Below are 72,089 nucleotides of genomic sequence, written 5' to 3'. Positions count from 1 at the left end.
CGGGAAACCCCAAATCAAAGATCTAATGATTGTCGACTTAAAAAGTGCTTCTCTTTGGGGTCGTCTTGGTTGTGAGTTCTTCGGCACGAAGACAAACCTAAGCAGTGTCAATGCACATGTTCAGTGGAACTGGCTAAATGAGTAAAGGTAGCACTGACTTGGGGTGCGATTGCAGTAAGTGCTACTTGTTGGGGTAATTTTGCAGACCAATGAAGCGAAAGCCTAATCAAAGATATATGAGGACAAATGAAAATTAATCTTTAGGATAACCCAGACTAGTTATTTGATGGAAGTCCCACCCCTAACTTAAATAAGGACTTCACTCTTTAAGTCAGTAAGTGGTTGTTGCTGGAGATGGCTGTGGAGGACACATTTTACTGACATGAGAAAAGATCCAACATGTTCTCCCATTCCGTCCAGGATTCTGCTTTGAGATCATGAAGTCATCATTATGAACCTAAGAAGAGCATTGACTTTATTGTTACAGAAATATTTGTTTTTGGGCACATTTAGATGACCTCAAATGGAAACACTAGTGATTCAGACACTCACAAGTGCTTCTCTTTGGGGTTGTCTCAAGTTGCGAGTTATTCGAGTCAAGACAAGACGATTTGCAGATCAAATTTTGACAATACAGGCTGAAAGAAGGAATGGACGGATACAAACACTTGCTTCTGGACTAAAAACACAAAGCGCTCCATCATGGCTGGTTGTATGTGTATGAAATCCCAACAATCCTTGAAGATATTCTTTCGAAAAGATCCAAGAAGTTCCTGCATTCTGTCCAGGATTCTGCTTTGACATCATGTCATGAAGTCATCATTATGACCCTAATAAGAGCATTGACTTTATTGTTGCTTTAAGTAAGTGCTACTTGTTGGGGTGGTTTTGCCTGACGAAATTTCACACGAGGTGAGAGAGCAAACATGCCGGTCAACATTAGAGACACTGCTGAGTTTTGTGTTCACAAGTGCTTCTCTTTGCGGTTGTATCATGAGATCCTTTTTTTTTCAAAAGAGGAGACCCTGGAACCCCACTGGATGGATTTAGCTGGCCATTTCACGAACCGAGAAATAGAGCTCATAGAGAGGCACTCACTTGATTTCTGAATGACATCAGTGTTTTTCTTTGTGGATATTTCTGCTGACTGCTGAAACCATGGGTTCCAATATCCATAAGAGGTTTCTAGGCTGATAAAGATCTGTGTGTCTTTTTTTTCACGGATTTTGGAATTACCCTAACAGTTGCATCGACTTGACTGTTTAAAATCAGTAAGTGCTTCTAGTTGGGGCAGTTCCGATTGACAATAGGCACAAAATAAATTCGGAGACATTTTCCAGTTATCTGCTTTTTTCTATTTTATCTTGCGTTAACGTTGGTATTACTTAACTCACGTTCGGGAAACCCCAAATCAAAGATCGAATGATTGTCGACTTAAAAAGTGCTTCTCTTTGGGGTCGTCTTGGTTGTGAGTTCTTCGGCACGAAGACAAACCTAAGCAGTATCAATGCACATGTTCCGTGGAACTGGCTAAATGAGTAAAGTTGTAACCAAAATGACCCTAATGTTAGCACTGACTTGAGGTGCGATTGCAGTAAGTGCTACTTGTTGGAGAAATTTTGCAGACCAATGAAGCGAAAGCCTTATCAAAGATATATGAGGACAAATGAAAATTAATCTTTAGGATAACCAAGACTAGTTATTTGATGGAAGTCCCACCCCTAACTTAAATAAGGACTTGACTCTTTAAGTCAGTAAGTGGTTGTTGCTGGAGATGGCTTTGGAGGACACATTTTACTGACATGAGAAAGGATCCAACATGTTCTCCCATTCCGTCCAGGATTCTGCTTTGAGATCATGAAGTCATCATTATGAACCTAAGAAGAGCATTGACTTTATTGTTGCAGAAATATTTGTTTTTGGGCACATTTAGATGACCTCAAATGGAAACACTAGTGATTCAGACACTCACAAGTGCTTCTCTTTGGGGTTGTCTCAAGTTGCGAGTTATTTGAGTCAAGACAAGTCAATTTGCAGATGAAATTTTGACAATACAGGCTGAAAGAAGGAATGGACGGATACAAACACTTGCTTGTGCACTCAAAACACAAAGCGCTCCATCCTGGCTGGTTGTGTATGTATGAAATCCCAACCATCCTTGAAGATATTGTTCAGAAAAGATCCAACATGTTCGTGCATTCTGTCCAGGAGTCTGCTTTGACATCATGTCATGAAGTCATCATTATGACCCTAATAAGAGCATTGACTTTATTGTTGCATTAAGTAAGTGCTAGTTGTTGGGGTGGTTTTGCCTGACGAAATTTCACACGAGGTGAGAGAGCAAACATGACGGTCAACATTTAGATCACCTCAAATGGAGACACTGCTGATTTTTGTGTTCACAAGGGCTTCTCTCTGGGGTTGTCTCATGAGTGACTTTGTCCTCAAAGGAGGAGAATCCCCAGCTCTTCTGTATAGACTTTGCTGAGCCTTCAAATGTATCGGTGATACTTCCTTGACAGAGACCCACACTTAATGTCTGCATGACGGATGTGCTTTTCATTGGGATGTTTTTGCTGACTGCTGAAATCATTGGTTCCCATATTGATATGATGCTTCTCAACTGCTCCAGTCAGTTCTAATTGTTTCATTTTCAATCTGTTCCCATTAAATAAGGTTCACCATATCCCATTACGTTCCAGGAGTATATGAGGGGTCTTTGGCAGAAAGGTATCTTGGTGTCAACACGCTGGTCTAATTCTTCATCAATTAACTCCTTTCAAGTCTTGATTCAGTTGTCATCGGCAGCCACCAGGTGGTAACGTGTTTGAGCAAAGTCTTTGCATACAAATGTGGCATTCAAAGTAAGTGAAAAGTCTGGTGAGAATGAGCAGTGACGACAGTCGTTTCATCAGAAGCGAGTGTGATGCTTTGCCGGCCATCGTCAAGATCGTTGAAACTTCCAGAAGAAGGAGGTGGAGGGGTACAGTGAAAGGGCTGTTAGTCTGCATTATAAGAAGCACAGTTGGTGCCGGACTCACAGTTTCCATTGCTGGCACGGGAAATCGCAGGATACGAAGGAAGGATTCGCCACAAGACTGAAGTGATCGACAGGAGGAAAGAAGGTAGATAATTGCAAAGGTATACCCATCCAAATTTAGCATTGACTTGGCACTTTACCGGACTGAGCTGTAATTTAACTTTTGTAATATTGAATACTGTGTAAACAACTCACCCTCAGATAACCGCAAATCAAAGTACCAATGATTGTCAAATTCAAAAGTGCTTCTCTTTGGGGTCGTCTTGGTTGTGAGTTCTTCGGCACACAGACAAACCTAAGCAGTATCAATGTACATGTTCCGTGGAACTGGCTAAATGAGTAAAGTTGTAACCAAAATGACCCTAATGTTAGCACTGACTTGAGGTGCTATTGCAGTAAGTGCTACTTGTTGGGGTAATTTTGCAGACCAATGAAGCGAAAGCCTTATCAAAGATATATGAGGACAAATGAAAATTAATCTTGAGGATAACCAAGACTGGTGTTTTGATGGAAGTCCCACTCCTAACTTAAATAAGGGCTTGTCTCTTTAAGTTAATAGCTGTTTTTTTGGGGGGGAAAGCCGCACTTATGGTTGTTGGTGATGAAGGACGCATTTAACAGACCGTATGAGAAGAAACATTTGTTTGTTGGCACATTTAGATAACCTCAAATGGAGACACTAGTGATGCACAAACTCACAAGTGCTTCTCTTTGGGGTTGTGTCAGTTGCGAGTTATTCCAATCAAGACAAGATGATTTGCAGATTAAATTTTGACAATACAGGCTGAAAGAAGGAATGGATAGATACAAACACTTGCTTGTGGACTAAAAACACTATGCGCTCCATCCTGGCTGGTTGTATGTGTATGAAATCCCAACAATCCTTGAAGATATTCTTTCGAAAAGATCCAAGAAGTTCCTGCATTCTGTCCAGGATTCTGCTTTGACATCATGTCATGAAGTCATCATTATGACCCTAATAAGAGCATTGACTTTATTGTTGCATGAAGTAAGTGCTACTTGTTGGGGTAATTTTGCAGACCAATGAACGACGGCCTTTCTTTATAAAAGATATATGAGGACAAATGAAAATTAATCTTGAGGATAACCAAGACTGGTGTTTTGATGGAAGTCACACGCCTAACTTAAATAAGGGCTTGACTCTTTAAGTTAATAGCTTGTTTATTTTTGGGGAAAGCCGCATTTATGGTTGTTGGTGATGAAGGACGCATTTAACAGACAGTATGAGAAGAAACATTTGTTTGTTTGCACATTTAGATGACCTCAAATGGAGACACTAGTGATGCACATACTCACAAGTGCTTCTCTTTGGGGTTGTCTCAGTTGCGAGTTATTCGAATCAAGACAAGAGGATTTGCAGATCAAATTGTGAAAATACAGGCTGAAAGAAGGAATGGATAGATACAAACACTTGCTTGTGGACTAAAAACACTAAGCGCTCCATCCTGGCTGGTTGTATGTGTATGAAATCCCAACAATCCTTGAAGATATTCTTTCGAAAAGATCCAAGAAGTTCCTGCATTCTGTCCAGGATTCTGCTTTGACATCATGTCATGAAGTCATCATTATGACCCTAATAAGAGCATTGACTTTATTGTTGCTTTAAGTAAGTGCTACTTGTTGGGGTGGTTTTGCCTGACGAAATTTCACACGAGGTGAGAGAGCAAACATGCCGGTCAACATTAGAGACACTGCTGAGTTTTGTGTTCACAAGTGCTTCTCTTTGGGGTTGTATCATGAGTGCCTTTTTTTTCAAAAGAGGAGACCCTGGAACCCCATTGGATGGATTTAGCTGGCAATTTAATGTACCGAGAAATAGAGCTCATAGAGAGGCACTCACTTGATTTCTGAATGACATCAGTGTTTTTCTTTGTGGATATTTCTGCTGACTGCTGAAACCATGGGTTCCAATATCCATAAGAGGTTTCTAGGCTGATAAAGATCTGTGTGTCTTTTTTTTCCACGGATTTTGGAATTACCCTAACAGTTGCATCGACTTGACTGTTTAAAATCAGTAAGTGCTTCTAGTTGGGGCAGTTCCGATTGACAATAGGCACAAAATAAATTCGGAGACATTTTCCAGTTATCTGCTTTTTTCTATTTTATCTTGCGTTAACGTTGGTATTACTTAACTCACGATCGGGAAACCCCAAATCAAAGATTTAATGATTGTCGACTTAAAAAGTGCTTCTCTTTGGGGTCGTCTTGGTTGTGAGTTCTTCGGCACGAAGACAAACCTAAGCAGTATCAATGCACATGTTCCGTGGAACTGGCTAAATGAGTAAAGTTGTAACCAAAATGACCCTAATGTTAGCACTGACTTGAGGTGCGATTGCAGTAAGTGCTACTTGTTGGAGAAATTTTGCAGACCAATGAAGCGAAAGCCTTATCAAAGATATATGAGGACAAATGAAAATTAATCTTTAGGATAACCAAGACTAGTTATTTGATGGAAGTCCCACCCCTAACTTAAATAAGGACTTGACTCTTTAAGTCAGTAAGTGGTTGTTGCTGGAGATGGCTGTGGAGGACACATTTTACTGACATGAGAAAGGATCCAACATGTTCTCCCATTCCGTCCAGGATTCTGCTTTGAGATCATGAAGTCATCATTATGAACCTAAGAAGAGCATTGACTTTATTGTTGCAGAAATATTTGTTTTTGGGCACATTTAGATGACCTCAAATGGAAACACTAGTGATTCAGACACTCACAAGTGCTTCTCTTTGGGGTTGTCTCAAGTTGCGAGTTATTTGAGTCAAGACAAGTCAATTTGCAGATGAAATTTTGACAATACAGGCTGAAAGAAGGAATGGACGGATACAAACACTTGCTTGTGCACTCAAAACACAAAGCGCTCCATCCTGGCTGGTTGTGTATGTATGAAATCCCAACCATCCTTGAAGATATTGTTCAGAAAAGATCCAACATGTTCGTGCATTCTGTCCAGGAGTCTGCTTTGACATCATGTCATGAAGTCATCATTATGACCCTAATAAGAGCATTGACTTTATTGTTGCATTAAGTAAGTGCTAGTTGTTGGGGTGGTTTTGCCTGACGAAATTTCACACGAGGTGAGAGAGCAAACATGACGGTCAACATTTAGATCACCTCAAATGGAGACACTGCTGATTTTTGTGTTCACAAGGGCTTCTCTCTGGGGTTGTCTCATGAGTGACTTTGTCCTCAAAGGAGGAGAATCCCCAGCTCTTCTGTATAGACTTTGCTGAGCCTTCAAATGTATCGGTGATACTTCCTTGACAGAGACCCACACTTAATGTCTGCATGACGGATGTGCTTTTCATTGGGATGTTTTTGCTGACTGCTGAAATCATTGGTTCCCATATTGATATGATGCTTCTCAACTGCTCCAGTCAGTTCTAATTGTTTCATTTTCAATCTGTTCCCATTAAATAAGGTTCACCATATCCCATTACGTTCCAGGAGTATATGAGGGGTCTTTGGCAGAAAGGTATCTTGGTGTCAACACGCTGGTCTAATTCTTCATCAATTAACTCCTTTCCAGTCTTGATTCAGTTGTCATCGGCAGCCACCAGGTGGTAACGTGTTTGAGCAAAGTCTTTGCATACAAATGTGGCATTCAAAGTAAGTGAAAAGTCTGGTGAGAATGAGCAGTGACGACAGTCGTTTCATCAGAAGCGAGTGTGATGCTTTGGCGGCCATCGTCAAGATCGTTGAAACTTCCAGAAGAAGGAGGTGGAGGGGTACAGTGAAAGGGCTGTTAGTCTGCATTATAAGAAGCACAGTTGGTGCCGGACTCACAGTTTCCATTGCTGGCACGGGAAATCGCAGGATACGAAGGAAGGATTCGCCACAAGACTGAAGTGATCGACAGGAGGAAAGAAGGTAGATAATTGCAAAGGTATACCCATCCAAATTTAGCATTGACTTGGCACTTTACCGGACTGAGCTGTAATTTAACTTTTGTAATATTGAATACTGTGTAAACAACTCACCCTCAGATAACCGCAAATCAAAGTACCAATGATTGTCAAATTCAAAAGTGCTTCTCTTTGGGGTCGTCTTGGTTGTGAGTTCTTCGGCACACAGACAAACCTAAGCAGTATCAATGTACATGTTCCGTGGAACTGGCTAAATGAGTAAAGTTGTAACCAAAATGACCCTAATGTTAGCACTGACTTGAGGTGATATTGCAGTAAGTGCTACTTGTTGGGGTAATTTTGCAGACCAATGAAGCGAAAGCCTTATCAAAGATATATGAGGACAAATGAAAATTAATCTTGAGGATAACCAAGACTGGTGTTTTGATGGAAGTCCCACTCCTAACTTAAATAAGGGCTTGTCTCTTTAAGTTAATAGCTGTTTTTTGGGGGGGGAAAGCCGCACTTATGGTTGTTGGTGATGAAGGACGCATTTAACAGACCGTATGAGAAGAAACATTTGTTTGTTGGCACATTTAGATAACCTCAAATGGAGACACTAGTGATGCACAAACTCACAAGTGCTTCTCTTTGGGGTTGTCTCAGTTGCGAGTTATTCCAATCAAGACAAGATGATTTGCAGATTAAATTTTGACAATACAGGCTGAAAGAAGGAATGGATAGATACAAACACTTGCTTGTGGACTAAAAACACTATGCGCTCCATCCTGGCTGGTTGTATGTGTATGAAATCCCAACAATCCTTGAAGATATTCTTTCGAAAAGATCCAAGAAGTTCCTGCATTCTGTCCAGGATTCTGCTTTGACATCATGTCATGAAGTCATCATTATGACCCTAATAAGAGCATTGACTTTATTGTTGCATGAAGTAAGTGCTACTATTTGGGGTAATTTTGCAGACCAATGAACGACGGCCTTTCTTTATAAAAGATATATGAGGACAAATGAAAATTAATCTTGAGGATAACCAAGACTGGTGTTTTGATGGAAATCACACGCCTAACTTAAATAAGGGCTTGACTCTTTAAGTTAATAGCTTGTTTATTTTTGGGGAAAGCCGCATTTATGGTTGTTGGTGATGAAGGACGCATTTAACAGACAGTATGAGAAGAAACATTTGTTTGTTTGCACATTTAGATGACCTCAAATGGAGACACTAGTGATGCACATACTCACAAGTGCTTCTCTTTGGGGTTGTCTCAGTTGCGAGTTATTCCAATCAAGACAAGAGGATTTGCAGATCAAATTGTGAAAATACAGGCTGAAAGAAGGAATGGATAGATACAAACACTTGCTTGTGGACTAAAAACACTAAGCGCTCCATCCTGGCTGGTTGTATGTGTATGAAATCCCAACAATCCTTGAAGATATTCTTTCGAAAAGATCCAAGAAGTTCCTGCATTCTGTCCAGGATTCTGCTTTGACATCATGTCATGAAGTCATCATTATGACCCTAATAAGAGCATTGACTTTATTGTTGCTTTAAGTAAGTGCTACTTGTTGGGGTGGTTTTGCCTGACGAAATTTCACACGAGGTGAGAGAGCAAACATGCCGGTCAACATTAGAGACACTGCTGAGTTTTGTGTTCACAAGTGCTTCTCTTTGCGGTTGTATCATGAGATCCTTTTTTTTTCAAAAGAGGAGACCCTGGAACCCCACTGGATGGATTTAGCTGGCCATTTCACGAACCGAGAAATAGAGCTCATAGAGAGGCACTCACTTGATTTCTGAATGACATCAGTGTTTTTCTTTGTGGATATTTCTGCTGACTGCTGAAACCATGGGTTCCAATATCCATAAGAGGTTTCTAGGCTGATAAAGATCTGTGTGTCTTTTTTTTCATGGATTTTGGAATTACCCTAACAGTTGCATCGACTTGACTGTTTAAAATCAGTAAGTGCTTCTAGTTGGGGCAGTTCCGATTGACAATAGGCACAAAATAAATTCGGAGACATTTTCCAGTTATCTGCTTTTTTCTATTTTATCTTGCGTTAACGTTGGTATTACTTAACTCACGTTCGGGAAACCCCAAATCAAAGATCGAATGATTGTCGACTTAAAAAGTGCTTCTCTTTGGGGTCGTCTTGGTTGTGAGTTCTTCGGCACGAACACAAACCTAAGCAGTATCAATGCACATGTTCCGTGGAACTGGCTAAATGAGTGAAGTTGTAACCAAAATGACCCTAATGTTAGCACTGACTTGAGGTGCGATTGCAGTAAGTGCTACTTGTTGGGGAAATTTTGCAGACCAATGAAGCGAAAGCCTTATCAAAGATATATGAGGACAAATGAAAATTAATCTTTAGGATAACCAAGACTAGTTATTTGATGGAAGTCCCACCCCTAACTTAAATAAGGACTTGACTCTTTAAGTCAGTAAGTGGTTGTTGCTGGAGATGGCTGTGGAGGACACATTTTACTGACATGAGAAAGGATCCAACATGTTCTCCCATTCCGTCCAGGATTCTGCTTTGAGATCATGAAGTCATCATTATGAACCTAAGAAGAGCATTGACTTTATTGTTGCAGAAATATTTGTTTTTGGGCACATTTAGATGACCTCAAATGGAAACACTAGTGATTCAGACACTCACAAGTGCTTCTCTTTGGGGTTGTCTCAAGTTGCGAGTTATTCGAGTCAAGACAAGTCAATTTGCAGATGAAATTTTGACAATACAGGCTGAAAGAAGGAATGGACGGATACAAACACTTGCTTGTGTACTCAAAACACAAAGCGCTCCATCCTGGCTGGTTGTGTATGTATGAAATCCCAACCATCCTTGAAGATATTGTTCAGAAAAGATCCAACATGTTCGTGCATTCTGTCCAGGAGTCTGCTTTGACATCATGTCATGAAGTCATCATTATGACCCTAATAAGAGCATTGACTTTATTGTTGCATTAAGTAAGTGCTACTTGTTGGGGTGGTTTTGCCTGACGAAATTTCACACGAGGTGAGAGAGCAAACATGACGGTCAACATTTAGATCACCTCAAATGGAGACACTGCTGATTTTTGTGTTCACAAGTGCTTCTCTTTGGGGTTGTCTCATGAGTGACTTTGTCCTCAAAGGAGGAGAATCCCCAGCTCTTCTTTACAGACTTTGCTGAGCCTTCAAATGTATCGGTGATACTTCCTTGACACAGACACGCACTTAATGTCTGCATGACAGATCTGCTTTTCATTGGGATGTTTTTGCTGACTGCTGAAATCATTGGTTCCCATATTGATATGATGGTTATCAACTGCTCCAGTCAGTTCCGATTGATTCTTTTTCAATCTGTTCCCATTAAATAAGGTTCACCATATCCCATTACGTTCCAGGAGAATATGAGGGGTCTTTGGCAGAAAGGTATCTTGGTGTCAACACACTGGTCTAATTCTTCATCAATTAACTCCTTTCCAGTCTTGATTCAGTTGTCATCGGCAGCCACCAGGTGGTAACGTGTTTGAGCAAAGTCTTTGCATACAAATGTGGCATTCAAAGTAAGTGAAAAGTCTGGTGAGAATGAGCAGTGACGACAGTCGTTTCATCAGAAGCGAGTGTGATGCTTTGGCGGCAATCGTCAAGATCGTTGAAACTTCCAGAAGAAGGAGGTGGAGGGGTACAGTGAAAGGGCTGTTAGTCTGCATTATAAGAAGCACAGTTGGTGCCGGACTCACAGTTTCCATTGCTGGCACGGGAAATCGCAGGATACGAAGGAAGGATTCGCCACAAGACTGAAGTGATCGACAGGAGGAAAGAAGGTAGATAATTGCAAAGGTATACCCATCCAAATTTAGCATTGACTTGGCACTTTACCGGACTGAGTTGGAATTTAGCTTTTGTAATATTGAATACTGTGTAAACAACTCACACTCAGATAACCTCAAATCAAAGTACCAATGATTGTCAAATTCAAAAGTGCTTCTCTTTGGGGTCGTCTTGGTTGTGAGTTCTTCGGCACACAGACAAACCTAAGCAGTATCGATGTACATGTTCCGTGGAACTGGCTAAATGAGTAAAGTTGTAACCAAAATGACCCTAATGTTAGCACTGACTTGAGGTGCTATTGCAGTAAGTGCTACTTGTTGGGGTAATTTTGCAGACCAATGAAGCGAAAGCCTTATCAAAGATCTATGAGGACAAATGAAAATTAATCTTGAGGATAACCAAGACTGGTGTTTTGATGGAAGTCACACGCCTAACTTAAATAAGGGCTTTACTCTTCAAGTTAATAGCTGTTTTTTGGGGGGGGAAAGCCGCACTTATGGTTGTTGGTGATGAAGGACGCATTTAACAGACCGTATGAGAAGAAACATTTGTTTGTTGGCACATTTAGATAACCTCAAATGGAGACACTAGTGATGCACAAACTCACAAGTGCTTCTCTTTGGGGTTGTCTCAGTTGCGAGTTATTCCAATCAAGACAAGATGATTTGCAGATTAAATTTTGACAATACAGGCTGAAAGAAGGAATGGATAGATACAAACACTTGCTTGTGGACTAAAAACACTATGCGCTCCATCCTGGCTGGTTGTATGTGTATGAAATCCCAACAATCCTTGAAGATATTCTTTCGAAAAGATCCAAGAAGTTCCTGCATTCTGTCCAGGATTCTGCTTTGACATCATGTCATGAAGTCATCATTATGACCCTAATAAGAGCATTGACTTTATTGTTGCATGAAGTAAGTGCTACTATTTGGGGTAATTTTGCAGACCAATGAACGACGGCCTTTCTTTATAAAAGATATATGAGGACAAATGAAAATTAATCTTGAGGATAACCAAGACTGGTGTTTTGATGGAAATCACACGCCTAACTTAAATAAGGGCTTGACTCTTTAAGTTAATAGCTTGTTTATTTTTGGGGAAAGCCGCATTTATGGTTGTTGGTGATGAAGGACGCATTTAACAGACAGTATGAGAAGAAACATTTGTTTGTTTGCACATTTAGATGACCTCAAATGGAGACACTAGTGATGCACATACTCACAAGTGCTTCTCTTTGGGGTTGTCTCAGTTGCGAGTTATTCCAATCAAGACAAGAGGATTTGCAGATCAAATTGTGAAAATACAGGCTGAAAGAAGGAATGGATAGATACAAACACTTGCTTGTGGACTAAAAACACTAAGCGCTCCATCCTGGCTGGTTGTATGTGTATGAAATCCCAACAATCCTTGAAGATATTCTTTCGAAAAGATCCAAGAAGTTCCTGCATTCTGTCCAGGATTCTGCTTTGACATCATGTCATGAAGTCATCATTATGACCCTAATAAGAGCATTGACTTTATTGTTGCTTTAAGTAAGTGCTACTTGTTGGGGTGGTTTTGCCTGACGAAATTTCACACGAGGTGAGAGAGCAAACATGCCGGTCAACATTAGAGACACTGCTGAGTTTTGTGTTCACAAGTGCTTCTCTTTGCGGTTGTATCATGAGATCCTTTTTTTTTCAAAAGAGGAGACCCTGGAACCCCACTGGATGGATTTAGCTGGCCATTTCACGAACCGAGAAATAGAGCTCATAGAGAGGCACTCACTTGATTTCTGAATGACATCAGTGTTTTTCTTTGTGGATATTTCTGCTGACTGCTGAAACCATGGGTTCCAATATCCATAAGAGGTTTCTAGGCTGATAAAGATCTGTGTGTCTTTTTTTTCATGGATTTTGGAATTACCCTAACAGTTGCATCGACTTGACTGTTTAAAATCAGTAAGTGCTTCTAGTTGGGGCAGTTCCGATTGACAATAGGCACAAAATAAATTCGGAGACATTTTCCAGTTATCTGCTTTTTTCTATTTTATCTTGCGTTAACGTTGGTATTACTTAACTCACGTTCGGGAAACCCCAAATCAAAGATCGAATGATTGTCGACTTAAAAAGTGCTTCTCTTTGGGGTCGTCTTGGTTGTGAGTTCTTCGGCACGAACACAAACCTAAGCAGTATCAATGCACATGTTCCGTGGAACTGGCTAAATGAGTGAAGTTGTAACCAAAATGACCCTAATGTTAGCACTGACTTGAGGTGCGATTGCAGTAAGTGCTACTTGTTGGGGAAATTTTGCAGACCAATGAAGCGAAAGCCTTATCAAAGATATATGAGGACAAATGAAAATTAATCTTTAGGATAACCAAGACTAGTTATTTGATGGAAGTCCCACCCCTAACTTAAATAAGGACTTGACTCTTTAAGTCAGTAAGTGGTTGTTGCTGGAGATGGCTGTGGAGGACACATTTTACTGACATGAGAAAGGATCCAACATGTTCTCCCATTCCGTCCAGGATTCTGCTTTGAGATCATGAAGTCATCATTATGAACCTAAGAAGAGCATTGACTTTATTGTTGCAGAAATATTTGTTTTTGGGCACATTTAGATGACCTCAAATGGAAACACTAGTGATTCAGACACTCACAAGTGCTTCTCTTTGGGGTTGTCTCAAGTTGCGAGTTATTCGAGTCAAGACAAGTCAATTTGCAGATGAAATTTTGACAATACAGGCTGAAAGAAGGAATGGACGGATACAAACACTTGCTTGTGTACTCAAAACACAAAGCGCTCCATCCTGGCTGGTTGTGTATGTATGAAATCCCAACCATCCTTGAAGATATTGTTCAGAAAAGATCCAACATGTTCGTGCATTCTGTCCAGGAGTCTGCTTTGACATCATGTCATGAAGTCATCATTATGACCCTAATAAGAGCATTGACTTTATTGTTGCATTAAGTAAGTGCTACTTGTTGGGGTGGTTTTGCCTGACGAAATTTCACACGAGGTGAGAGAGCAAACATGACGGTCAACATTTAGATCACCTCAAATGGAGACACTGCTGATTTTTGTGTTCACAAGTGCTTCTCTTTGGGGTTGTCTCATGAGTGACTTTGTCCTCAAAGGAGGAGAATCCCCAGCTCTTCTTTACAGACTTTGCTGAGCCTTCAAATGTATCGGTGATACTTCCTTGACACAGACACGCACTTAATGTCTGCATGACAGATCTGCTTTTCATTGGGATGTTTTTGCTGACTGCTGAAATCATTGGTTCCCATATTGATATGATGGTTATCAACTGCTCCAGTCAGTTCCGATTGATTCTTTTTCAATCTGTTCCCATTAAATAAGGTTCACCATATCCCATTACGTTCCAGGAGAATATGAGGGGTCTTTGGCAGAAAGGTATCTTGGTGTCAACACACTGGTCTAATTCTTCATCAATTAACTCCTTTCCAGTCTTGATTCAGTTGTCATCGGCAGCCACCAGGTGGTAACGTGTTTGAGCAAAGTCTTTGCATACAAATGTGGCATTCAAAGTAAGTGAAAAGTCTGGTGAGAATGAGCAGTGACGACAGTCGTTTCATCAGAAGCGAGTGTGATGCTTTGGCGGCAATCGTCAAGATCGTTGAAACTTCCAGAAGAAGGAGGTGGAGGGGTACAGTGAAAGGGCTGTTAGTCTGCATTATAAGAAGCACAGTTGGTGCCGGACTCACAGTTTCCATTGCTGGCACGGGAAATCGCAGGATACGAAGGAAGGATTCGCCACAAGACTGAAGTGATCGACAGGAGGAAAGAAGGTAGATAATTGCAAAGGTATACCCATCCAAATTTAGCATTGACTTGGCACTTTACCGGACTGAGTTGGAATTTAGCTTTTGTAATATTGAATACTGTGTAAACAACTCACACTCAGATAACCTCAAATCAAAGTACCAATGATTGTCAAATTCAAAAGTGCTTCTCTTTGGGGTCGTCTTGGTTGTGAGTTCTTCGGCACACAGACAAACCTAAGCAGTATCGATGTACATGTTCCGTGGAACTGGCTAAATGAGTAAAGTTGTAACCAAAATGACCCTAATGTTAGCACTGACTTGAGGTGCTATTGCAGTAAGTGCTACTTGTTGGGGTAATTTTGCAGACCAATGAAGCGAAAGCCTTATCAAAGATCTATGAGGACAAATGAAAATTAATCTTGAGGATAACCAAGACTGGTGTTTTGATGGAAGTCACACGCCTAACTTAAATAAGGGCTTTACTCTTCAAGTTAATAGCTGGTTTATTTTTGGGGAAAGCCGCATTTATGGTTGTTGGTGATGAAGGACGCATTTAAAAGACCGTATGAGAAGAAACATTTGTTTGTTTGCACATTTAGATGACCTCAAATGGAGACACTAGTGATGCACATACTCACAAGTGCTTCTCTTCGGGGTTGTCTCAGTTGCGAGTTATTCCAATCAAGACAAGACGATTTGCAGATCACATTTTGACAATACAGGCTGAAAGAAGGAAGGGATAGATACAAACACTTGCGTGTGGACTAAAAACACTAAGCGCTCCATCCTGGCTGGTTGTATGTGTATGAAATCCCAACAATCCTTGAAGATATTCTTTCGAAAAGATCCAAGAAGTTCCTGCATTCTTTCATGGATTCTGCTTTGACATCATGTCATGAAGTCATCATTATGACCCTAATAAGAGCATTGACTTTATTGTTGCTTTAAGTAAGTGCTACTTGTTGGGGTGGTTTTGCCTGACGAAATTTCACACGAGGTGAGAGAGCAAACATGCCGGTCAACATTAGAGACACTGCTGAGTTTTGTGTTCACAAGTGCTTCTCTTTGGGGTTGTATCATGAGTGCCTTTTTTTTCAAATGAGGAGACCCTGGAACCCCACTGGATGGATTTAGCTGGCCATTTAACGAACCGAGAAATAGAGCTCATAGAGAGGCACTCACTTGATTTCTGAATGACATCAGTGTTTTTCTTTGTGGATATTTCTGCTGACTGCTGAAACCATGGGTTCCAATATCCATAAGAGGTTTCTAGGCTGATAAAGATCTGTGTGTCTTTTTTTTCATGGATTTTGGAATTACCCTAACAGTTGCATCGACTTGACTGTTTAAAATCAGTAAGTGCTTCTAGTTGGGGCAGTTCCGATTGACAATAGGCTCAAAATAAATTCGGAGACATTTTCCAGTTATCTGCTTTTTTCTATTTTATCTTGTGTTAATGTGGGTATTACTTAACTCACGATCGGGAAACCCCAAATCAAAGATCTAATGATTGTCGACTTAAAAAGTGCTTCTCTTTGGGGTCGTCTTGGTTGTGAGTTCTTCGGCACGAAGACAAACCTAAGCAGTGTCAATGCACATGTTCAGTGGAACTGGCTAAATGAGTAAAGGTAGCACTGACTTGGGGTGCGATTGCAGTAAGTGCTACTTGTTGGGGTAATTTTGCAGACCAATGAAGCGAAAGCCTAATCAAAGATATATGAGGACAAATGAAAATTAATCTTTAGGATAACCCAGACTAGTTATTTGATGGAAGTCCCACCCCTAACTTAAATAAGGACTTCACTCTTTAAGTTAGTAAGTGGTTGTTGCTGGAGATGGCTGTGGAGGACACATTTTACTGACATGAGAAAAGATCCAACATGTTCTCCCATTCCGTCCAGGATTCTGCTTTGAGATCATGAAGTCATCATTATGAACCTAAGAAGAGCATTGACTTTATTGTTACAGAAATATTTGTTTTTGGGCACATTTAGATGACCTCAAATGGAAACACTAGTGATTCAGACACTCACAAGTGCTTCTCTTTGGGGTTGTCTCAAGTTGCGAGTTATTCGAGTCAAGACAAGACGATTTGCAGATCAAATTTTGACAATACAGGCTGAAAGAAGGAATGGACGGATACAAACACTTGCTTCTGGACTAAAAACACAAAGCGCTCCATCATGGCTGGTTGTATGTGTATGAAATCCCAACAATCCTTGAAGATATTCTTTCGAAAAGATCCAAGAAGTTCCTGCATTCTGTCCAGGATTCTGCTTTGACATCATGTCATGAAGTCATCATTATGACCCTAATAAGAGCATTGACTTTATTGTTGCTTTAAGTAAGTGCTACTTGTTGGGGTGGTTTTGCCTGACGAAATTTCACACGAGGTGAGAGAGCAAACATGCCGGTCAACATTAGAGACACTGCTGAGTTTTGTGTTCACAAGTGCTTCTCTTTGCGGTTGTATCATGAGATCCTTTTTTTTTCAAAAGAGGAGACCCTGGAACCCCACTGGATGGATTTAGCTGGCCATTTCACGAACCGAGAAATAGAGCTCATAGAGAGGCACTCACTTGATTTCTGAATGACATCAGTGTTTTTCTTTGTGGATATTTCTGCTGACTGCTGAAACCATGGGTTCCAATATCCATAAGAGGTTTCTAGGCTGATAAAGATCTGTGTGTCTTTTTTTTCACGGATTTTGGAATTACCCTAACAGTTGCATCGACTTGACTGTTTAAAATCAGTAAGTGCTTCTAGTTGGGGCAGTTCCGATTGACAATAGGCACAAAATAAATTCGGAGACATTTTCCAGTTATCTGCTTTTTTCTATTTTATCTTGCGTTAACGTTGGTATTACTTAACTCACGTTCGGGAAACCCCAAATCAAAGATCGAATGATTGTCGACTTAAAAAGTGCTTCTCTTTGGGGTCGTCTTGGTTGTGAGTTCTTCGGCACGAAGACAAACCTAAGCAGTATCAATGCACATGTTCCGTGGAACTGGCTAAATGAGTAAAGTTGTAACCAAAATGACCCTAATGTTAGCACTGACTTGAGGTGCGATTGCAGTAAGTGCTACTTGTTGGAGAAATTTTGCAGACCAATGAAGCGAAAGCCTTATCAAAGATATATGAGGACAAATAAAAATTAATCTTGAGGATAACCAAGACTAGTTATTTGATGGAAGTCCCACCCCTAATTTAAATAAGGACTTCACTCTTTAAGTTAGTAAGTGGTTGTTGCTGGAGATGGCTGTGGAGGACACATTTTACTGACATGAGAAAAGATCCAACATGTTCTCCCATTCCGTCCAGGATTCTGCTTTGAGATCATGAAGTCATCATTATGAACCTAAGAAGAGCATTGACTTTATTGTTACAGAAATATTTGTTTTTGGGCACATTTAGATGACCTCAAATGGAAACACTAGTGATTCAGACACTCACAAGTGCTTCTCTTTGGGGTTGTCTCAAGTTGCGAGTTATTCGAGTCAAGACAAGACGATTTGCAGATCAAATTTTGACAATACAGGCTGAAAGAAGGAATGGACGGATACAAACACTTGCTTCTGGACTAAAAACACAAAGCGCTCCATCATGGCTGGTTGTATGTGTATGAAATCCCAACAATCCTTGAAGATATTCTTTCGAAAAGATCCAAGAAGTTCCTGCATTCTGTCCAGGATTCTGCTTTGACATCATGTCATGAAGTCATCATTATGACCCTAATAAGAGCATTGACTTTATTGTTGCTTTAAGTAAGTGCTACTTGTTGGGGTGGTTTTGCCTGACGAAATTTCACACGAGGTGAGAGAGCAAACATGCCGGTCAACATTAGAGACACTGCTGAGTTTTGTGTTCACAAGTGCTTCTCTTTGCGGTTGTATCATGAGATCCTTTTTTTTTCAAAAGAGGAGACCCTGGAACCCCACTGGATGGATTTAGCTGGCCATTTCACGAACCGAGAAATAGAGCTCATAGAGAGGCACTCACTTGATTTCTGAATGACATCAGTGTTTTTCTTTGTGGATATTTCTGCTGACTGCTGAAACCATGGGTTCCAATATCCATAAGAGGTTTCTAGGCTGATAAAGATCTGTGTGTCTTTTTTTTCACGGATTTTGGAATTACCCTAACAGTTGCATCGACTTGACTGTTTAAAATCAGTAAGTGCTTCTAGTTGGGGCAGTTCCGATTGACAATAGGCACAAAATAAATTCGGAGACATTTTCCAGTTATCTGCTTTTTTCTATTTTATCTTGCGTTAACGTTGGTATTACTTAACTCACGTTCGGGAAACCCCAAATCAAAGATCGAATGATTGTCGACTTAAAAAGTGCTTCTCTTTGGGGTCGTCTTGGTTGTGAGTTCTTCGGCACGAAGACAAACCTAAGCAGTATCAATGCACATGTTCCGTGGAACTGGCTAAATGAGTAAAGTTGTAACCAAAATGACCCTAATGTTAGCACTGACTTGAGGTGCGATTGCAGTAAGTGCTACTTGTTGGAGAAATTTTGCAGACCAATGAAGCGAAAGCCTTATCAAAGATATATGAGGACAAATGAAAATTAATCTTTAGGATAACCAAGACTAGTTATTTGATGGAAGTCCCACCCCTAACTTAAATAAGGACTTGACTCTTTAAGTCAGTAAGTGGTTGTTGCTGGAGATGGCTTTGGAGGACACATTTTACTGACATGAGAAAGGATCCAACATGTTCTCCCATTCCGTCCAGGATTCTGCTTTGAGATCATGAAGTCATCATTATGAACCTAAGAAGAGCATTGACTTTATTGTTGCAGAAATATTTGTTTTTGGGCACATTTAGATGACCTCAAATGGAAACACTAGTGATTCAGACACTCACAAGTGCTTCTCTTTGGGGTTGTCTCAAGTTGCGAGTTATTTGAGTCAAGACAAGTCAATTTGCAGATGAAATTTTGACAATACAGGCTGAAAGAAGGAATGGACGGATACAAACACTTGCTTGTGCACTCAAAACACAAAGCGCTCCATCCTGGCTGGTTGTGTATGTATGAAATCCCAACCATCCTTGAAGATATTGTTCAGAAAAGATCCAACATGTTCGTGCATTCTGTCCAGGAGTCTGCTTTGACATCATGTCATGAAGTCATCATTATGACCCTAATAAGAGCATTGACTTTATTGTTGCATTAAGTAAGTGCTACTTGTTGGGGTGGTTTTGCCTGACGAAATTTCACACGAGGTGAGAGAGCAAACATGACGGTCAACATTTAGATCACCTCAAATGGAGACACTGCTGATTTTTGTGTTCACAAGTGCTTCTCTTTGGGGTTGTCTCATGAGTGACTTTGTCCTCAAAGGAGGAGAATCCCCAGCTCTTCTTTACAGACTTTGCTGAGCCTTCAAATGTATCGGTGATACTTCCTTGACACAGACACGCACTTAATGTCTGCATGACAGATCTGCTTTTCATTGGGATGTTTTTGCTGACTGCTGAAATCATTGGTTCCCATATTGATATGATGGTTATCAACTGCTCCAGTCAGTTCCGATTGATTCTTTTTCAATCTGTTCCCATTAAATAAGGTTCACCATATCCCATTACGTTCCAGGAGAATATGAGGGGTCTTTGGCAGAAAGGTATCTTGGTGTCAACACACTGGTCTAATTCTTCATCAATTAACTCCTTTCCAGTCTTGATTCAGTTGTCATCGGCAGCCACCAGGTGGTAACGTGTTTGAGCAAAGTCTTTGCATACAAATGTGGCATTCAAAGTAAGTGAAAAGTCTGGTGAGAATGAGCAGTGACGACAGTCGTTTCATCAGAAGCGAGTGTGATGCTTTGGCGGCAATCGTCAAGATCGTTGAAACTTCCAGAAGAAGGAGGTGGAGGGGTACAGTGAAAGGGCTGTTAGTCTGCATTATAAGAAGCACAGTTGGTGCCGGACTCACAGTTTCCATTGCTGGCACGGGAAATCGCAGGATACGAAGGAAGGATTCGCCACAAGACTGAAGTGATCGACAGGAGGAAAGAAGGTAGATAATTGCAAAGGTATACCCATCCAAATTTAGCATTGACTTGGCACTTTACCGGACTGAGTTGGAATTTAGCTTTTGTAATATTGAATACTGTGTAAACAACTCACACTCAGATAACCTCAAATCAAAGTACCAATGATTGTCAAATTCAAAAGTGCTTCTCTTTGGGGTCGTCTTGGTTGTGAGTTCTTCGGCACACAGACAAACCTAAGCAGTATCGATGTACATGTTCCGTGGAACTGGCTAAATGAGTAAAGTTGTAACCAAAATGACCCTAATGTTAGCACTGACTTGAGGTGCTATTGCAGTAAGTGCTACTTGTTGGGGTAATTTTGCAGACCAATGAAGCGAAAGCCTTATCAAAGATCTATGAGGACAAAAGAAAATTAATCTTGAGGATAACCAAGACTGGTGTTTTGATGGAAGTCACACGCCTAACTTAAATAAGGGCTTTACTCTTCAAGTTAATAGCTGGTTTATTTTTGGGGAAAGCCGCATTTATGGTTGTTGGTGATGAAGGACGCATTTAAAAGACCGTATGAGAAGAAACATTTGTTTGTTTGCACATTTAGATGACCTCAAATGGAGACACTAGTGATGCACATACTCACAAGTGCTTCTCTTCGGGGTTGTCTCAGTTGCGAGTTATTCCAATCAAGACAAGATGATTTGCAGATCAAATTTTGACAATACAGGCTGAAAGAAGGAAGGGATAGATACAAACACTTGCGTGTGGACTAAAAACACTAAGCGCTCCATCCTGGCTGGTTGTATGTGTATGAAATCCCAACAATCCTTGAAGATATTCTTTCGAAAAGATCCAAGAAGTTCCTGCATTCTTTCATGGATTCTGCTTTGACATCATGTCATGAAGTCATCATTATGACCCTAATAAGAGCATTGACTTTATTGTTGCTTTAAGTAAGTGCTACTTGTTGGGGTGGTTTTGCCTGACGAAATTTCACACGAGGTGAGAGAGCAAACATGCCGGTCAACATTAGAGACACTGCTGAGTTTTGTGTTCACAAGTGCTTCTCTTTGGGGTTGTATCATGAGTGCCTTTTTTTTCAAATGAGGAGACCCTGGAACCCCACTGGATGGATTTAGCTGGCCATTTAACGAACCGAGAAATAGAGCTCATAGAGAGGCACTCACTTGATTTCTGAATGACATCAGTGTTTTTCTTTGTGGATATTTCTGCTGACTGCTGAAACCATGGGTTCCAATATCCATAAGAGGTTTCTAGGCTGATAAAGATCTGTGTGTCTTTTTTTTCATGGATTTTGGAATTACCCTAACAGTTGCATCGACTTGACTGTTTAAAATCAGTAAGTGCTTCTAGTTGGGGCAGTTCCGATTGACAATAGGCTCAAAATAAATTCGGAGACATTTTCCAGTTATCTGCTTTTTTCTATTTTATCTTGTGTTAATGTGGGTATTACTTAACTCACGATCGGGAAACCCCAAATCAAAGATCTAATGATTGTCGACTTAAAAAGTGCTTCTCTTTGGGGTCGTCTTGGTTGTGAGTTCTTCGGCACGAAGACAAACCTAAGCAGTGTCAATGCACATGTTCAGTGGAACTGGCTAAATGAGTAAAGGTAGCACTGACTTGGGGTGCGATTGCAGTAAGTGCTACTTGTTGGGGTAATTTTGCAGACCAATGAAGCGAAAGCCTAATCAAAGATATATGAGGACAAATGAAAATTAATCTTTAGGATAACCCAGACTAGTTATTTGATGGAAGTCCCACCCCTAACTTAAATAAGGACTTCACTCTTTAAGTCAGTAAGTGGTTGTTGCTGGAGATGGCTGTGGAGGACACATTTTACTGACATGAGAAAAGATCCAACATGTTCTCCCATTCCGTCCAGGATTCTGCTTTGAGATCATGAAGTCATCATTATGAACCTAAGAAGAGCATTGACTTTATTGTTACAGAAATATTTGTTTTTGGGCACATTTAGATGACCTCAAATGGAAACACTAGTGATTCAGACACTCACAAGTGCTTCTCTTTGGGGTTGTCTCAAGTTGCGAGTTATTCGAGTCAAGACAAGACGATTTGCAGATCAAATTTTGACAATACAGGCTGAAAGAAGGAATGGACGGATACAAACACTTGCTTCTGGACTAAAAACACAAAGCGCTCCATCATGGCTGGTTGTATGTGTATGAAATCCCAACAATCCTTGAAGATATTCTTTCGAAAAGATCCAAGAAGTTCCTGCATTCTGTCCAGGATTCTGCTTTGACATCATGTCATGAAGTCATCATTATGACCCTAATAAGAGCATTGACTTTATTGTTGCTTTAAGTAAGTGCTACTTGTTGGGGTGGTTTTGCCTGACGAAATTTCACACGAGGTGAGAGAGCAAACATGCCGGTCAACATTAGAGACACTGCTGAGTTTTGTGTTCACAAGTGCTTCTCTTTGCGGTTGTATCATGAGATCCTTTTTTTTTCAAAAGAGGAGACCCTGGAACCCCACTGGATGGATTTAGCTGGCCATTTCACGAACCGAGAAATAGAGCTCATAGAGAGGCACTCACTTGATTTCTGAATGACATCAGTGTTTTTCTTTGTGGATATTTCTGCTGACTGCTGAAACCATGGGTTCCAATATCCATAAGAGGTTTCTAGGCTGATAAAGATCTGTGTGTCTTTTTTTTCACGGATTTTGGAATTACCCTAACAGTTGCATCGACTTGACTGTTTAAAATCAGTAAGTGCTTCTAGTTGGGGCAGTTCCGATTGACAATAGGCACAAAATAAATTCGGAGACATTTTCCAGTTATCTGCTTTTTTCTATTTTATCTTGCGTTAACGTTGGTATTACTTAACTCACGTTCGGGAAACCCCAAATCAAAGATCGAATGATTGTCGACTTAAAAAGTGCTTCTCTTTGGGGTCGTCTTGGTTGTGAGTTCTTCGGCACGAAGACAAACCTAAGCAGTATCAATGCACATGTTCCGTGGAACTGGCTAAATGAGTAAAGTTGTAACCAAAATGACCCTAATGTTAGCACTGACTTGAGGTGCGATTGCAGTAAGTGCTACTTGTTGGAGAAATTTTGCAGACCAATGAAGCGAAAGCCTTATCAAAGATATATGAGGACAAATGAAAATTAATCTTTAGGATAACCAAGACTAGTTATTTGATGGAAGTCCCACCCCTAACTTAAATAAGGACTTGACTCTTTAAGTCAGTAAGTGGTTGTTGCTGGAGATGGCTTTGGAGGACACATTTTACTGACATGAGAAAGGATCCAACATGTTCTCCCATTCCGTCCAGGATTCTGCTTTGAGATCATGAAGTCATCATTATGAACCTAAGAAGAGCATTGACTTTATTGTTGCAGAAATATTTGTTTTTGGGCACATTTAGATGACCTCAAATGGAAACACTAGTGATTCAGACACTCACAAGTGCTTCTCTTTGGGGTTGTCTCAAGTTGCGAGTTATTTGAGTCAAGACAAGTCAATTTGCAGATGAAATTTTGACAATACAGGCTGAAAGAAGGAATGGACGGATACAAACACTTGCTTGTGCACTCAAAACACAAAGCGCTCCATCCTGGCTGGTTGTGTATGTATGAAATCCCAACCATCCTTGAAGATATTGTTCAGAAAAGATCCAACATGTTCGTGCATTCTGTCCAGGAGTCTGCTTTGACATCATGTCATGAAGTCATCATTATGACCCTAATAAGAGCATTGACTTTATTGTTGCATTAAGTAAGTGCTAGTTGTTGGGGTGGTTTTGCCTGACGAAATTTCACACGAGGTGAGAGAGCAAACATGACGGTCAACATTTAGATCACCTCAAATGGAGACACTGCTGATTTTTGTGTTCACAAGGGCTTCTCTCTGGGGTTGTCTCATGAGTGACTTTGTCCTCAAAGGAGGAGAATCCCCAGCTCTTCTGTATAGACTTTGCTGAGCCTTCAAATGTATCGGTGATACTTCCTTGACAGAGACCCACACTTAATGTCTGCATGACGGATGTGCTTTTCATTGGGATGTTTTTGCTGACTGCTGAAATCATTGGTTCCCATATTGATATGATGCTTCTCAACTGCTCCAGTCAGTTCTAATTGTTTCATTTTCAATCTGTTCCCATTAAATAAGGTTCACCATATCCCATTACGTTCCAGGAGTATATGAGGGGTCTTTGGCAGAAAGGTATCTTGGTGTCAACACGCTGGTCTAATTCTTCATCAATTAACTCCTTTCAAGTCTTGATTCAGTTGTCATCGGCAGCCACCAGGTGGTAACGTGTTTGAGCAAAGTCTTTGCATACAAATGTGGCATTCAAAGTAAGTGAAAAGTCTGGTGAGAATGAGCAGTGACGACAGTCGTTTCATCAGAAGCGAGTGTGATGCTTTGCCGGCCATCGTCAAGATCGTTGAAACTTCCAGAAGAAGGAGGTGGAGGGGTACAGTGAAAGGGCTGTTAGTCTGCATTATAAGAAGCACAGTTGGTGCCGGACTCACAGTTTCCATTGCTGGCACGGGAAATCGCAGGATACGAAGGAAGGATTCGCCACAAGACTGAAGTGATCGACAGGAGGAAAGAAGGTAGATAATTGCAAAGGTATACCCATCCAAATTTAGCATTGACTTGGCACTTTACCGGACTGAGCTGTAATTTAACTTTTGTAATATTGAATACTGTGTAAACAACTCACCCTCAGATAACCGCAAATCAAAGTACCAATGATTGTCAAATTCAAAAGTGCTTCTCTTTGGGGTCGTCTTGGTTGTGAGTTCTTCGGCACACAGACAAACCTAAGCAGTATCAATGTACATGTTCCGTGGAACTGGCTAAATGAGTAAAGTTGTAACCAAAATGACCCTAATGTTAGCACTGACTTGAGGTGCTATTGCAGTAAGTGCTACTTGTTGGGGTAATTTTGCAGACCAATGAAGCGAAAGCCTTATCAAAGATATATGAGGACAAATGAAAATTAATCTTGAGGATAACCAAGACTGGTGTTTTGATGGAAGTCCCACTCCTAACTTAAATAAGGGCTTGTCTCTTTAAGTTAATAGCTGTTTTTTTGGGGGGGAAAGCCGCACTTATGGTTGTTGGTGATGAAGGACGCATTTAACAGACCGTATGAGAAGAAACATTTGTTTGTTGGCACATTTAGATAACCTCAAATGGAGACACTAGTGATGCACAAACTCACAAGTGCTTCTCTTTGGGGTTGTGTCAGTTGCGAGTTATTCCAATCAAGACAAGATGATTTGCAGATTAAATTTTGACAATACAGGCTGAAAGAAGGAATGGATAGATACAAACACTTGCTTGTGGACTAAAAACACTATGCGCTCCATCCTGGCTGGTTGTATGTGTATGAAATCCCAACAATCCTTGAAGATATTCTTTCGAAAAGATCCAAGAAGTTCCTGCATTCTGTCCAGGATTCTGCTTTGACATCATGTCATGAAGTCATCATTATGACCCTAATAAGAGCATTGACTTTATTGTTGCATGAAGTAAGTGCTACTTGTTGGGGTAATTTTGCAGACCAATGAACGACGGCCTTTCTTTATAAAAGATATATGAGGACAAATGAAAATTAATCTTGAGGATAACCAAGACTGGTGTTTTGATGGAAGTCACACGCCTAACTTAAATAAGGGCTTGACTCTTTAAGTTAATAGCTTGTTTATTTTTGGGGAAAGCCGCATTTATGGTTGTTGGTGATGAAGGACGCATTTAACAGACAGTATGAGAAGAAACATTTGTTTGTTTGCACATTTAGATGACCTCAAATGGAGACACTAGTGATGCACATACTCACAAGTGCTTGTCTTTGGGGTTGTCTCAGTTGCGAGTTATTCGAATCAAGACAAGAGGATTTGCAGATCAAATTGTGAAAATACAGGCTGAAAGAAGGAATGGATAGATACAAACACTTGCTTGTGGACTAAAAACACTAAGCGCTCCATCCTGGCTGGTTGTATGTGTATGAAATCCCAACAATCCTTGAAGATATTCTTTCGAAAAGATCCAAGAAGTTCCTGCATTCTGTCCAGGATTCTGCTTTGACATCATGTCATGAAGTCATCATTATGACCCTAATAAGAGCATTGACTTTATTGTTGCTTTAAGTAAGTGCTACTTGTTGGGGTGGTTTTGCCTGACGAAATTTCACACGAGGTGAGAGAGCAAACATGCCGGTCAACATTAGAGACACTGCTGAGTTTTGTGTTCACAAGTGCTTCTCTTTGGGGTTGTATCATGAGTGCCTTTTTTTTCAAAAGAGGAGACCCTGGAACCCCATTGGATGGATTTAGCTGGCAATTTAATGTACCGAGAAATAGAGCTCATAGAGAGGCACTCACTTGATTTCTGAATGACATCAGTGTTTTTCTTTGTGGATATTTCTGCTGACTGCTGAAACCATGGGTTCCAATATCCATAAGAGGTTTCTAGGCTGATAAAGATCTGTGTGTCTTTTTTTTCCACGGATTTTGGAATTACCCTAACAGTTGCATCGACTTGACTGTTTAAAATCAGTAAGTGCTTCTAGTTGGGGCAGTTCCGATTGACAATAGGCACAAAATAAATTCGGAGACATTTTCCAGTTATCTGCTTTTTTCTATTTTATCTTGCGTTAACGTTGGTATTACTTAACTCACGATCGGGAAACCCCAAATCAAAGATCTAATGATTGTCGACTTAAAAAGTGCTTCTCTTTGGGGTCGTCTTGGTTGTGAGTTCTTCGGCACGAAGACAAACCTAAGCAGTATCAATGCACATGTTCCGTGGAACTGGCTAAATGAGTAAAGTTGTAACCAAAATGACCCTAATGTTAGCACTGACTTGAGGTGCGATTGCAGTAAGTGCTACTTGTTGGAGAAATTTTGCAGACCAATGAAGCGAAAGCCTTATCAAAGATATATGAGGACAAATGAAAATTAATCTTTAGGATAACCAAGACTAGTTATTTGATGGAAGTCCCACCCCTAACTTAAATAAGGACTTGACTCTTTAAGTCAGTAAGTGGTTGTTGCTGGAGATGGCTGTGGAGGACACATTTTACTGACATGAGAAAGGATCCAACATGTTCTCCCATTCCGTCCAGGATTCTGCTTTGAGATCATGAAGTCATCATTATGAACCTAAGAAGAGCATTGACTTTATTGTTGCAGAAATATTTGTTTTTGGGCACATTTAGATGACCTCAAATGGAAACACTAGTGATTCAGACACTCACAAGTGCTTCTCTTTGGGGTTGTCTCAAGTTGCGAGTTATTTGAGTCAAGACAAGTCAATTTGCAGATGAAATTTTGACAATACAGGCTGAAAGAAGGAATGGACGGATACAAACACTTGCTTGTGCACTCAAAACACAAAGCGCTCCATCCTGGCTGGTTGTGTATGTATGAAATCCCAACCATCCTTGAAGATATTGTTCAGAAAAGATCCAACATGTTCGTGCATTCTGTCCAGGAGTCTGCTTTGACATCATGTCATGAAGTCATCATTATGACCCTAATAAGAGCATTGACTTTATTGTTGCATTAAGTAAGTGCTAGTTGTTGGGGTGGTTTTGCCTGACGAAATTTCACACGAGGTGAGAGAGCAAACATGACGGTCAACATTTAGATCACCTCAAATGGAGACACTGCTGATTTTTGTGTTCACAAGGGCTTCTCTCTGGGGTTGTCTCATGAGTGACTTTGTCCTCAAAGGAGGAGAATCCCCAGCTCTTCTGTATAGACTTTGCTGAGCCTTCAAATGTATCGGTGATACTTCCTTGACAGAGACCCACACTTAATGTCTGCATGACGGATGTGCTTTTCATTGGGATGTTTTTGCTGACTGCTGAAATCATTGGTTCCCATATTGATATGATGCTTCTCAACTGCTCCAGTCAGTTCTAATTGTTTCATTTTCAATCTGTTCCCATTAAATAAGGTTCACCATATCCCATTACGTTCCAGGAGTATATGAGGGGTCTTTGGCAGAAAGGTATCTTGGTGTCAACACGCTGGTCTAATTCTTCATCAATTAACTCCTTTCCAGTCTTGATTCAGTTGTCATCGGCAGCCACCAGGTGGTAACGTGTTTGAGCAAAGTCTTTGCATACAAATGTGGCATTCAAAGTAAGTGAAAAGTCTGGTGAGAATGAGCAGTGACGACAGTCGTTTCATCAGAAGCGAGTGTGATGCTTTGGCGGCCATCGTCAAGATCGTTGAAACTTCCAGAAGAAGGAGGTGGAGGGGTACAGTGAAAGGGCTGTTAGTCTGCATTATAAGAAGCACAGTTGGTGCCGGACTCACAGTTTCCATTGCTGGCACGGGAAATCGCAGGATACGAAGGAAGGATTCGCCACAAGACTGAAGTGATCGACAGGAGGAAAGAAGGTAGATAATTGCAAAGGTATACCCATCCAAATTTAGCATTGACTTGGCACTTTACCGGACTGAGCTGTAATTTAACTTTTGTAATATTGAATACTGTGTAAACAACTCACCCTCAGATAACCGCAAATCAAAGTACCAATGATTGTCAAATTCAAAAGTGCTTCTCTTTGGGGTCGTCTTGGTTGTGAGTTCTTCGGCACACAGACAAACCTAAGCAGTATCAATGTACATGTTCCGTGGAACTGGCTAAATGAGTAAAGTTGTAACCAAAATGACCCTAATGTTAGCACTGACTTGAGGTGATATTGCAGTAAGTGCTACTTGTTGGGGTAATTTTGCAGACCAATGAAGCGAAAGCCTTATCAAAGATATATGAGGACAAATGAAAATTAATCTTGAGGATAACCAAGACTGGTGTTTTGATGGAAGTCCCACTCCTAACTTAAATAAGGGCTTGTCTCTTTAAGTTAATAGCTGTTTTTTGGGGGGGGAAAGCCGCACTTATGGTTGTTGGTGATGAAGGACGCATTTAACAGACCGTATGAGAAGAAACATTTGTTTGTTGGCACATTTAGATAACCTCAAATGGAGACACTAGTGATGCACAAACTCACAAGTGCTTCTCTTTGGGGTTGTCTCAGTTGCGAGTTATTCCAATCAAGACAAGATGATTTGCAGATTAAATTTTGACAATACAGGCTGAAAGAAGGAATGGATAGATACAAACACTTGCTTGTGGACTAAAAACACTATGCGCTCCATCCTGGCTGGTTGTATGTGTATGAAATCCCAACAATCCTTGAAGATATTCTTTCGAAAAGATCCAAGAAGTTCCTGCATTCTGTCCAGGATTCTGCTTTGACATCATGTCATGAAGTCATCATTATGACCCTAATAAGAGCATTGACTTTATTGTTGCATGAAGTAAGTGCTACTATTTGGGGTAATTTTGCAGACCAATGAACGACGGCCTTTCTTTATAAAAGATATATGAGGACAAATGAAAATTAATCTTGAGGATAACCAAGACTGGTGTTTTGATGGAAATCACACGCCTAGCTTAAATAAGGGCTTGACTCTTTAAGTTAATAGCTTGTTTATTTTTGGGGAAAGCCGCATTTATGGTTGTTGGTGATGAAGGACGCATTTAACAGACAGTATGAGAAGAAACATTTGTTTGTTTGCACATTTAGATGACCTCAAATGGAGACACTAGTGATGCACATACTCACAAGTGCTTCTCTTTGGGGTTGTCTCAGTTGCGAGTTATTCCAATCAAGACAAGAGGATTTGCAGATCAAATTGTGAAAATACAGGCTGAAAGAAGGAATGGATAGATACAAACACTTGCTTGTGGACTAAAAACACTAAGCGCTCCATCCTGGCTGGTTGTATGTGTATGAAATCCCAACAATCCTTGAAGATATTCTTTCGAAAAGATCCAAGAAGTTCCTGCATTCTGTCCAGGATTCTGCTTTGACATCATGTCATGAAGTCATCATTATGACCCTAATAAGAGCATTGACTTTATTGTTGCTTTAAGTAAGTGCTACTTGTTGGGGTGGTTTTGCCTGACGAAATTTCACACGAGGTGAGAGAGCAAACATGCCGGTCAACATTAGAGACACTGCTGAGTTTTGTGTTCACAAGTGCTTCTCTTTGCGGTTGTATCATGAGATCCTTTTTTTTTCAAAAGAGGAGACCCTGGAACCCCACTGGATGGATTTAGCTGGCCATTTCACGAACCGAGAAATAGAGCTCATAGAGAGGCACTCACTTGATTTCTGAATGACATCAGTGTTTTTCTTTGTGGATATTTCTGCTGACTGCTGAAACCATGGGTTCCAATATCCATAAGAGGTTTCTAGGCTGATAAAGATCTGTGTGTCTTTTTTTTCATGGATTTTGGAATTACCCTAACAGTTGCATCGACTTGACTGTTTAAAATCAGTAAGTGCTTCTAGTTGGGGCAGTTCCGATTGACAATAGGCACAAAATAAATTCGGAGACATTTTCCAGTTATCTGCTTTTTTCTATTTTATCTTGCGTTAACGTTGGTATTACTTAACTCACGTTCGGGAAACCCCAAATCAAAGATCGAATGATTGTCGACTTAAAAAGTGCTTCTCTTTGGGGTCGTCTTGGTTGTGAGTTCTTCGGCACGAACACAAACCTAAGCAGTATCAATGCACATGTTCCGTGGAACTGGCTAAATGAGTGAAGTTGTAACCAAAATGACCCTAATGTTAGCACTGACTTGAGGTGCGATTGCAGTAAGTGCTACTTGTTGGGGAAATTTTGCAGACCAATGAAGCGAAAGCCTTATCAAAGATATATGAGGACAAATGAAAATTAATCTTTAGGATAACCAAGACTAGTTATTTGATGGAAGTCCCACCCCTAACTTAAATAAGGACTTGACTCTTTAAGTCAGTAAGTGGTTGTTGCTGGAGATGGCTGTGGAGGACACATTTTACTGACATGAGAAAGGATCCAACATGTTCTCCCATTCCGTCCAGGATTCTGCTTTGAGATCATGAAGTCATCATTATGAACCTAAGAAGAGCATTGACTTTATTGTTGCAGAAATATTTGTTTTTGGGCACATTTAGATGACCTCAAATGGAAACACTAGTGATTCAGACACTCACAAGTGCTTCTCTTTGGGGTTGTCTCAAGTTGCGAGTTATTCGAGTCAAGACAAGTCAATTTGCAGATGAAATTTTGACAATACAGGCTGAAAGAAGGAATGGACGGATACAAACACTTGCTTGTGTACTCAAAACACAAAGCGCTCCATCCTGGCTGGTTGTGTATGTATGAAATCCCAACCATCCTTGAAGATATTGTTCAGAAAAGATCCAACATGTTCGTGCATTCTGTCCAGGAGTCTGCTTTGACATCATGTCATGAAGTCATCATTATGACCCTAATAAGAGCATTGACTTTATTGTTGCATTAAGTAAGTGCTACTTGTTGGGGTGGTTTTGCCTGACGAAATTTCACACGAGGTGAGAGAGCAAACATGACGGTCAACATTTAGATCACCTCAAATGGAGACACTGCTGATTTTTGTGTTCACAAGTGCTTCTCTTTGGGGTTGTCTCATGAGTGACTTTGTCCTCAAAGGAGGAGAATCCCCAGCTCTTCTTTACAGACTTTGCTGAGCCTTCAAATGTATCGGTGATACTTCCTTGACACAGACACGCACTTAATGTCTGCATGACAGATCTGCTTTTCATTGGGATGTTTTTGCTGACTGCTGAAATCATTGGTTCCCATATTGATATGATGGTTATCAACTGCTCCAGTCAGTTCCGATTGATTCTTTTTCAATCTGTTCCCATTAAATAAGGTTCACCATATCCCATTACGTTCCAGGAGAATATGAGGGGTCTTTGGCAGAAAGGTATCTTGGTGTCAACACACTGGTCTAATTCTTCATCAATTAACTCCTTTCCAGTCTTGATTCAGTTGTCATCGGCAGCCACCAGGTGGTAACGTGTTTGAGCAAAGTCTTTGCATACAAATGTGGCATTCAAAGTAAGTGAAAAGTCTGGTGAGAATGAGCAGTGACGACAGTCGTTTCATCAGAAGCGAGTGTGATGCTTTGGCGGCAATCGTCAAGATCGTTGAAACTTCCAGAAGAAGGAGGTGGAGGGGTACAGTGAAAGGGCTGTTAGTCTGCATTATAAGAAGCACAGTTGGTGCCGGACTCACAGTTTCCATTGCTGGCACGGGAAATCGCAGGATACGAAGGAAGGATTCGCCACAAGACTGAAGTGATCGACAGGAGGAAAGAAGGTAGATAATTGCAAAGGTATACCCATCCAAATTTAGCATTGACTTGGCACTTTACCGGACTGAGTTGGAATTTAGCTTTTGTAATATTGAATACTGTGTAAACAACTCACACTCAGATAACCTCAAATCAAAGTACCAATGATTGTCAAATTCAAAAGTGCTTCTCTTTGGGGTCGTCTTGGTTGTGAGTTCTTCGGCACACAGACAAACCTAAGCAGTATCGATGTACATGTTCCGTGGAACTGGCTAAATGAGTAAAGTTGTAACCAAAATGACCCTAATGTTAGCACTGACTTGAGGTGCTATTGCAGTAAGTGCTACTTGTTGGGGTAATTTTGCAGACCAATGAAGCGAAAGCCTTATCAAAGATCTATGAGGACAAATGAAAATTAATCTTGAGGATAACCAAGACTGGTGTTTTGATGGAAGTCACACGCCTAACTTAAATAAGGGCTTTACTCTTCAAGTTAATAGCTGTTTTTTGGGGGGGGAAAGCCGCACTTATGGTTGTTGGTGATGAAGGACGCATTTAACAGACCGTATGAGAAGAAACATTTGTTTGTTGGCACATTTAGATAACCTCAAATGGAGACACTAGTGATGCACAAACTCACAAGTGCTTCTCTTTGGGGTTGTCTCAGTTGCGAGTTATTCCAATCAAGACAAGATGATTTGCAGATTAAATTTTGACAATACAGGCTGAAAGAAGGAATGGATAGATACAAACACTTGCTTGTGGACTAAAAACACTATGCGCTCCATCCTGGCTGGTTGTATGTGTATGAAATCCCAACAATCCTTGAAGATATTCTTTCGAAAAGATCCAAGAAGTTCCTGCATTCTGTCCAGGATTCTGCTTTGACATCATGTCATGAAGTCATCATTATGACCCTAATAAGAGCATTGACTTTATTGTTGCATGAAGTAAGTGCTACTATTTGGGGTAATTTTGCAGACCAATGAACGACGGCCTTTCTTTATAAAAGATATATGAGGACAAATGAAAATTAATCTTGAGGATAACCAAGACTGGTGTTTTGATGGAAATCACACGCCTAACTTAAATAAGGGCTTGACTCTTTAAGTTAATAGCTTGTTTATTTTTGGGGAAAGCCGCATTTATGGTTGTTGGTGATGAAGGACGCATTTAACAGACAGTATGAGAAGAAACATTTGTTTGTTTGCACATTTAGATGACCTCAAATGGAGACACTAGTGATGCACATACTCACAAGTGCTTCTCTTTGGGGTTGTCTCAGTTGCGAGTTATTCCAATCAAGACAAGAGGATTTGCAGATCAAATTGTGAAAATACAGGCTGAAAGAAGGAATGGATAGATACAAACACTTGCTTGTGGACTAAAAACACTAAGCGCTCCATCCTGGCTGGTTGTATGTGTATGAAATCCCAACAATCCTTGAAGATATTCTTTCGAAAAGATCCAAGAAGTTCCTGCATTCTGTCCAGGATTCTGCTTTGACATCATGTCATGAAGTCATCATTATGACCCTAATAAGAGCATTGACTTTATTGTTGCTTTAAGTAAGTGCTACTTGTTGGGGTGGTTTTGCCTGACGAAATTTCACACGAGGTGAGAGAGCAAACATGCCGGTCAACATTAGAGACACTGCTGAGTTTTGTGTTCACAAGTGCTTCTCTTTGCGGTTGTATCATGAGATCCTTTTTTTTTCAAAAGAGGAGACCCTGGAACCCCACTGGATGGATTTAGCTGGCCATTTCACGAACCGAGAAATAGAGCTCATAGAGAGGCACTCACTTGATTTCTGAATGACATCAGTGTTTTTCTTTGTGGATATTTCTGCTGACTGCTGAAACCATGGGTTCCAATATCCATAAGAGGTTTCTAGGCTGATAAAGATCTGTGTGTCTTTTTTTTCATGGATTTTGGAATTACCCTAACAGTTGCATCGACTTGACTGTTTAAAATCAGTAAGTGCTTCTAGTTGGGGCAGTTCCGATTGACAATAGGCACAAAATAAATTCGGAGACATTTTCCAGTTATCTGCTTTTTTCTATTTTATCTTGCGTTAACGTTGGTATTACTTAACTCACGTTCGGGAAACCCCAAATCAAAGATCGAATGATTGTCGACTTAAAAAGTGCTTCTCTTTGGGGTCGTCTTGGTTGTGAGTTCTTCGGCACGAACACAAACCTAAGCAGTATCAATGCACATGTTCCGTGGAACTGGCTAAATGAGTGAAGTTGTAACCAAAATGACCCTAATGTTAGCACTGACTTGAGGTGCGATTGCAGTAAGTGCTACTTGTTGGGGAAATTTTGCAGACCAATGAAGCGAAAGCCTTATCAAAGATATATGAGGACAAATGAAAATTAATCTTTAGGATAACCAAGACTAGTTATTTGATGGAAGTCCCACCCCTAACTTAAATAAGGACTTGACTCTTTAAGTCAGTAAGTGGTTGTTGCTGGAGATGGCTGTGGAGGACACATTTTACTGACATGAGAAAGGATCCAACATGTTCTCCCATTCCGTCCAGGATTCTGCTTTGAGATCATGAAGTCATCATTATGAACCTAAGAAGAGCATTGACTTTATTGTTGCAGAAATATTTGTTTTTGGGCACATTTAGATGACCTCAAATGGAAACACTAGTGATTCAGACACTCACAAGTGCTTCTCTTTGGGGTTGTCTCAAGTTGCGAGTTATTCGAGTCAAGACAAGTCAATTTGCAGATGAAATTTTGACAATACAGGCTGAAAGAAGGAATGGACGGATACAAACACTTGCTTGTGTACTCAAAACACAAAGCGCTCCATCCTGGCTGGTTGTGTATGTATGAAATCCCAACCATCCTTGAAGATATTGTTCAGAAAAGATCCAACATGTTCGTGCATTCTGTCCAGGAGTCTGCTTTGACATCATGTCATGAAGTCATCATTATGACCCTAATAAGAGCATTGACTTTATTGTTGCATTAAGTAAGTGCTACTTGTTGGGGTGGTTTTGCCTGACGAAATTTCACACGAGGTGAGAGAGCAAACATGACGGTCAACATTTAGATCACCTCAAATGGAGACACTGCTGATTTTTGTGTTCACAAGTGCTTCTCTTTGGGGTTGTCTCATGAGTGACTTTGTCCTCAAAGGAGGAGAATCCCCAGCTCTTCTTTACAGACTTTGCTGAGCCTTCAAATGTATCGGTGATACTTCCTTGACACAGACACGCACTTAATGTCTGCATGACAGATCTGCTTTTCATTGGGATGTTTTTGCTGACTGCTGAAATCATTGGTTCCCATATTGATATGATGGTTATCAACTGCTCCAGTCAGTTCCGATTGATTCTTTTTCAATCTGTTCCCATTAAATAAGGTTCACCATATCCCATTACGTTCCAGGAGAATATGAGGGGTCTTTGGCAGAAAGGTATCTTGGTGTCAACACACTGGTCTAATTCTTCATCAATTAACTCCTTTCCAGTCTTGATTCAGTTGTCATCGGCAGCCACCAGGTGGTAACGTGTTTGAGCAAAGTCTTTGCATACAAATGTGGCATTCAAAGTAAGTGAAAAGTCTGGTGAGAATGAGCAGTGACGACAGTCGTTTCATCAGAAGCGAGTGTGATGCTTTGGCGGCAATCGTCAAGATCGTTGAAACTTCCAGAAGAAGGAGGTGGAGGGGTACAGTGAAAGGGCTGTTAGTCTGCATTATAAGAAGCACAGTTGGTGCCGGACTCACAGTTTCCATTGCTGGCACGGGAAATCGCAGGATACGAAGGAAGGATTCGCCACAAGACTGAAGTGATTGACAGGAGGAAAGAAGGTAGATAATTGCAAAGGTATACCCATCCAAATTTAGCATTGACTTGGCACTTTACCGGACTGAGTTGGAATTTAGCTTTTGTAATATTGAATACTGTGTAAACAACTCACACTCAGATAACCTCAAATCAAAGTACCAATGATTGTCAAATTCAAAAGTGCTTCTCTTTGGGGTCGTCTTGGTTGTGAGTTCTTCGGCACACAGACAAACCTAAGCAGTATCGATGTACATGTTCCGTGGAACTGGCTAAATGAGTAAAGTTGTAACCAAAATGACCCTAATGTTAGCACTGACTTGAGGTGCTATTGCAGTAAGTGCTACTTGTTGGGGTAATTTTGCAGACCAATGAAGCGAAAGCCTTATCAAAGATCTATGAGGACAAATGAAAATTAATCTTGAGGATAACCAAGACTGGTGTTTTGATGGAAGTCACACGCCTAACTTAAATAAGGGCTTTACTCTTCAAGTTAATAGCTGGTTTATTTTTGGGGAAAGCCGCATTTATGGTTGTTGGTGATGAAGGACGCATTTAAAAGACCGTATGAGAAGAAACATTTGTTTGTTTGCACATTTAGATGACCTCAAATGGAGACACTAGTGATGCACATACTCACAAGTGCTTCTCTTCGGGGTTGTCTCAGTTGCGAGTTATTCCAATCAAGACAAGACGATTTGCAGATCACATTTTGACAATACAGGCTGAAAGAAGGAAGGGATAGATACAAACACTTGCGTGTGGACTAAAAACACTAAGCGCTCCATCCTGGCTGGTTGTATGTGTATGAAATCCCAACAATCCTTGAAGATATTCTTTCGAAAAGATCCAAGAAGTTCCTGCATTCTTTCATGGATTCTGCTTTGACATCATGTCATGAAGTCATCATTATGACCCTAATAAGAGCATTGACTTTATTGTTGCTTTAAGTAAGTGCTACTTGTTGGGGTGGTTTTGCCTGACGAAATTTCACACGAGGTGAGAGAGCAAACATGCCGGTCAACATTAGAGACACTGCTGAGTTTTGTGTTCACAAGTGCTTCTCTTTGGGGTTGTATCATGAGTGCCTTTTTTTTCAAATGAGGAGACCCTGGAACCCCACTGGATGGATTTAGCTGGCCATTTAACGAACCGAGAAATAGAGCTCATAGAGAGGCACTCACTTGATTTCTGAATGACATCAGTGTTTTTCTTTGTGGATATTTCTGCTGACTGCTGAAACCATGGGTTCCAATATCCATAAGAGGTTTCTAGGCTGATAAAGATCTGTGTGTCTTTTTTTTCATGGATTTTGGAATTACCCTAACAGTTGCATCGACTTGACTGTTTAAAATCAGTAAGTGCTTCTAGTTGGGGCAGTTCCGATTGACAATAGGCTCAAAATAAATTCGGAGACATTTTCCAGTTATCTGCTTTTTTCTATTTTATCTTGTGTTAATGTGGGTATTACTTAACTCACGATCGGGAAACCCCAAATCAAAGATCTAATGATTGTCGACTTAAAAAGTGCTTCTCTTTGGGGTCGTCTTGGTTGTGAGTTCTTCGGCACGAAGACAAACCTAAGCAGTGTCAATGCACATGTTCAGTGGAACTGGCTAAATGAGTAAAGGTAGCACTGACTTGGGGTGCGATTGCAGTAAGTGCTACTTGTTGGGGTAATTTTGCAGACCAATGAAGCGAAAGCCTAATCAAAGATATATGAGGACAAATGAAAATTAATCTTTAGGATAACCCAGACTAGTTATTTGATGGAAGTCCCACCCCTAACTTAAATAAGGACTTCACTCTTTAAGTTAGTAAGTGGTTGTTGCTGGAGATGGCTGTGGAGGACACATTTTACTGACATGAGAAAAGATCCAACATGTTCTCCCATTCCGTCCAGGATTCTGCTTTGAGATCATGAAGTCATCATTATGAACCTAAGAAGAGCATTGACTTTATTGTTACAGAAATATTTGTTTTTGGGCACATTTAGATGACCTCAAATGGAAACACTAGTGATTCAGACACTCACAAGTGCTTCTCTTTGGGGTTGTCTCAAGTTGCGAGTTATTCGAGTCAAGACAAGACGATTTGCAGATCAAATTTTGACAATACAGGCTGAAAGAAGGAATGGACGGATACAAACACTTGCTTCTGGACTAAAAACACAAAGCGCTCCATCATGGCTGGTTGTATGTGTATGAAATCCCAACAATCCTTGAAGATATTCTTTCGAAAAGATCCAAGAAGTTCCTGCATTCTGTCCAGGATTCTGCTTTGACATCATGTCATGAAGTCATCATTATGACCCTAATAAGAGCATTGACTTTATTGTTGCTTTAAGTAAGTGCTACTTGTTGGGGTGGTTTTGCCTGACGAAATTTCACACGAGGTGAGAGAGCAAACATGCCGGTCAACATTAGAGACACTGCTGAGTTTTGTGTTCACAAGTGCTTCTCTTTGCGGTTGTATCATGAGATCCTTTTTTTTTCAAAAGAGGAGACCCTGGAACCCCACTGGATGGATTTAGCTGGCCATTTCACGAACCGAGAAATAGAGCTCATAGAGAGGCACTCACTTGATTTCTGAATGACATCAGTGTTTTTCTTTGTGGATATTTCTGCTGACTGCTGAAACCATGGGTTCCAATATCCATAAGAGGTTTCTAGGCTGATAAAGATCTGTGTGTCTTTTTTTTCACGGATTTTGGAATTACCCTAACAGTTGCATCGACTTGACTGTTTAAAATCAGTAAGTGCTTCTAGTTGGGGCAGTTCCGATTGACAATAGGCACAAAATAAATTCGGAGACATTTTCCAGTTATCTGCTTTTTTCTATTTTATCTTGCGTTAACGTTGGTATTACTTAACTCACGTTCGGGAAACCCCAAATCAAAGATCGAATGATTGTCGACTTAAAAAGTGCTTCTCTTTGGGGTCGTCTTGGTTGTGAGTTCTTCGGCACGAAGACAAACCTAAGCAGTATCAATGCACATGTTCCGTGGAACTGGCTAAATGAGTAAAGTTGTAACCAAAATGACCCTAATGTTAGCACTGACTTGAGGTGCGATTGCAGTAAGTGCTACTTGTTGGAGAAATTTTGCAGACCAATGAAGCGAAAGCCTTATCAAAGATATATGAGGACAAATGAAAATTAATCTTTAGGATAACCAAGACTAGTTATTTGATGGAAGTCCCACCCCTAACTTAAATAAGGACTTGACTCTTTAAGTCAGTAAGTGGTTGTTGCTGGAGATGGCTTTGGAGGACACATTTTACTGACATGAGAAAGGATCCAACATGTTCTCCCATTCCGTCCAGGATTCTGCTTTGAGATCATGAAGTCATCATTATGAACCTAAGAAGAGCATTGACTTTATTGTTGCAGAAATATTTGTTTTTGGGCACATTTAGATGACCTCAAATGGAAACACTAGTGATTCAGACACTCACAAGTGCTTCTCTTTGGGGTTGTCTCAAGTTGCGAGTTATTTGAGTCAAGACAAGTCAATTTGCAGATGAAATTTTGACAATACAGGCTGAAAGAAGGAATGGACGGATACAAACACTTGCTTGTGCACTCAAAACACAAAGCGCTCCATCCTGGCTGGTTGTGTATGTATGAAATCCCAACCATCCTTGAAGATATTGTTCAGAAAAGATCCAACATGTTCGTGCATTCTGTCCAGGAGTCTGCTTTGACATCATGTCATGAAGTCATCATTATGACCCTAATAAGAGCATTGACTTTATTGTTGCATTAAGTAAGTGCTAGTTGTTGGGGTGGTTTTGCCTGACGAAGTTTCACACGAGGTGAGAGAGCAAACATGACGGTCAACATTTAGATCACCTCAAATGGAGACACTGCTGATTTTTGTGTTCACAAGGGCTTCTCTCTGGGGTTGTCTCATGAGTGACTTTGTCCTCAAAGGAGGAGAATCCCCAGCTCTTCTGTATAGACTTTGCTGAGCCTTCAAATGTATCGGTGATACTTCCTTGACAGAGACCCACACTTAATGTCTGCATGACGGATGTGCTTTTCATTGGGATGTTTTTGCTGACTGCTGAAATCATTGGTTCCCATATTGATATGATGCTTCTCAACTGCTCCAGTCAGTTCTAATTGTTTCATTTTCAATCTGTTCCCATTAAATAAGGTTCACCATATCCCATTACGTTCCAGGAGTATATGAGGGGTCTTTGGCAGAAAGGTATCTTGGTGTCAACACGCTGGTCTAATTCTTCATCAATTAACTCCTTTCAAGTCTTGATTCAGTTGTCATCGGCAGCCACCAGGTGGTAACGTGTTTGAGCAAAGTCTTTGCATACAAATGTGGCATTCAAAGTAAGTGAAAAGTCTGGTGAGAATGAGCAGTGACGACAGTCGTTTCATCAGAAGCGAGTGTGATGCTTTGGCGGCCATCGTCAAGATCGTTGAAACTTCCAGAAGAAGGAGGTGGAGGAGTACAGTGAAAGGGCTGTAAGTCTGCATTATAAGAAGCACAGTTGGTGCCGGACTCACAGTTTACATTGCTGGCACGGGAAATCGCAGGATACGAAGGAAGGATTCGCCACAAGACTGAAGTGATCGACAGGAGGAAAGAAGGTAGATAATTGCAAAGGTATACCCATCCAAATTTAGCATTGACTCGGCACTTTACCGGACTGAGCTGTAATTTAACTTTTGTAATATTGAATACTGTGTAAACAACTCACACTCAGATAACCGCAAATCAAAGTACCAATGATTGTCAAATTCAAAAGTGCTTCTCTTTGGGGTCGTCTTGGTTGTGAGTTCTTCGGCACACAGACAAACCTAAGCAGTATCAATGTACATGTTCCGTGGAACTGGCTAAATGAGTAAAGTTGTAACCAAAATGACCCTAATGTTAGCACTGACTTGAGGTGCTATTGCAGTAAGTGCTACTTGTTGGGGTAATTTTGCAGACCAATGAAGCGAAAGCCTTATCAAAGATATATGAGGACAAATGAAAATTAATCTTGAGGATAACCAAGACTGGTGTTTTGATGGAAGTCCCACTCCTAACTTAAATAAGGGCTTGTCTCTTTAAGTTAATAGCTGTTTTTTTGGGGGGGAAAGCCGCACTTATGGTTGTTGGTGATGAAGGACGCATTTAACAGCCCGTATGAGAAGAAACATTTGTTTGTTGGCACATTTAGATAACCTCAAATGGAGACACTAGTGATGCACAAACTCACAAGTGCTTCTCTTTGGGGTTGTCTCAGTTGCGAGTTATTCCAATCAAGACAAGATGATTTGCAGATTAAATTTTGACAATACAGGCTGAAAGAAGGAATGGATAGATACAAACACTTGCTTGTGGACTAAAAACACTATGCGCTCCATCCTGGCTGGTTGTATGTGTATGAAATCCCAACAATCCTTGAAGATATTCTTTCGAAAAGATCCAAGAAGTTCCTGCATTCTGTCCAGGATTCTGCTTTGACATCATGTCATGAAGTCATCATTATGACCCTAATAAGAGCATTGACTTTATTGTTGCTTTAAGTAAGTGCTACTTGTTGGGGTGGTTTTGCCTGACGAAATTTCACACGAGGTGAGAGAGCAAACATGCCGGTCAACATGAGAGACACTGCTGAGTTTTGTGTTCACAAGTGCTTCTCTTTGGGGTTGTATCATGAGTGCCTTTTTTTTTCAAATGAGGAGACCCTGAAACCCCACTGGATGGATTTAGCTGGCCATTTAATGAACCGAGAAATAGAGCTCATAGAGAGGCACTCACTTGATTTCTGAATGACATCAGTGTTTTTCTTTGTGGATATTTCTGCTGACTGCTGAAACCATGGGTTCCAATATCCATAAGAGGTTTCTAGGCTGATAAAGATCTGTGTGTCTTTTTTTTCACGGATTTTGGAATTACCCTAACAGTTGCATCGACTTGACTGTTTAAAATCAGTAAGTGCTTCTAGTTGGGGCAGTTCCGATTGACAATAGGCACAAAATAAATTCGGAGACATTTTCCAGTTATCTGCTTTTTTCTATTTTATCTTGCGTTAACGTTGGTATTACTTAACTCACGATCGGAAAACCCCAGATCAAAGATCTAATGATTGTCGACTTAAAAAGTGCTTCTCTTTGGGGTCGTCTTGGTTGTGAGTTCTTCGGCACGAAGCCAAACCTAAGCAGTGTCAATGCACATGTTCCGTGGAACTGGCTAAATGAGTAAAGTTGTAACCAAAATGACCCTAATGTTAGCACTGACTTGAGGTGCGATTGCAGTAAGTGCTTCTTGTTGGGGTAATTTTGCAGACCAATGAAGCGAAAGCCTTATCAAAGATATATGAGGACAAATAAAAATTAATCTTGAGGATAACCAAGACTAGTTATTTGATGGAAGTCCCACCCCTAATTTAAATAAGGACTTGACTCTTGAAGTCAGTAAGTGGTTGTTGCTGGAGATGGCTGTGGAGGACACATTTTACTGACATGAGAAAAGATCCAACATGTTCTCCTATTCCGTCCAGGATTCTGCTTTGAGATCATGAAGTCATCATTATGAACCTAAGAAGAGCATTGACTTTATTGTTACAGAAATATTTGTTTTTGGGCACATTTAGATGACCTCAAATGGAAACACTAGTGATGCACAAACTCACAAGTGCTTCTCTTTGGGGTTGTCTCAGTTGCGAGTTATTCGAGTCAAGACAAGACGATTTGCAGATCAAATTTTGACAATACAGGCTGAAAGAAGGAATGGACGGATACAAACACTTGCTTCTGGACTAAAAACACAAAGCGCTCCATCCTGGCTGGTTGTATGTGTATGAAATCCCAACAATCCTTGAAGATATTCTTTCGAAAAGATCCAAGAAGTTCCTGCATTCTGTCCAGGATCCTGCTTTGACATCATGTCATGAAGTCATCATTATGACCCTAATAAGAGCATTGACTTTATTGTTGCTTTAAGTAAGTGCTACTTGTTGGGGTGGTTTTGCCTGACGAAATTTCACACGAGGTGAGAGAGCAAACATGCCGGTCAACATTAGAGACACTGCTGAGTTTTGTGTTCACAAGTGCTTCTCTTTGCGGTTGTATCATGAGATCCTTTTTTTTTCAAAAGAGGAGACCCTGGAACCCCACTGGATGGATTTAGCTGGCCATTTCACGAACCGAGAAATAGAGCTCATAGAGAGGCACTCACTTGATTTCTGAATGACATCAGTGTTTTTCTTTGTGGATATTTCTGCTGACTGCTGAAACCATGGGTTCCAATATCCATAAGAGGTTTCTAGGCTGATAAAGATCTGTGTGTCTTTTTTTTTCACGGATTTTGGAATTACCCTAACAGTTGCATCGACTTGACTGTTTAAAATCAGTAAGTGCTTCTAGTTGGGGCAGTTCCGATTGACAATAGGCACAAAATAAATTCGGAGACATTTTCCAGTTATCTGCTTTTTTCTATTTTATCTTGCGTTAACGTTGGTATTACTTAACTCACGTTCGGGAAACCCCAAATCAAAGATCGAATGATTGTCGACTTAAAAAGTGCTTCTCTTTGGGGTCGTCTTGGTTGTGAGTTCTTCGGCACGAACACAAACCTAAGCAGTATCAATGCACATGTTCCGTGGAACTGGCTAAATGAGAAAGTTAGCACTGACTTGGGGTGCGATTGCAGCAAGTGCTACTTGTTGGGGTAATTTTGCAGACCAATGAAGCGAAAGCCTTATCAAAGATATATGAGGACAAATGAAAATTAATCTTTAGGATAACCCAGACTAGTTATTTGATGGAAGTCCCACCTTTAACTTAAATAAGGACTTGACTCTTTAAGTCAGTAAGTGGTTGTTGCTGGAGATGGCTGTGGAGGACACATTTTACTGACATGAGAAAGGATCCAACATGTTCTCCCATTCCGTCCAGGATTCTGCTTTGAGATCATGAAGTCATCATTATGAACCTAAGAAGAGCATTGACTTTATTGTTGCAGAAATATTTGTTTTTGGGCACATTTAGATGACCTCAAATGGAAACACTAGTGATTCAGACACTCACAAGTGCTTCTCTTTGGGGTTGTCTCAAGTTGCGAGTTATTCGAGTCAAGACAAGTCAATTTGCAGATGAAATTTTGACAATACAGGCTGAAAGAAGGAATGGACGGATACAAACACTTGCTTGTGTACTCAAAACACAAAGCGCTCCATCCTGGCTGGTTGTGTATGTATGAAATCCCAACCATCCTTGAAGATATTGTTCAGAAAAGATCCAACATGTTCGTGCATTCTGTCCAGGAGTCTGCTTTGACATCATGTCATGAAGTCATCATTATGACCCTAATAAGAGCATTGACTTTATTGTTGCTTTAAGTAAGTGCTACTTGTTGGGGTGGTTTTGCCTGACGAAATTTCACACGAGGTGAGAGAGCAAACATGACGGTCAACATTTAGATCACCTCAAATGGAGACACTGCTGATTTTTGTGTTCACAAGTGCTTCTCTTTGGGGTTGTCTCATGAGTGACTTTGTCCTCAAAGGAGGAGAATCCCCAGCTCTTCTTTACAGACTTTGCTGAGCCTTCAAATGTATCGGTGATACTTCCTTGACACAGACACGCACTTAATGTCTGCATGACAGATCTGCTTTTCATTGGGATGTTTTTGCTGACTGCTGAAATCATTGGTTCCCATATTGATATGATGCTTATCAACTGCTCCAGTCAGTTCCGATTGATTCTTTTTCAATCTGTTCCCATTAAATAAGGTTCACCATATCCCATTACGTTCCAGGAGTATATGAGGGGTCTTTGGCAGAAAGGTATCTTGGTGTCAACACACTGGTCTAATTCTTCATCAATGCACTCCTTTCCAGCTCTCTTGATTCAGTTGTCATCGGCAGCCACCAGGTGGTAACGTGTTTGAGCAAACTCTTTGCATACAAATGTGGCATTCAAAGTAAGTGAAAAGTCTGGTGAGAATGAGCAGTGACGACAGTCGTTTCATCAGAAGCGAGTGTGATGCTTTGGCGGCAATCGTCAAGATCGTTGAAACTTCCAGAAGAAGGAGGTGGAGGGGTACAGTGAAAGGGCTGTTAGTCTGCATTATAAGAAGCACAGTTGGTGCCGGACTCACAGTTTCCATTGCTGGCACGGGAAATCGCAGGATACGAAGGAAGGATTCGCCACAAGACTGAAGTGATCGACAGGAGGAAAGAAGGTAGATAATTGCAAAGGTATACCCATCCAAATTTAGCATTGACTTGGCACTTTACCGGACTGAGTTGGAATTTAGCTTTTGTAATATTGAATACTGTGTAAACAACTCACACTCAGATAACCTCAAATCAAAGTACCAATGATTGTCAAATTCAAAAGTGCTTCTCTTTGGGGTCGTCTTGGTTGTGAGTTCTTCGGCACACAGACAAACCTAAGCAGTATCAATGTACATGTTCCGTGGAACTGGCTAAATGAGTAAAGTTGTAACCAAAATGACCCTAATGTTAGCACTGACTTGAGGTGCTATTGCAGTAAGTGCTACTTGTTGGGGTAATTTTGCAGACCAATGAAGCGAAAGCCTTATCAAAGATATATGAGGACAAATGAAAATTAATCTTGAGGATAACCAAGACTGGTGTTTTGATGGAAGTCCCACTCCTAACTTAAATAAGGGCTTGTCTCTTTAAGTTAATAGCTGTTTTTTTGGGGGGGAAAGCCACATTTATGGTTGTTGGTGATGAAGGACGCATTTGACAGACCGTATGAGAAGAAACATTTGTTTGTTGGCACATTTAGATAACCTCAAATGGAAACACTAGTGATGCACATACTCACAAGTGCTTCTCTTTGGGGTTGTCTCAGTTGCGAGTTATTCCAATCAAGACAAGACGATTTGCAGAACAAATTTTGACAATACAGGCTGAAAGAAGGAATGGATAGATACAAACACTTGCTTGTGGACTAAAAACACTAAGCGCTCCATCCTGGCTGGTTGTATGTGTATGAAATCCCAACAATCCTTGAAGATATTCTTTCGAAAAGATCCAAGAAGTTCCTGCATTCTATCCAGGATTCTGCTTTGACATCATGTCATGAAGTCATCATTATGACCCTAATAAGAGCATTGACTTTATTGTTGCATTAAGTAAGTGCTACTTGTTGGGGTGGTTTTGCCTGACGAAATTTAACACGAGGTGAGAGAGCAAACATGACGGTCAACATTAGAGACACTGCTGAGTTTTGTGTTCACAAGTGCTTCTCTTTGGGGTTGTATCATGAGTGCCTTTTTTTTTCAAGTGAGGAGACCCTGAAACCCCACTGGATGGATTTAGCTGGCCATTTAATGAACCGAGAAATAGAGCTCATAGAGAGGCACTCACTTGATTTCTGAATGACATCAGTGTTTTTCTTTGTGGATATTTCTGCTGACTGCTGAAACCATGGGTTCCAATATCCATAAGAGGTTTCGAGGCTGATAAAGATCTGTGTGTCTTTTTTTTCACGGATTTTGGAATTACCCTAACAGTTGCATCGACTTGACTGTTTAAAATCAGTAAGTGCTTCTAGTTGGGGCAGTTCTAATTGACAATAGGCACAAAATAAATTCGGAGACATTTTCCAGTTATCTGCTTTTTTCTATTTTATCTTGCGTTAAAGTTGGTATTACTTAACTCACGATCGGGAAACCCAAAATCAAAGATCTAATGATTGTCGACTTAAAAAGTGCTTCTCTTTGGGGTCGTCTTGGTTGTGAGTTCTTCGGCACGAAGAGAAACCTAAGCAGTATCAATGCACATGTTCCGTGGAACTGGCTAAATGAGTAAAGTTGTAACCAAAATGACCCTAATGTTAGCACTGACTTCAGCTGCGATTGCAGTAAGTGCTACTTGTTGGGGAAATTTTGCAGACCAATGAAGCGAAAGCCTTATCAAAGATATATGAGGACAAATGAAAATGAATCTATAGGATAACCAAGACTAGTGTTTTGATGGAAGTCCAAAGCCCTAACTTAAATAAGGGCTTGACTCTTTATGTCAATAAGTGGTTGTTGCTGGAGATGGCTGTGGAGGACACATTTTACTGACATGATCAAAGATCCAACATGTTCTCCCATTCCATCCAGGATTCTGCTGTGAGATCATGAAGTCATCATTATGAACCTAAGAAGAGCATTGACTTTATTGTTGCAGAAATATTTGTTTTTGGGCACATTTAGATGACCTCAAATGGAAACACTAGTGATTCAGACACTCACAAGTGCTTCTCTTTGGGGGTGTCTCAAGTTGCGAGTTATTCGAGTCAAGACAAGTCAATTTGCAGATCCAATTTTGACAATACAGGCTGAAAGAAGGAATGGACGGATACAAACACTTGCTTGTGTACTAAAAACACAAAGCGCTCCATCCTTGCTGTTTGTGTATGTATGAAATCCCAACCATCCTTGAAGATATTGTTCAGAAAAGATCCAACATGTTCGTGCATTCTGTCCAGGAGTCTGCTTTGACATCATGTCATGAAGTCATCATTATGACCCTAATAAGAGCATTGACTTTATTGTTGCATTAAGTAAGTGCTACTTGTTGGGGTGGTTTTGCCTGACGAAATTTTGCATGAGGTGAGAGAGCAAACATGACGGTCAACATTTAGATCACCTCAAATGGAGACACTGCTTATTTTTGTGTTCACAAGGGCTTCTCTCTGGGGTTGTCTCATGAGTGACTTTGTCCTCAAAGGAGGAGAATCCCCAGCTCTTCTGTATAGACTTTGCTGAGCCTTCAAATGTATCGGTGATACTTCCTTGACAGAGACCCACACTTAATGTCTGCATGACGTATGTGCTTTTCATTGGGATGTTTTTGCTGACTGCTGAAATCATTGGTTCCCATATTGATATGATGCTTATCAACTGCTCCAGTCAGTTCTAATTGTTTCATTTTCAATCTGTTCCCATTAAATAAGGTTCACCATATCCCATTATGTTCCAGGTGTATATGAGGGGTCTTTGGGAGAAAGGTATCTTGGTGTCAACACGCTGGTCTAATTCTTCATCAATTAACTCCTTTCCAGTCTCTATTCAGTTGTCATCGGCAGCCACCAGGTGGTAACGTGTTTGAGCAAAGTCTTTGCATACAAATGTGGCATTCAAAGTAAGTGAAAAGTCTGGTGAGAATGAGCAGTGACGACAGTCGTTTCATCAGAAGCGAGTGTGATGCTTTGGCGGCCATCGTCAAGATCGTTGAAACTTCCAGAATAAGGAGGTGGAGGGGTACAGTGAAAGGGCTGTTAGTCTGCATTATAAGAAGCACAGTTGGTGCCGGACTCACAGTTTCCATTGCTGGCACGGGAAATCGCAGGATACGAAGGAAGGATTCGCCACAAGACTGAAGTGATCGACAGGAGGAAAGAAGGTAGATAATTGCAAAGGTATACCCATCCAAATTTAGCATTGACTTGGCACTTTACCGGACTGAGCTGTAATTTAGCTTTTGTAATATTGAATACTGTGTAAACAACTCACACTCAGATAACCTCAAATCAAAGTACCAATGATTGTCAAATTCAAAAGTGCTTCTCTTTGGGGTCGTCTTGGTTGTGAGTTCTTCGGCACACAGACAAACCTAAGCAGTATCAATGTACATGTTCCGTGGAACTGGCTAAATGAGTAAAGTTGTAACCAAAATGACCCTAATGTTAGCACTGACTTGAGGTGCTATTGCAGTAAGTGCTACTTGTTGGGGTAATTTTGCAGACCAATGAAGCGAAAGCCTTATCAAAGATATATGAGGACAAATGAAAATTAATCTTGAGGATAACCAAGACTGGTGTTTTGATGGAAGTCACACGCCTAACTTAAATAAGGGCTTGACTCTTTAAGTTAATAGCTGGTTTATTTTTGGGGAAAGCCGCATTTATGGTTGTTGGTGATGAAGGACGCATTTAACAGACAGTATGAGAAGAAACATTTGTTTGTTTGCACATTTAGATGACCTCAAATGGAGACACTAGTGATGCACATACTCACAAGTGCTTCTCTTTGGGGTTGTCTCAGTTGCGAGTTATTCAAGTCAAGACAAGAGGATTTGCAGATCAAATTTTGAAAATACAGGCTGAAAGAAGGAATGGATAGATACAAACACTTGCTTGTGGACTAAAAACACTAAGCGCTCCATCCTGGCTGGTTGTATGTGTATGAAATCCCAACAATCCTTGAAGATATTCTTTCGAAAAGATCCAAGAAGTTCCTGCATTCTGTCCAGGATTCTGCTTTGACATCATGTCATGAAGTCATCATTATGACCCTAATAAGAGCATTGACTTTATTGTTGCTTTAAGTAAGTGCTACTTGTTGGGGTGGTTTTGCCTGACGAAATTTCACACGAGGTGAGAGAGCAAACATGCCGGTCAACATTAGAGACACTGCTGAGTTTTGTGTTCACAAGTGCTTCTCTTTGGGGTTGTATCATGAGTGCCTTTTTTTTCAAAAGAGGAGACCCTGGAACCCCATTGGATGGATTTAGCTGGCAATTTAATGTACCGAGAAATAGAGCTCATAGAGAGGCACTCACTTGATTTCTGAATGACATCAGTGTTTTTCTTTGTGGATATTTCTGCTGACTGCTGAAACCATGGGTTCCAATATCCATAAGAGGTTTCTAGGCTGATAAAGATCTGTGTGTCTTTTTTTTCCACGGATTTTGGAATTACCCTAACAGTTGCATCGACTTGACTGTTTAAAATCAGTAAGTGCTTCTAGTTGGGGCAGTTCCGATTGACAATAGGCACAAAATAAATTCGGAGACATTTTCCAGTTATCTGCTTTTTTCTATTTTATCTTGCGTTAACGTTGGTATTACTTAACTCACGATCGGGAAACCCCAAATCAAAGATCTAATGATTGTCGACTTAAAAAGTGCTTCTCTTTGGGGTCGTCTTGGTTGTGAGTTCTTCGGCACGAAGACAAACCTAAGCAGTATCAATGCACATGTTCCGTGGAACTGGCTAAATGAGTAAAGTTGTAACCAAAATGACCCTAATGTTAGCACTGACTTGAGGTGCGATTGCAGTAAGTGCTACTTGTTGGAGAAATTTGCAGACCAATGAAGCGAAAGCCTTATCAAAGATATATGAGGACAAATGAAAATTAATCTTTAGGATAACCAAGACTAGTTATTTGATGGAAGTCCCACCCCTAACTTAAATAAGGACTTGACTCTTTAAGTCAGTAAGTGGTTGTTGCTGGAGATGGCTGTGGAGGACACATTTTACTGACATGAGAAAGGATCCAACATGTTCTCCCATTCCGTCCAGGATTCTGCTTTGAGATCATGAAGTCATCATTATGAACCTAAGAAGAGCATTGACTTTATTGTTGCAGAAATATTTGTTTTTGGGCACATTTAGATGACCTCAAATGGAAACACTAGTGATTCAGACACTCACAAGTGCTTCTCTTTGGGGTTGTCTCAAGTTGCGAGTTATTTGAGTCAAGACAAGTCAATTTGCAGATGAAATTTTGACAATACAGGCTGAAAGAAGGAATGGACGGATACAAACACTTGCTTGTGCACTCAAAACACAAAGCGCTCCATCCTGGCTGGTTGTGTATGTATGAAATCCCTACCATCCTTGAAGATATTGTTCAGAAAAGATCCAACATGTTCGTGCATTCTGTCCAGGAGTCTGCTTTGACATCATGTCATGAAGTCATCATTATGACCCTAATAAGAGCATTGACTTTATTGTTGCATTAAGTAAGTGCTAGTTGTTGGGGTGGTTTTGCCTGACGAAATTTCACACGAGGTGAGAGAGCAAACATGACGGTCAACATTTAGATCACCTCAAATGGAGACACTGCTGATTTTTGTGTTCACAAGGGCTTCTCTCTGGGGTTGTCTCATGAGTGACTTTGTCCTCAAAGGAGGAGAATCCCCAGCTCTTCTGTATAGACTTTGCTGAGCCTTCAAATGTATCGGTGATACTTCCTTGACAGAGACCCACACTTAATGTCTGCATTACGGATGTGCTTTTCATTGGGATGTTTTTGCTGACTGCTGAAATCATTGGTTCCCATATTGATATGATGCTTCTCAACTGCTCCAGTCAGTTCTAATTGTTTCATTTTCAATCTGTTCCCATTAAATAAGGTTCACCATATCCCATTACGTTCCAGGAGTATATGAGGGGTCTTTGGCAGAAAGGTATCTTGGTGTCAACACGCTGGTCTAATTCTTCATCAATTAACTCCTTTCCAGTCTTGATTCAGTTGTCATCGGCAGCCACCAGGTGGTAACGTGTTTGAGCAAAGTCTTTGCATACAAATGTGGCATTCAAAGTAAGTGAAAAGTCTGGTGAGAATGAGCAGTGACGACAGTCGTTTCATCAGAAGCGAGTGTGATGCTTTGGCGGCCATCGTCAAGATCGTTGAAACTTCCAGAAGAAGGAGGTGGAGGGGTACAGTGAAAGGGCTGTTAGTCTGCATTATAAGAAGCACAGTTGGTGCCGGACTCACAGTTTCCATTGCTGGCACGGGAAATCGCAGGATACGAAGGAAGGATTCGCCACAAGACTGAAGTGATCGACAGGAGGAAAGAAGGTAGATAATTGCAAAGGTATACCCATCCAAATTTAGCATTGACTTGGCACTTTACCGGACTGAGCTGTAATTTAACTTTTGTAATATTGAATACTGTGTAAACAACTCACCCTCAGATAACCGCAAATCAAAGTACCAATGATTGTCAAATTCAAAAGTGCTTCTCTTTGGGGTCGTCTTGGTTGTGAGTTCTTCGGCACACAGACAAACCTAAGCAGTATCAATGTACATGTTCCGTGGAACTGGCTAAATGAGTAAAGTTGTAACCAAAATGACCCTAATGTTAGCACTGACTTGAGGTGCTATTGCAGTAAGTGCTACTTGTTGGGGTAATTTTGCAGACCAATGAAGCGAAAGCCTTATCAAAGATATATGAGGACAAATGAAAATTAATCTTGAGGATAACCAAGACTGGTGTTTTGATGGAAGTCCCACTCCTAACTTAAATAAGGGCTTGTCTCTTTAAGTTAATAGCTGTTTTTTTGGGGGGGAAAGCCGCACTTATGGTTGTTGGTGATGAAGGACGCATTTAACAGACCGTATGAGAAGAAACATTTGTTTGTTGGCACATTTAGATAACCTCAAATGGAGACACTAGTGATGCACAAACTCACAAGTGCTTCTCTTGGGGTTGTCTCAGTTGCGAGTTATTCCAATCAAGACAAGATGATTTGCAGATTAAATTTTGACAATACAGGCTGAAAGAAGGAATGGATAGATACAAACACTTGCTTGTGGACTAAAAACACTATGCGCTCCATCCTGGCTGGTTGTATGTGTATGAAATCCCAACAATCCTTGAAGATATTCTTTCGAAAAGATCCAAGAAGTTCCTGCATTCTGTCCAGGATTCTGCTTTGACATCATGTCATGAAGTCATCATTATGACCCTAATAAGAGCATTGACTTTATTGTTGCATGAAGTAAGTGCTACTTGTTGGGGTAATTTTGCAGACCAATGAACGACGGCCTTTCTTTATAAAAGATATATGAGGACAAATGAAAATTAATCTTGAGGATAACCAAGACTGGTGTTTTGATGGAAGTCACACGCCTAACTTAAATAAGGGCTTGACTCTTTAAGTTAATAGCTGGTTTATTTTTGGGGAAAGCCGCATTTATGGTTGTTGGTGATGAAGGACGCATTTAACAGACAGTATGAGAAGAAACATTTGTTTGTTTGCACATTTAGATGACCTCAAATGGAGACACTAGTGATGCACATACTCACAAGTGCTTCTCTTTGGGGTTGTCTCAGTTGCGAGTTATTCGAGTCAAGACAAGAGGATTTGCAGATCAAATTTTGAAAATACAGGCTGAAAGAAGGAATGGATAGATACAAACACTTGCTTGTGGACTAAAAACACTAAGCGCTCCATCCTGGCTGGTTGTATGTGTATGAAATCCCAACAATCCTTGAAGATATTCTTTCGAAAAGATCCAAGAAGTTCCTGCATTCTGTCCAGGATTCTGCTTTGACATCATGTCATGAAGTCATCATTATGACCCTAATAAGAGCATTGACTTTATTGTTGCTTTAAGTAAGTGCTACTTGTTGGGGTGGTTTTGCCTGACGAAATTTCACACGAGGTGAGAGAGCAAACATGCCGGTCAACATTAGAGACACTGCTGAGTTTTGTGTTCACAAGTGCTTCTCTTTGGGGTTGTATCATGAGTGCCTTTTTTTTCAAAAGAGGAGACCCTGGAACCCCATTGGATGGATTTAGCTGGCAATTTAATGTACCGAGAAATAGAGCTCATAGAGAGGCACTCACTTGATTTCTGAATGACATCAGTGTTTTTCTTTGTGGATATTTCTGCTGACTGCTGAAACCATGGGTTCCAATATCCATAAGAGGTTTCTAGGCTGATAAAGATCTGTGTGTCTTTTTTTTCACGGATTTTGGAATTACCCTAACAGTTGCATCGACTTGACTGTTTAAAATCAGTAAGTGCTTCTAGTTGGGGCAGTTCCGATTGACAATAGGCACAAAATAAATTCGGAGACATTTTCCAGTTATCTGCTTTTTTCTATTTTATCTTGCGTTAACGTTGGTATTACTTAACTCACGATCGGAAAACCCCAGATCAAAGATCTAATGATTGTCGACTTAAAAAGTGCTTCTCTTTGGGGTCGTCTTGGTTGTGAGTTCTTCGGCACGAAGACAAACCTAAGCAGTGTCAATGCACATGTTCCGTGGAACTGGCTAAATGAGTGAAGTTGTAACCAAAATGACCCAAATGTTAGCACTGACTTGTGGTGCGATTGCAGAAAGTGCTTCTTGTTGGGGTAATTTTGCAGACCAATGAAGCGAAAGCCTTATCAAAGATATATGAGGACAAATAAAAATTAATCTTGAGGATAACCAAGACTAGTTATTTGATGGAAGTCCCACCCCTAATTTAAATAAGGACTTGACTCTTGAAGTCAGTAAGTGGTTGTTGCTGGAGATGGCTGTGGAGGACACATTTTACTGACATGAGAAAAGATCCAACATGTTCTCCCATTCCGTCCAGGATTCTGCTTTGAGATCATGAAGTCATCATTATGAACCTAAGAAGAGCATTGACTTTATTGTTGCAGAAATATTTGTTTTTGGGCACATTTAGATGACCTCAAATGGAAACACTAGTGATTCAGACACTCACAAGTGCTTCTCTTTGGGGTTGTCTCAAGTTGCGAGTTATTCGAGTCAAGACAAGACGATTTGCAGATCAAATTTTGACAATACAGGCTGAAAGAAGGAATGGACGGATACAAACACTTGCTTCTGGACTAAAAACACAAAGCGCTCCATCCTGGCTGGTTGTATGTGTATGAAATCCCAACAATCCTTGAAGATATTCTTTCGAAAAGATCCAAGAAGTTCCTGCATTCTGTCCAGGATTCTGCTTTGACATCATGTCATGAAGTCATCATTATGACCCTAATAAGAGCATTGACTTTATTGTTGCTTTAAGTAAGTGCTACTTGTTGGGGTGGTTTTGCCTGACGAAATTTCACACGAGGTGAGAGAGCAAACATGACGGTCAACATTTAGATCACCTCAAATGGAGACACTGCTGATTTTTGTGTTCACAAGTGCTTCTCTTTGGGGTTGTCTCATGAGTGACTTTGTCCTCAAAGGAGGAGAATCCCCAGCTCTTCTTTACAGACTTTGCTGAGCCTTCAAATGTATCGGTGATACTTCCTTGACACAGACGCGCACTTAATGTCTGCATGACAGATCTGCTTTTCATTGGGATGTTTTTGCTGACTGCTGAAATCATTGGTTCCCATATTGATATGATGCTTATCAACTGCTCCAGTCAGTTCCGATTGATTCTTTTTCAATCTGTTCCCATTAAATAAGGTTCACCATATCCCATTACGTTCCAGGAGAATATGAGGGGTCTTTGGCAGAAAGGTATCTTGGTGTCAACACACTGGTCTAATTCTTCATCAATGCACTCCTTTCCAGCTCTCTTGATTCAGTTGTCATCGGCAGCCACCAGGTGGTAACGTGTTTGAGCAAACTCCTTGCATACAAATGTGGCATTCAGAGTAAGTGGAAAGTCTGGTGAGAATGAGCAGTGACGACAGTCGTTTCATCAGAAGCGAGTGTGATGCTTTGGCGGCCATCGTCAAGATCGTTGAAACTTCCAGAAGAAGGAGGTGGAGGAGTACAGTGAAAGGGCTGTAAGTCTGCATTATAATAAGCACATTTGGTGCCGGACTCACAGTTTACATTGCTGGCACGGGAAATCGCAGGATACGAAGGAAGGATTCGCCACAAGACTGAAGTGATCGACAGGAGGGAAGAAGGCAGATAATTGCCAAGGTATACCCATCCAAATTTAGCATTGACTTGGCACTTTACCGGACTGAGCTGTAATTTAACTTTTGTAATATTGAATGCTGTGTAAACAACTCACACTCAGATAACCTCAAATCAAAGTACCAATGATTGTCAAATTCAAAAGTGCTTCTCTTTGGGGTCGTCTTGGTTGTGAGTTCTTCGGCACACAGACAAACCTAAGCAGTATCAATGTACATGTTCCGTGGAACTGGCTAAATGAGTAAAGTTGTAACCAAAATGACCCTAATGTTAGCACTGACTTGAGGTGCTATTGCAGTAAGTGCTACTTGTTGGGGTAATTTTGCAGACCAATGAAGCGAAAGCCTTATCAAAGATATATGAGGACAAATGAAAATTAATCTTGAGGATAACCAAGACTGGTGTTTTGATGGAAGTCCCACTCCTAACTTAAATAAGGGCTTGTCTCTTTAAGTTAATAGCTTTTTTTGGGGGGGGGGGAAGCCACATTTATGGTTGTTGGTGATGAAGGACGCATTTGACAGACCGTATGAGAAGAAACATTTGTTTGTTGGCACATTTAGATAACCTCAAATGGAAACACTAGTGATGCACATACTCACAAGTGCTTCTCTTTGGGGTTGTCTCAGTTGCGAGTTATTCCAATCAAGACAAGATGATTTGCAGATCAAATTTTGACAATACAGGCTGAAAGAAGGAATGGACGGATACAAACACTTGCTTGTGGACTAAAAACACAAAGCGCTCCATCCTGGCTGGTTGTATGTGTATGAAATCCCAACAATCCTTGAAGATATTCTTTCGAAAAGATCCAAGAAGTTCCTGCATTCTTTCATGGATTCTGCTTTGACATCATGTCATGAAGTCATCATTATGACCCTAATAAGAGCATTGACTTTATTGTTGCTTTAAGTAAGTGCTACTTGTTGGGGTGGTTTTGCCTGACGAAATTTAACACGAGGTGAGAGAGCAAACATGCCGGTCAACATTAGAGACACTGCTGATTTTGTGTTCACAAGTGCTTCTCTTTGGGGTTGTATCATGAGTGCCTTTTTTTTCAAAAGAGGAGACCCTGGAACCCCATTGGATGGATTTAGCTGGCCATTTAACGAACGGAGAAATAGAGCTCATAGAGAGGCACTCACTTGATTTCTGAATGACATCAGTGTTTTTCTTTGTGGATATTTCTGCTGACTGCTGAAACCATGGGTTCCAATATCCATAAGAGGTTTCTAGGCTGATAAAGATCTGTGTGTCTTTTTTTTCACGGATTTTGGAATTACCCTAACAGTTGCATCGACTTGACTGTTTAAAATCAGTAAGTGCTTCTAGTTGGGGCAGTTCCGATTGACAATAGGCACAAAATAAATTCGTAGACATTTTCCAGTTATCTGCTTTTTTCTATTTTATCTTGCGTTAACGTTGGTATTACTTAACTCACGATCGGGAAACCCCAGATCAAAGATCTAATGATTGTCGACTTAAAAAGTGCTTCTCTTTGGGGTCGTCTTGGTTGTGAGTTCTTCGGCACGAAGACAAACCTAAGCAGTGTCAATGCACATGTTCAGTGGAACTGGCTAAATGAGTAAAGTTAGCACTGACTTTGGGTGCGATTGCAGTAAGTGCTACTTGTTGGGGTAATTTTGCAGACCAATGAAGCGAAAGCCTAATCAAAGATATATGAGGACAAATGAAAATTAATCTTAAGGATAACCCAGACTAGTTATTTGATGGAAGTCCCACCCCTAACTTAAATAAGGACTTGACTCTTTAAGTCAGTAAGTGGTTGTTGCTGGAGATGGCTGTGGAGGACACATTTTATTGACATGAGAAAGGATCCAACATGTTCTCCCATTCCGTCCAGGATTCTGCTTTGAGATCATGAAGTCATCATTATGAACCTAAGAAGAACATTGACTTTATTGTTGCAGAAATATTTGTTTTTGGGCACATTTAGATGACCTCAAATGGAAACACTATTGATTCAGACACTCACAAGTGCTTCTCTTTTGGGTTGTCTCAAGTTGCGAGTTATTCGAGTCAAGACAAGACGATTTGCAGATCAAATTTTGACAATACAGGCTGAAAGAAGGAATGGACGGATACAAACACTTGCTTCTGGACTAAAAACACAAAGCGCTCCATCCTGGCTGGTTGTATGTGTATGAAATCCCAACAATCCTTGAAGATATTCTTTCGAAAAGATCCAAGAAGTTCCTGCATTCTGTCCAGGATTCTGCTTTGACATCATGTCATGAAGTCATCATTATGACCCTAATAAGAGCATTGACTTTATTGTTGCTTTAAGTAAGTGCTACTTGTTGGGGTGGTTTTGCCTGACGAAATTTCACACGAGGTGAGAGAGCAAACATGACGGTCAACATTTAGATCACCTCAAATGGAGACACTGCTGATTTTTGTGTTCACAAGTGCTTCTCTTTGGGGTTGTCTCATGAGTGACTTTGTCCTCAAAGGAGGAGAATCCCCAGCTCTTCTGTACAGACTTTGTTGAGCCTTCAAATGTATCGGTGATACTTCCTTGACAGAGACACGCACTTAACGTCTGAATGACAGATCTGCTTTTCATTGGGATGTTTTTGCTGACTGCTGAAATCATTGGTTCCCATATTGATATGATGCTTCTCAACTGCTCCAGTCAGTTCCGATTGATTCTTTTTCAATCTGTTCCCATTAAATAAGGTTCACCATATCCCATTACGTTCCAGGAGTATATGAGGGGTCTTTGGCAGAAAGGTATCTTGGTGTCAACACACTGGTCTAATTCTTCATCAATGCACTCCTTTCCAGCTCTCTTGATTCAGTTGTCATCGGCAGCCACCAGGTGGTAACGTGTTTGAGCAAACTCTTTGCATACAAATGTGGCATTCAGAGTAAGTGAAAAGTCTGGTGAGAATGAGCAGTGACGACAGTCGTTTCATCAGAAGCGAGTGTGATGCTTTGGCGGCCATCGTCAAGATCGTTGAAACTTCCAGAAGAAGGAGGTGGAGGAGTACAGTGAAAGGGCTGTAAGTCTGCATTATAAGAAGCACAGTTGGTGCCGGACTCACAGTTTACATTGCTGGCACGGGAAATCGCAGGATACGAAGGAAGGATTCGCCACAAGACTGAAGTGATCGACAGGAGGAAAGAAGGTAGATAATTGCAAAGGTATACCCATCCAAATTTAGCATTGACTCGGCACTTTACCGGACTGAGCTGTAATTTAACTTTTGTAATATTGAATACTGTGTAAACAACTCACACTCAGATAACCGCAAATCAAAGTACCAATGATTGTCAAATTCAAAAGTGCTTCTCTTTGGGGTCGTCTTGGTTGTGAGTTCTTCGGCACACAGACAAACCTAAGCAGTATCAATGTACATGTTCCGTGGAACTGGCTAAATGAGTAAAGTTGTAACCAAAATGACCCTAATGTTAGCACTGACTTGAGGTGCTATTGCAGTAAGTGCTACTTGTTGGGGTAATTTTGCAGACCAATGAAGCGAAAGCCTTATCAAAGATATATGAGGACAAATGAAAATTAATCTTGAGGATAACCAAGACTGGTGTTTTGATGGAAGTCCCACTCCTAACTTAAATAAGGGCTTGTCTCTTTAAGTTAATAGCTGTTTTTTTGGGGGGGAAAGCCGCACTTATGGTTGTTGGTGATGAAGGACGCATTTAACAGCCCGTATGAGAAGAAACATTTGTTTGTTGGCACATTTAGATAACCTCAAATGGAGACACTAGTGATGCACAAACTCACAAGTGCTTCTCTTTGGGGTTGTCTCATTTGCGAGTTATTCCAATCAAGACAAGATGATTTGCAGATTAAATTTTGACAATACAGGCTGAAAGAAGGAATGGATAGATACAAACACTTGCTTGTGGACTAAAAACACTATGCGCTCCATCCTGGCTGGTTGTATGTGTATGAAATCCCAACAATCCTTGAAGATATTCTTTCGAAAAGATCCAAGAAGTTCCTGCATTCTGTCCAGGATTCTGCTTTGACATCATGTCATGAAGTCATCATTATGACCCTAATAAGAGCATTGACTTTATTGTTGCTTTAAGTAAGTGCTACTTGTTGGGGTGGTTTTGCCTGACGAAATTTCACACGAGGTGAGAGAGCAAACATGCCGGTCAACATGAGAGACACTGCTGAGTTTTGTGTTCACAAGTGCTTCTCTTTGGGGTTGTATCATGAGTGCCTTTTTTTTTCAAATGAGGAGACCCTGAAACCCCACTGGATGGATTTAGCTGGCCATTTAATGAACCGAGAAATAGAGCTCATAGAGAGGCACTCACTTGATTTCTGAATGACATCAGTGTTTTTCTTTGTGGATATTTCTGCTGACTGCTGAAACCATGGGTTCCAATATCCATAAGAGGTTTCTAGGCTAATAAAGATCTGTGTGTCTTTTTTTTCACGGATTTTGGAATTACCCTAACAGTTGCATCGACTTGACTGTTTAAAATCAGTAAGTGCTTCTAGTTGGGGCAGTTCCGATTGACAATAGGCACAAAATAAATTCGGAGACATTTTCCAGTTATCTGCTTTTTTCTATTTTATCTTGCGTTAACGTTGGTATTACTTAACTCACGATCGGAAAACCCCAGATCAAAGATCTAATGATTGTCGACTTAAAAAGTGCTTCTCTTTGGGGTCGTCTTGGTTGTGAGTTCTTCGGCACGAAGCCAAACCTAAGCAGTGTCAATGCACATGTTCCGTGGAACTGGCTAAATGAGTAAAGTTGTAACCAAAATGACCCTAATGTTAGCACTGACTTGAGGTGCGATTGCAGTAAGTGCTTCTTGTTGGGGTAATTTTGCAGACCAATGAAGCGAAAGCCTTATCAAAGATATATGAGGACAAATAAAAATTAATCTTGAGGATAACCAAGACTAGTTATTTGATGGAAGTCCCACCCCTAATTTAAATAAGGACTTGACTCTTGAAGTCAGTAAGTGGTTGTTGCTGGAGATGGCTGTGGAGGACACATTTTACTGACATGAGAAAAGATCCAACATGTTCTCCCATTCCGTCCAGGATTCTGCTTTGAGATCATGAAGTCATCATTATGAACCTAAGAAGAGCATTGACTTTATTGTTACAGAAATATTTGTTTTTGGGCACATTTAGATGACCTCAAATGGAAACACTAGTGATGCACAAACTCACAAGTGCTTCTCTTTGGGGTTGTCTCAGTTGCGAGTTATTCCAATCAAGACAAGATGATTTGCAGATTAAATTTTGACAATACAGGCTGAAAGAAGGAATGGATAGATACAAACACTTGCTTGTGGACTAAAAACACTATGCGCTCCATCCTGGCTGGTTGTATGTGTATGAAATCCCAACAATCCTTGAAGATATTCTTTCGAAAAGATCCAAGAAGTTCCTGCATTCTGTCCAGGATTCTGCTTTGACATCATGTCATGAAGTCATCATTATGACCCTAATAAGAGCATTGACTTTATTGTTGCTTTAAGTAAGTGCTACTTGTTGGGGTGGTTTTGCCTGACGAAATTTCACACGAGGTGAGAGAGCAAACATGACGGTCAACATTTAGATCACCTCAAATGGAGACACTGCTGATTTTTGTGTTCACAAGTGCTTCTCTTTGGGGTTGTCTCATGAGTGACTTTGTCCTCAAAGGAGGAGAATCCCCAGCTCTTCTGTACAGACTTTGTTGAGCCTTCAAATGTATCGGTGATACTTCCTTGACAGAGACACGCACTTAACGTCTGAATGACAGATCTGCTTTTCATTGGGATGTTTTTGCTGACTGCTGAAATCATTGGTTCCCATATTGATATGATGCTTCTCAACTGCTCCAGTCAGTTCCGATTGATTCTTTTTCAATCTGTTCCCATTAAATAAGGTTCACCATATCCCATTACGTTCCAGGAGTATATGAGGGGTCTTTGGCAGAAAGGTATCTTGGTGTCAACACACTGGTCTAATTCTTCATCAATGCACTCCTTTCCAGCTCTCTTGATTCAGTTGTCATCGGCAGCCACCAGGTGGTAACGTGTTTGAGCAAACTCTTTGCATACAAATGTGGCATTCAGAGTAAGTGAAAAGTCTGGTGAGAATGAGCAGTGACGACAGTCGTTTCATCAGAAGCGAGTGTGATGCTTTGGCGGCCATCGTCAAGATCGTTGAAACTTCCAGAAGAAGGAGGTGGAGGAGTACAGTGAAAGGGCTGTAAGTCTGCATTATAAGAAGCACAGTTGGTGCCGGACTCACAGTTTACATTGCTGGCACGGGAAATCGCAGGATACGAAGGAAGGATTCGCCACAAGACTGAAGTGATCGACAGGAGGAAAGAAGGTAGATAATTGCAAAGGTATACCCATCCAAATTTAGCATTGACTCGGCACTTTACCGGACTGAGCTGTAATTTAACTTTTGTAATATTGAATACTGTGTAAACAACTCACACTCAGATAACCGCAAATCAAAGTACCAATGATTGTCAAATTCAAAAGTGCTTCTCTTTGGGGTCGTCTTGGTTGTGAGTTCTTCGGCACACAGACAAACCTAAGCAGTATCAATGTACATGTTCCGTGGAACTGGCTAAATGAGTAAAGTTGTAACCAAAATGACCCTAATGTTAGCACTGACTTGAGGTGCTATTGCAGTAAGTGCTACTTGTTGGGGTAATTTTGCAGACCAATGAAGCGAAAGCCTTATCAAAGATATATGAGGACAAATGAAAATTAATCTTGAGGATAACCAAGACTGGTGTTTTGATGGAAGTCCCACTCCTAACTTAAATAAGGGCTTGTCTCTTTAAGTTAATAGCTGTTTTTTTGGGGGGGAAAGCCGCACTTATGGTTGTTGGTGATGAAGGACGCATTTAACAGCCCGTATGAGAAGAAACATTTGTTTGTTGGCACATTTAGATAACCTCAAATGGAGACACTAGTGATGCACAAACTCACAAGTGCTTCTCTTTGGGGTTGTCTCAGTTGCGAGTTATTCCAATCAAGACAAGATGATTTGCAGATTAAATTTTGACAATACAGGCTGAAAGAAGGAATGGATAGATACAAACACTTGCTTGTGGACTAAAAACACTATGCGCTCCATCCTGGCTGGTTGTATGTGTATGAAATCCCAACAATCCTTGAAGATATTCTTTCGAAAAGATCCAAGAAGTTCCTGCATTCTGTCCAGGATTCTGCTTTGACATCATGTCATGAAGTCATCATTATGACCCTAATAAGAGCATTGACTTTATTGTTGCTTTAAGTAAGTGCTACTTGTTGGGGTGGTTTTGCCTGACGAAATTTCACACGAGGTGAGAGAGCAAACATGCCGGTCAACATGAGAGACACTGCTGAGTTTTGTGTTCACAAGTGCTTCTCTTTGGGGTTGTATCATGAGTGCCTTTTTTTTTCAAATGAGGAGACCCTGAAACCCCACTGGATGGATTTAGCTGGCCATTTAATGAACCGAGAAATAGAGCTCATAGAGAGGCACTCACTTGATTTCTGAATGACATCAGTGTTTTTCTTTGTGGATATTTCTGCTGACTGCTGAAACCATGGGTTCCAATATCCATAAGAGGTTTCTAGGCTGATAAAGATCTGTGTGTCTTTTTTTTCACGGATTTTGGAATTACCCTAACAGTTGCATCGACTTGACTGTTTAAAATCAGTAAGTGCTTCTAGTTGGGGCAGTTCCGATTGACAATAGGCACAAAATAAATTCGGAGACATTTTCCAGTTATCTGCTTTTTTCTATTTTATCTTGCGTTAACGTTGGTATTACTTAACTCACGATCGGAAAACCCCAGATCAAAGATCTAATGATTGTCGACTTAAAAAGTGCTTCTCTTTGGGGTCGTCTTGGTTGTGAGTTCTTCGGCACGAAGCCAAACCTAAGCAGTGTCAATGCACATGTTCCGTGGAACTGGCTAAATGAGTAAAGTTGTAACCAAAATGACCCTAATGTTAGCACTGACTTGAGGTGCGATTGCAGTAAGTGCTTCTTGTTGGGGTAATTTTGCAGACCAATGAAGCGAAAGCCTTATCAAAGATATATGAGGACAAATAAAAATTAATCTTGAGGATAACCAAGACTAGTTATTTGATGGAAGTCCCACCCCTAATTTAAATAAGGACTTGACTCTTGAAGTCAGTAAGTGGTTGTTGCTGGAGATGGCTGTGGAGGACACATTTTACTGACATGAGAAAAGATCCAACATGTTCTCCCATTCCGTCCAGGATTCTGCTTTGAGATCATGAAGTCATCATTATGAACCTAAGAAGAGCATTGACTTTATTGTTACAGAAATATTTGTTTTTGGGCACATTTAGATGACCTCAAATGGAAACACTAGTGATGCACAAACTCACAAGTGCTTCTCTTTGGGGTTGTCTCAGTTGCGAGTTATTCCAATCAAGACAAGATGATTTGCAGATTAAATTTTGACAATACAGGCTGAAAGAAGGAATGGATAGATACAAACACTTGCTTGTGGACTAAAAACACTATGCGCTCCATCCTGGCTGGTTGTATGTGTATGAAATCCCAACAATCCTTGAAGATATTCTTTCGAAAAGATCCAAGAAGTTCCTGCATTCTGTCCAGGATTCTGCTTTGACATCATGTCATGAAGTCATCATTATGACCCTAATAAGAGCATTGACTTTATTGTTGCTTTAAGTAAGTGCTACTTGTTGGGGTGGTTTTGCCTGACGAAATTTCACACGAGGTGAGAGAGCAAACATGACGGTCAACATTTAGATCACCTCAAATGGAGACACTGCTGATTTTTGTGTTCACAAGTGCTTCTCTTTGGGGTTGTCTCATGAGTGACTTTGTCCTCAAAGGAGGAGAATCCCCAGCTCTTCTGTACAGACTTTGTTGAGCCTTCAAATGTATCGGTGATACTTCCTTGACAGAGACACGCACTTAACGTCTGAATGACAGATCTGCTTTTCATTGGGATGTTTTTGCTGACTGCTGAAATCATTGGTTCCCATATTGATATGATGCTTCTCAACTGCTCCAGTCAGTTCCGATTGATTCTTTTTCAATCTGTTCCCATTAAATAAGGTTCACCATATCCCATTACGTTCCAGGAGTATATGAGGGGTCTTTGGCAGAAAGGTATCTTGGTGTCAACACACTGGTCTAATTCTTCATCAATGCACTCCTTTCCAGCTCTCTTGATTCAGTTGTCATCGGCAGCCACCAGGTGGTAACGTGTTTGAGCAAACTCTTTGCATACAAATGTGGCATTCAGAGTAAGTGAAAAGTCTGGTGAGAATGAGCAGTGACGACAGTCGTTTCATCAGAAGCGAGTGTGATGCTTTGGCGGCCATCGTCAAGATCGTTGAAACTTCCAGAAGAAGGAGGTGGAGGAGTACAGTGAAAGGGCTGTAAGTCTGCATTATAAGAAGCACAGTTGGTGCCGGACTCACAGTTTACATTGCTGGCACGGGAAATCGCAGGATACGAAGGAAGGATTCGCCACAAGACTGAAGTGATCGACAGGAGGAAAGAAGGTAGATAATTGCAAAGGTATACCCATCCAAATTTAGCATTGACTCGGCACTTTACCGGACTGAGCTGTAATTTAACTTTTGTAATATTGAATACTGTGTAAACAACTCACACTCAGATAACCGCAAATCAAAGTACCAATGATTGTCAAATTCAAAAGTGCTTCTCTTTGGGGTCGTCTTGGTTGTGAGTTCTTCGGCACACAGACAAACCTAAGCAGTATCAATGTACATGTTCCGTGGAACTGGCTAAATGAGTAAAGTTGTAACCAAAATGACCCTAATGTTAGCACTGACTTGAGGTGCTATTGCAGTAAGTGCTACTTGTTGGGGTAATTTTGCAGACCAATGAAGCGAAAGCCTTATCAAAGATATATGAGGACAAATGAAAATTAATCTTGAGGATAACCAAGACTGGTGTTTTGATGGAAGTCCCACTCCTAACTTAAATAAGGGCTTGTCTCTTTAAGTTAATAGCTGTTTTTTTGGGGGGGAAAGCCGCACTTATGGTTGTTGGTGATGAAGGACGCATTTAACAGCCCGTATGAGAAGAAACATTTGTTTGTTGGCACATTTAGATAACCTCAAATGGAGACACTAGTGATGCACAAACTCACAAGTGCTTCTCTTTGGGGTTGTCTCAGTTGCGAGTTATTCCAATCAAGACAAGATGATTTGCAGATTAAATTTTGACAATACAGGCTGAAAGAAGGAATGGATAGATACAAACACTTGCTTGTGGACTAAAAACACTATGCGCTCCATCCTGGCTGGTTGTATGTGTATGAAATCCCAACAATCCTTGAAGATATTCTTTCGAAAAGATCCAAGAAGTTCCTGCATTCTGTCCAGGATTCTGCTTTGACATCATGTCATGAAGTCATCATTATGACCCTAATAAGAGCATTGACTTTATTGTTGCTTTAAGTAAGTGCTACTTGTTGGGGTGGTTTTGCCTGACGAAATTTCACACGAGGTGAGAGAGCAAACATGCCGGTCAACATGAGAGACACTGCTGAGTTTTGTGTTCACAAGTGCTTCTCTTTGGGGTTGTATCATGAGTGCCTTTTTTTTTCAAATGAGGAGACCCTGAAACCCCACTGGATGGATTTAGCTGGCCATTTAATGAACCGAGAAATAGAGCTCATAGAGAGGCACTCACTTGATTTCTGAATGACATCAGTGTTTTTCTTTGTGGATATTTCTGCTGACTGCTGAAACCATGGGTTCCAATATCCATAAGAGGTTTCTAGGCTGATAAAGATCTGTGTGTCTTTTTTTTCACGGATTTTGGAATTACCCTAACAGTTGCATCGACTTGACTGTTTAAAATCAGTAAGTGCTTCTAGTTGGGGCAGTTCCGATTGACAATAGGCACAAAATAAATTCGGAGACATTTTCCAGTTATCTGCTTTTTTCTATTTTATCTTGCGTTAACGTTGGTATTACTTAACTCACGATCGGAAAACCCCAGATCAAAGATCTAATGATTGTCGACTTAAAAAGTGCTTCTCTTTGGGGTCGTCTTGGTTGTGAGTTCTTCGGCACGAAGCCAAACCTAAGCAGTGTCAATGCACATGTTCCGTGGAACTGGCTAAATGAGTAAAGTTGTAACCAAAATGACCCTAATGTTAGCACTGACTTGAGGTGCGATTGCAGTAAGTGCTTCTTGTTGGGGTAATTTTGCAGACCAATGAAGCGAAAGCCTTATCAAAGATATATGAGGACAAATAAAAATTAATCTTGAGGATAACCAAGACTAGTTATTTGATGGAAGTCCCACCCCTAATTTAAATAAGGACTTGACTCTTGAAGTCAGTAAGTGGTTGTTGCTGGAGATGGCTGTGGAGGACACATTTTACTGACATGAGAAAAGATCCAACATGTTCTCCCATTCCGTCCAGGATTCTGCTTTGAGATCATGAAGTCATCATTATGAACCTAAGAAGAGCATTGACTTTATTGTTACAGAAATATTTGTTTTTGGGCACATTTAGATGACCTCAAATGGAAACACTAGTGATGCACAAACTCACAAGTGCTTCTCTTTGGGGTTGTCTCAGTTGCGAGTTATTCGAGTCAAGACAAGACGATTTGCAGATCACATTTTGACAATACAGGCTGAAAGAAGGAATGGACGGATACAAACACTTGCTTCTGGACTAAAAACACAAAGCGCTCCATCCTGGCTGGTTGTATGTGTATGAAATCCCAACAATCCTTGAAGATATTCTTTCGAAAAGATCCAAGAAGTTCCTGCATTCTGTCCAGGATTCTGCTTTGACATCATGTCATGAAGTCATCATTATGACCCTAATAAGAGCATTGACTTTATTGTTGCTTTAAGTAAGTGCTACTTGTTGGGGTGGTTTTGCCTGACGAAATTTCACACGAGGTGAGAGAGCAAACATGCCGGTCAACATGAGAGACACTGCTGAGTTTTGTGTTCACAAGTGCTTCTCTTTGCGGTTGTATCATGAGATCCTTTTTTTTTCAAAAGAGGAGACCCTGGAACCCCACTGGATGGATTTAGCTGGCCATTTCACGAACCGAGAAATAGAGCTCATAGAGAGGCACTCACTTGATTTCTGAATGACATCAGTGTTTTTCTTTGTGGATATTTCTGCTGACTGCTGAAACCATGGGTTCCAATATCCATAAGAGGTTTCTAGGCTGATAAAGATCTGTGTGTCTTTTTTTTTCACGGATTTTGGAATTACCCTAACAGTTGCATCGACTTGACTGTTTAAAATCAGTAAGTGCTTCTAGTTGGGGCAGTTCCGATTGACAATAGGCACAAAATAAATTCGGAGACATTTTCCAGTTATCTGCTTTTTTCTATTTTATCTTGCGTTAACGTTGGTATTACTTAACTCACGTTCGGGAAACCCCAAATCAAAGATCGAATGATTGTCGACTTAAAAAGTGCTTCTCTTTGGGGTCGTCTTGGTTGTGAGTTCTTCGGCACGAACACAAACCTAAGCAGTATCAATGCACATGTTCCGTGGAACTGGCTAAATGAGAAAGTTAGCACTGACTTGGGGTGCGATTGCAGCAAGTGCTACTTGTTGGGGTAATTTTGCAGACCAATGAAGCGAAAGCCTTATCAAAGATATATGAGGACAAATGAAAATTAATCTTTAGGATAACCCAGACTAGTTATTTGATGGAAGTCCCACCTTTAACTTAAATAAGGACTTGACTCTTTAAGTCAGTAAGTGGTTGTTGCTGGAGATGGCTGTGGAGGACACATTTTACTGACATGATCAAAGATCCAACATGTTCTCCCATTCCGTCCAGGATTCTGCTTTGAGATCATGAAGTCATCATTATGAACCTAAGAAGAGCATTGACTTTATTGTTGCAGAAATATTTGTTTTTGGGCACATTTAGATGACCTCAAATGGAAACACTAGTGATTCAGACACTCACAAGTGCTTCTCTTTGGGGTTGTCTCAAGTTGCGAGTTATTCGAGTCAAGACAAGTCAATTTGCAGATGAAATTTTGACAATACAGGCTGAAAGAAGGAATGGACGGATACAAACACTTGCTTGTGTACTCAAAACACAAAGCGCTCCATCCTGGCTGGTTGTGTATGTATGAAATCCCAACCATCCTTGAAGATATTGTTCAGAAAAGATCCAACATGTTCGTGCATTCTGTCCAGGAGTCTGCTTTGACATCATGTCATGAAGTCATCATTATGACCCTAATAAGAGCATTGACTTTATTGTTGCTTTAAGTAAGTGCTACTTGTTGGGGTGGTTTTGCCTGACGAAATTTCACACGAGGTGAGAGAGCAAACATGACGGTCAACATTTAGATCACCTCAAATGGAGACACTGCTGATTTTTGTGTTCACAAGTGCTTCTCTTTGGGGTTGTCTCATGAGTGACTTTGTCCTCAAAGGAGGAGAATCCCCAGCTCTTCTTTACAGACTTTGCTGAGCCTTCAAATGTATCGGTGATACTTCCTTGACACAGACACGCACTTAATGTCTGCATGACAGATCTGCTTTTCATTGGGATGTTTTTGCTGACTGCTGAAATCATTGGTTCCCATATTGATATGATGCTTATCAACTGCTCCAGTCAGTTCCGATTGATTCTTTTTCAATCTGTTCCCATTAAATAAGGTTCACCATATCCCATTACGTTCCAGGAGTATATGAGGGGTCTTTGGCAGAAAGGTATCTTGGTGTCAACACACTGGTCTAATTCTTCATCAATGCACTCCTTTCCAGCTCTCTTGATTCAGTTGTCATCGGCAGCCACCAGGTGGTAACGTGTTTGAGCAAAGTCTTTGCATACAAATGTGGCATTCAAAGTAAGTGAAAAGTCTGGTGAGAATGAGCAGTGACGACAGTCGTTTCATCAGAAGCGAGTGTGATGCTTTGGCGGCAATCGTCAAGATCGTTGAAACTTCCAGAAGAAGGAGGTGGAGGGGTACAGTGAAAGGGCTGTTAGTCTGCATTATAAGAAGCACAGTTGGTGCCGGACTCACAGTTTCCATTGCTGGCACGGGAAATCGCAGGATACGAAGGAAGGATTCGCCACAAGACTGAAGTGATCGACAGGAGGAAAGAAGGTAGATAATTGCAAAGGTATACCCATCCAAATTTAGCATTGACTTGGCACTTTACCAGACTGAGTTGGAATTTAGCTTTTGTAATATTGAATACTGTGTAAACAACTCACACTCAGATAACCTCAAATCAAAGTACCAATGATTGTCAAATTCAAAAGTGCTTCTCTTTGGGGTCGTCTTGGTTGTGAGTTCTTCGGCACACAGACAAACCTAAGCAGTATCAATGTACATGTTCCGTGGAACTGGCTAAATGAGTAAAGTTGTAACCAAAATGACCCTAATGTTAGCACTGACTTGAGGTGCTATTGCAGTAAGTGCTACTTGTTGGGGTAATTTTGCAGACCAATGAAGCGAAAGCCTTATCAAAGATATATGAGGACAAATGAAAATTAATCTTGAGGATAACCAAGACTGGTGTTTTGATGGAAGTCCCACTCCTAACTTAAATAAGGGCTTGTCTCTTTAAGTTAATAGCTGTTTTTTTGGGGGGGAAAGCCACATTTATGGTTGTTGGTGATGAAGGACGCATTTGACAGACCGTATGAGAAGAAACATTTGTTTGTTGGCACATTTAGATAACCTCAAATGGAAACACTAGTGATGCACATACTCACAAGTGCTTCTCTTTGGGGTTGTCTCAGTTGCGAGTTATTCCAATCAAGACAAGACGATTTGCAGAACAAATTTTGACAATACAGGCTGAAAGAAGGAATGGATAGATACAAACACTTGCTTGTGGACTAAAAACACTAAGCGCTCCATCCTGGCTGGTTGTATGTGTATGAAATCCCAACAATCCTTGAAGATATTCTTTCGAAAAGATCCAAGAAGTTCCTGCATTCTATCCAGGATTCTGCTTTGACATCATGTCATGAAGTCATCATTATGACCCTAATAAGAGCATTGACTTTATTGTTGCATTAAGTAAGTGCTACTTGTTGGGGTGGTTTTGCCTGACGAAATTTAACACGAGGTGAGAGAGCAAACATGACGGTCAACATTAGAGACACTGCTGAGTTTTGTGTTCACAAGTGCTTCTCTTTGGGGTTGTATCATGAGTGCCTTTTTTTTTCAAGTGAGGAGACCCTGAAACCCCACTGGATGGATTTAGCTGGCCATTTAATGAACCGAGAAATAGAGCTCATAGAGAGGCACTCACTTGATTTCTGAATGACATCAGTGTTTTTCTTTGTGGATATTTCTGCTGACTGCTGAAACCATGGGTTCCAATATCCATAAGAGGTTTCGAGGCTGATAAAGATCTGTGTGTCTTTTTTTTCACGGATTTTGGAATTACCCTAACAGTTGCATCGACTTGACTGTTTAAAATCAGTAAGTGCTTCTAGTTGGGGCAGTTCTAATTGACAATAGGCACAAAATAAATTCGGAGACATTTTCCAGTTATCTGCTTTTTTCTATTTTATCTTGCGTTAAAGTTGGTATTACTTAACTCACGATCGGGAAACCCAAAATCAAAGATCTAATGATTGTCGACTTAAAAAGTGCTTCTCTTTGGGGTCGTCTTGGTTGTGAGTTCTTCGGCACGAAGAGAAACCTAAGCAGTATCAATGCACATGTTCCGTGGAACTGGCTAAATGAGTAAAGTTGTAACCAAAATGACCCTAATGTTAGCACTGACTTCAGCTGCGATTGCAGTAAGTGCTACTTGTTGGGGAAATTTTGCAGACCAATGAAGCGAAAGCCTTATCAAAGATATATGAGGACAAATGAAAATGAATCTATAGGATAACCAAGACTAGTGTTTTGATGGAAGTCCAAAGCCCTAACTTAAATAAGGGCTTGACTCTTTATGTCAATAAGTGGTTGTTGCTGGAGATGGCTGTGGAGGACACATTTTACTGACATGATCAAAGATCCAACATGTTCTCCCATTCCATCCAGGATTCTGCTGTGAGATCATGAAGTCATCATTATGAACCTAAGAAGAGCATTGACTTTATTGTTGCAGAAATATTTGTTTTTGGGCACATTTAGATGACCTCAAATGGAAACACTAGTGATTCAGACACTCACAAGTGCTTCTCTTTGGGGGTGTCTCAAGTTGCGAGTTATTCGAGTCAAGACA

This window comes from Aulostomus chinensis, chromosome 9 (genome assembly GCF_037954235.1).
Source record: "Aulostomus chinensis isolate RoL2024-O1b breed Wild chromosome 9, RoL_Achi_v1.0, whole genome shotgun sequence".
NCBI lineage: Eukaryota > Metazoa > Chordata > Actinopteri > Syngnathiformes > Aulostomidae > Aulostomus > Aulostomus chinensis.
Note: the sequence above shows the minus strand (reverse complement) of the source record.